The 72,089-nt window shown below is 39.7% G+C and overlaps 1 protein-coding gene across 2 annotated transcripts; it reads right to left on the reverse strand.

The window, feature by feature from the left end:
• Positions 1-27,054: 27,054 nt before the first annotated feature.
• ASRGL1 (asparaginase and isoaspartyl peptidase 1) lies at positions 27,055-56,934 on the reverse strand. 2 transcript variants are annotated; one of them, XR_014174510.1, is made up of 8 exons: positions 56,708-56,934; positions 53,307-53,509; positions 52,406-52,548; positions 44,491-44,645; positions 42,624-42,742; positions 41,913-42,023; positions 29,352-30,610; positions 27,055-28,888 (listed from the first exon to the last, which is right to left on the reverse strand). XR_014174510.1 is itself a non-coding variant. In XM_081942774.1 (7 exons), exons 2-7 carry the CDS (start codon positions 53,491-53,493, stop codon positions 30,381-30,383), a joined length of 945 nt encoding a protein of 314 aa, XP_081798900.1. In that variant the 5' UTR covers positions 53,494-53,509; positions 56,708-56,934; the 3' UTR covers positions 27,055-30,380. The 2 variants fall into 2 exon arrangements, 1 of the variants encoding a protein (XP_081798900.1); XM_081942774.1 differs by having other exon boundaries at positions 27,055-30,610.
• Positions 56,935-72,089: the final 15,155 nt, after the last annotated feature.

Below are 72,089 nucleotides of genomic sequence, written 5' to 3' on the forward strand. Positions count from 1 at the left end.
GAAGCATGCACATTTTTTACATTCCTTCATGATAGTAAGTTTTTCCTTATGTTCTTTCAGGCTGATTTGTGGTTTTAAGATACCAAAAACAATAGACAGAGACGGGACTGCTTTCCTCAAAGTAGAAACTGACTATTTCAATAAAAACTGACATTCTTATCATTGTGGGGAAAAAAATATTTTGTGGGCAAGTCAAATCTCCCCTCAAATCAAGCTGAATACCTTGATGAACTTCATGGACACATCCTTGTATATTGCTATACAGCAGTGTTTCTCAACCTTGGCGAGTTTAAGATAAGTGGACTCCACGCATCTTAAACTCGCCAAGGTTGAGAAACACTGCTATACAGCAACATGGAAATAGTCTGCTATTCCCTTCTGTGGCTTTTTCTGACTTCCTACTTTAATCTACAAATACCTGGTGATCTCTTTTCCATTTATTAACCACGTTACTAGACAGATGATGATACTAAGGTTTTCCAACCTGCTTAGATGCTGCCATCATTAATACAAAAACAAACAGCCATTTATAAGTTAGCATCTTAGATCATTAGTTATGGGGTAATAAATTAAGCATAGATCCCAGCATACAGTAAAGAACATACATGCTTTAAATAGTATATTTATAGAGATTTTCAAGCTAAGTCATTCACATAGCTCAATACACACAGCAACTATCTGAAAGAAAAGGGATTTATAACATAAACAGTGTCATGTGATAGAAGGCAGCATGGAAAATTCACATAAACCTTTTCTGTTCTTTATAGAACCCTACAAAGCTTATGCCTTTATTTTAAGAGTTCAATATAAATCTGACTTGTAATTAAACCTTGTAATTAACTATATAGGGAAAGTAAAATGAAACGAAAATACTCATCTTCAATTTCTTTATTTTAAATATTCTCATTTTAAAAACTCTTACTAAATTCCACCTTTACATGAAATAAATATGAGGGAAAGCCTGGGAGGAAGAGATCTTTACAAATACTCACCCCCCCCCCAAAAAAAAACCTTCAAAATGTAGCATAAATGTTTAGTTGTTCAGTAGAGTAACTGTTTTAGATGATATATATCTAGTTTGTTTTATCTTTCAGTTCTAAAATTCAGCTTCAAAATGGCCTTAAAAACTACCTCTATAAAATGTTATTATTTGATTTTCAAATATTATCTCACAAATCATCATATCTAACTTTTGCAGCTTTATCACATACACATCTTTAAAACAGCGTTCGCTATTTGCAATAGAATTCTCTAACTTGCTGCTGTACAATTCTAGTTATCAAAGCAGCCAAGATTTTGGACAAGATGATGTCAACTCTTTAAAAATTGCACTTAGCAACTATTCAGGATACTTTCTATAGATAAAAGAATCTAGCAGGTGTTTTAAGACAAAAGGTACTAAAAAAAACCCCAAGAAATAAGTCACATCTAATTTTAAAGGCTTTTTATAAGACAGATTTTTTTGTAAATTGGGAGACAGTGCTTGCAAATCTCTGGCAAGGAGCTTCCATAATTTTCTCTATTGTAAATGAAATTACTCTGTAAAAACTTTTCCACATTAAAGCCCTGGTCTTAACTTATTCAATGCTTTACTTGTGAAATCACCGAATTGTTATCAGCAGCTCATGTCAAAACTATATAGCTTTTGGAAGGCACTCTCACTTGAACTAACACACTATTTATAAAATTCAACAGAAACAGTTCTTGCAACTTTTTTTTTACCTTCCATTGAACATCAAGGTTAGGTAAGACTATTTTTTAACCTCAGAAAGGGTTTTAAGTTTTTAATTAATATATTTACATGTTATTTTAAACTAAATTTAATTCTCATAAGACACAGTCCCCAAAAAATAGTGTGGGAAGTTCCTTGAAAGATTTTTTTTAGAATAATATTTATGTATTCATCACATTTCTGCAACCCCCATCTAACTTAAGTGACTCTAGGAAGTTTACAATAAAAAAAAATCATAGTATAAAAGAATAAATTTAAAAACACTTGAAAGTATTAAAACTTAAAATTTTAATAAAGTGGAGGGAACACCCTCCCAACACCAATTATCCCCAGGGAGAAATATTATCTTTGAACCCCATGCCAATTGATAGAGCCATAACTCAACACATCTTTATGAAGGCCAGAAGAGTGGAGGCCGACCTCACCTTAAGGGGGGCAAGGGGTAAATGTTCCAGAGGGAGGAAGGCAATAGCAGAGAAGGGTGTCTTCCTAATTTCCTTTTATAATTTACTTTCAATGGTTGAGAATGGATGTGTTCTAAAAATAGCTTCTGGATACTAAAAATGCATACAACTCCTGTTCCCATAGCTATGCAACTTTAGCCCGAGTTAACTTCACAATAATACCTCACGTTTTTAACTCTGAACCATCATTTAAAAATGCACACATACAGACAGAGTGAGGAACTCTGTAGATGGACTGGGTTGCTTTTATTAAAAATAGAAAAAAAAATCATGTTAGTTGTTGTCTAAGAGTCAGGAGGCCTGTTTTCCATATAAGGGAAAAATGCTGTGCTCCCATTGAGTAGAAAATTTGAGAAAGTTTTCTTTTTCTCTATAGCACAGATGTAAGTTATGGGTCACATTTTTTCCACTGCATTGATTTCATTGATAGCTATATGCTCCTGACATTGTAGTACCCCTTAGATTATATTGTTATAGGATTAAAATAAATATGTCAGAAAGGCAGATTGTTTTTTATCTAAGCATTGTTGTTGTTGTTAGTTGCAAAATCGTGTCCGACCCATCGCAATCCCATGGACAACGGTCTTCCAGGCCTTCCTGTCTTCTACCATCCTCTGGAGTTCATTTAAGCTCACGCCTACTGCTTCGGTGTCCATCCAGCCACCTCTTCTCTGACGTCCCCTCCTTCTTTTGCCCTCAATCTTTCCCAGCATTAGGCCCTTCTCCAGTGAGTCCTTCCTTCTCATTAGGTGGCCAAAGTACTTGAGTTTCATCTTCAGGATCTGGCCTTCTAAAGAGCAGTCAGGGTTGATCTCATCTAGGACTGACTGATTTGATCGCCTTGCAGTCCAAGGGACTCACAAGAGTCTTCTCCAGCACCATAGTCCAAAGGCCTCAATTCTTTGACGCCCAGTCTTTCTTATGGTCCTACTTTCACAGCCATACATTGCAACTGAGAAAACCATAGCCACCTAAGCATTACAAATTCATTAATAGTGTCATAAAATAATCATCAGCAAATTTGTCATCTCCTCAAAATCATAAGATCAAATTGTAAATATATATAAAATATAAAAATGTTTTTAATAAGAATTTTATTAGTTTTTTTACAAACATTTATACGAAAGGGTAAGTAGGTATACAAAACCTTTGACAGCTACATTGTGCGAAAGGTAGAAATCTCCCCAAATCTCACAACTTTTACAAAAGAAAAAACCAAAAAGTAAAAGATAAACATTAACAGCTTTTTGTTTTACATTGTATCAACCAAATATTCAATCATCTCATGTCACTTCCAACAATTACATTATATCAACAATTGCAATAATGTTTCAAATATACTTATTTTTGTGACCTGAGTCTTTTCAATATTGCTTCCTCCCCCGTCTTCTGGCAGAGCCACGTCCCCTCCCTCCCTCATGTCTTGTGTACTGTCCCTGTTCCATCTAGGAGAGCACTGTTTTTAAATGAAGGCCTCTGCCTCTGCAACTGTGTTGATTCTAATTCTGCTGCCCTCCCAGAAAATCAACATTCCTTCTGGCAATAACCATCTAAACCAAACTCCTTTATTATATAATTTCTTTGATAAAGAGGAATATTTCTTCCTCTTATCTCTTAGTTTTTCGGAATTTGTTTAAGAATGGTTATTTCTTTATATTTTAATGGTCCCCCCCTTTGAGCTCCTAAAACCTCATCTCTTGTAGTCTTCCTAAGAAATGTAACATGTACTTCCCTTGGAACATTGTGTGTTCTAGCATATGCTGAGTTGATCCTATAAATCAAATCAATGTCCCACCACAGCTGTTCTTTATCTCTTTTAATATATTCTGCTAAAATTGTAGTCATAATATCCTTGAGATCTTCAATTTCTGTCTCCGGTAAATTTTGAAATCTAAGAAAAAAAGACATTCTTTCAAGATCCATCTTTATCATAAAATTTTCAAGTTCTCTATTCCCATTCTGGACTATCTTGACCTCCTCCCTCAACCCAATTGTGCTCTCCTCCAACACACCAATCTTCTGTTTATTTTCTGTTGTTTGCTGTTGTGTTTCTCTGAGCTGTTCATTTAAGTCTGCCAGTTGTTTTTTCAGTTCGTCTTGTCCCTTCATAATAGTTTGAAACATTTGAGCAACAGATAAATCCTTTGAGCTCTCTTCAGTTGCTTTGGTTTGTAGGAATGAAGCAATTTTTGTCTGTTGCGTAGTCGGGCTAGACGTAGAAGATGTCGGGGCGGAAGACGCCTTGCCAGGCGGTGGCTTTTTAGGTCCCATATTAAGTTCAGAGATAGCTATAAATCTTGTACAAAAGAAATGGCGTCTGTGGAATGCACAGCTGGGAGAGATCGTGGAGGCAAACAAGCCCAGAAGTGGAAGTTAATCCTCATACACAGTTCCAAGCCAAAGGATAAGAATCAAATACTCCAAATCCAAAGGGACCACATAACAATAGAGGCTCCAGATCTTCAGAGTGTAAAATAATATAAGCCAGAAATTCTTTCAAAGGGGAAACTTCATTCATAATAGCAAAGAAGGAGGAGGAAGTTGGCCATCTTGGCTCCACCTTCACAGGGGACCAGGGAGCAAAATATCCAAAGTTTCCTTAAGATTATTTAGAAAAGCAACTCAGCAGTCATCTCTTGCAATTGTAATAAAAATCATTCTCCCATTGCTAGTAGAAGTGAGCGGTTAGCTTTTAACTCTCTCTCTCTCCCCTCGAGAGAGAAATATTCCGAATGCTATCTTATCCGAGGGGGTGGTGGAAAATCCCCCCTCCAATCTTACAACTTCAAAGGATTGAATCCACAATTTAAAAGAAGCTGATGTTCATCGATTAGATAGAAGAGATTGAGGCAAACCTCTCACCTCCCACACTTCAGCTGTGGCTTCTAATTAATTCTTTCCTTCCGGAATCCGCTCGGCGAAGGCACACAGCGACGCCATGCACCCCCCCACGCTCCCCAGCTCCTGGGGCAAGGTTGGAACCCCCCCGCGGCTGCCGCTGATCCCGGGGGTTCCAACAAGCCGCCCTACAGCAGGGGGCGCCTCCAAGGCCCCGTGCTCCTAAAAGGAGCCCACCGTAAAAACGAGCAGCAGACGCAAACGTCCGTCGCCTTCGAGGACCAGAAGTCGTCTGATAAAATATAAAAAGGTTAAATACAAAAAGTACATAAGCTAGTAAAAGTGAATCTATCTAAAGATAATTTTTATTCTATACATTGTAAAAAAACACATACTCACAAACCAGGAAACATGAAAAGACTTATTTTTCAAACTAGATTTTTTTCCTTCTTTGCATTTGGATCCTAATAAAAATGTTTTATTGTTTCTTCTGCATTTAATCTGTAATAAAATATATGGGAAATTAATAACAGATCAATCCTATTACCGGTATTATGCTTCTCACTCTTGCTAAGTTAGTTGCTAATTGAAAAGGATCAAATTGCCTTCTCTTCTAACACAATGAAGATTTTGTGATAAGAATTTCCATTCTCATCTTCAGCTTATTGGGTATGTGCAATTTGGAGCAAAAAAAAATCATATTGGATATGTGCAAACTGGAGTATATGTGAATTCAACTCACTTCCTTTGCTGGAAGAAAATAGCTGAGTTGGTGGATCTCTAAGCATATATTTAGAAGGTGCTATCCACCCTATATTACTGACAAAGATCTCACTGATGTTAAAAAACTGACAGCTGAAAAGCTTTTATTTGTAAATACTTGTACTTGTAAACTGATACTTATAGAGCCAAACCAAAGGAAGCCATGTATGATGCATATATGGTCATTGGATTTCATTCATGTTACATCCATAATTCTTCCTTCTTTTATTTCTTTCAAACCTATGTCAGAAACATGAAATGCTTTATTTAAAAATAAAAAAGAAAGATAAATAAAAAGAAAAATGCAAAAAGAAACAGATACCTCTACAATGCATGCATAAGAAATATTGTCAAATTTACATTTATAGTATTTCTAGCATTCAGAATGTTTTTGCAATATATTATTCTGATACGTTATTTTTCTGATGATTAAAATAGTATACCTAGTAGGTAACAAATCCATTCCTTAATAGACTTTGGAGGACTAGAATAGGGTTGAGGGGGAAAATATGGGGTAGATCCCTATATCTAGAGCTCTGAAACCTCCACCCCATCTCCTGAAATGCCTAAGTTGTACTCACTGGTTGTCTAATTCTATCTCCTAGCATTTAATCCTTTATCAATGGCATGTTAAAATTAAAATCAGTAATCAAGGCGGTAGTGTGGAGACTTGAGTATCTAGGTTTATATAACAAGAAAAAATATCCATCTATTCTGTAATTCAATAATTGAAAAGTGCAGCGCCACTCATTCTTTTTGGTTTAAATGGCTATGTACATCCCTCTCAGCCATCAAAAGCTCAATACTGAGGAAACTATTAAGAAATAATTCTGAAATTTCCCATCCAAAAGAAATTTTACCTGGGTTCATTTTCTGTGATAAGCCAAACCAAACAATAACAGAACTGTTGCATAACCTAGTTAAGAAAATGCTATTGATTAATCATTGTTAAGCAGTAATAGGCTATAAACCAGTGGTTCTCAACCTTCCCAATGCTGCGACCCTTTAATACAGTTCCTCATGTTGTGGTGATCCCCAACCATAAAATTGGTGTTTCGGTTCCTAAGACCACTGAAAATATGTGTTTTCCAATGGTCTTAGGCGACCCCTGTGAAAGGGTCGTTCGACCCCCAAAGGGGTCCCGACCCACAGGTTGAGAACCACTGCTATAAACCATGATTTACAAACTACAACAGCTAGATCAACTGAACATGCTAAGTCCCAAACACATACACTGCGGTTTAGCATCAGAGATGGGATTCACTTACCTTCCCTAATGGTTCACAAATGTGAGCACACGCACACTTCACTCGCATGTGCCTTGTCTGCGCACACGCACCACCTTCTGTGCATGCGCACTGCTCACGCATTATGTCAGGGCGGGTGAGCAGAGCCTCCCAGAGCCACTGCTACTGGTTCACCCAAACCGAAGAGAACCGGTTGAATACCACCTGTTTAGCATGTGCACTTCTACTGGTAGATATGTAATTACTTTTATCTAGCACACATACAAACAAGATGATATTTTGACTAACAAGAGTCACCATAGGGACTGTATGAAGCCAGAGTTTATTCACTATTTGAGTCTCACAGTCACGTGATCTTTACCACAGTTACTTCCGTTTTGGCAAAACTGGCTCATAGTGAATCATGGGTTCATTCAACAACTGTGTTCACTTAAACGACCGCTACAAAAAATGACTGTAAAATCTGACCCACTTTGTGACCATCACAAGTTAAAATCATGATGGGTGGGCTCCATTACAGTTATAGCTCGAGTACTACCTATATGAATATGATACAAAACTTAGAAACAATCATGGACTGGTTTGAGATGTAGTCTTTCTTAAAAATGGACCTATTCAGCTCAAAGTGTACAAAAATAGACTTAAGTAATCTTGGTTCAAATGATTCCTTAAGTCGACTCTAGGCATGATATTGGATTGAAAAGACTATTATAAAAGACTTCATTATACTACTTGCAAGCCATGTAAACTGCTATCTTAATTATGTGTCTGGGCATAGCAATTCTATGGTCGTACTGAAATAACCTTTGTAAGAGTCCTATAAATAATCAGTCCCTAAGAGGCTGGCCAAAAATGTTAATATTCAAAGCAAGGAAGGAAAAAACATCCATTACCTTCATGTTTCAGAGGCTGCAACTTCCTAACTCATGTGGCTCTCAATGTTTTGTTTCCAGTCTAAACATCAATTTTATAGGATTTTTTCCCCTCATGGCAAGAAAAGATACTCTAATTGTTTTATTGCTTTTTCCTTTATCTTTTGAAGCAAATGTTTCTTTAGAAATGCAGAATATCATGGATAATGTCACAATCACTTCCTACTCTGATTCTGTGACTGTTCTTCTGCTATAATACATGAAAAAAATAGCATAAATCCAATGTGCCCCATTTCCTTCTGCAAAGTTGCATATCTACAAAACAGCTTGTTTATGATGTAAGCATCATGCACTTAAGCTCAGGATTTGTTTTATATTAAGTTGTATGGTTAGCATGAACTGGAACTTGTAACCACATAGTACACTTACTTCTCAATAGCCTGGAGATAAGTGATTTATAGACGTACCAGTAGTTATCTTGGAGGAAGGGGTATAGCAGACTCAATCAAGATCCCTTTATGCTAATCGCTTGCCTCTTGTTTATCAATTTATAGAAGCAATATTTTGCCTGGTGGCGCAGTGGCTAGAATGCAGTTTTGCAGGCAAACTCTGCCCACAACCTGGAATTCGATTCTGACCGGCTCAAAATTGACTCAACCTTCCATCTTTCCAGGTAGGTAAAATGAGGATCCAGATTGTTGGAGACAATATGCTGACTCTGTAAAACGCTTAGAGACGGCTGTAAACCACTATGGGTCTTATGTAAGTCTAAGTACTATTGTTATTACACAAAGGAAAGGATAACAAATATTAACTGTCATTGTAGCTGCATTATTTGATAGAGAACTGTTGAGAGTAGTCTCAAATGAAATTATTTAGTTCAAGATAATCAGCAATTTGGACTCACTGGCGCTATATTCCAAAATAAGGCTACAAAAATTGAAATGAAAGAAAATTGTAATTTCCTAACAGATTCCCCTGTTTCAGTTGATATTTTTGTACACAAAGAAAATTCCCAAACTCAGTTACTGAATGACAATCAATATTTTCAGGCATTAACTGAATTTTGAAAAGTAAAATGAAGAGTAACAGAGAGACCTATCTCAATAGATTTACGCAGCACTTTAGCTATGTATAATTTACACAACTGCTAACATATTCACAAAACATATGTTTATAACCTGAGAAGATCACGATCCAGGTTGTGCATGGATAAGAAGACAAGTCCAAACTATATGAAGTAAATAAAATCTGCTGAAATAAAGAATTGAAAGGCAGACTGTAAATTCACAGGTTTTTTTAAATACCAGTTTATTTTTCTGAACAAATTCCATATATGATTCACCATTTTTCTTTGTTCTCAGAAAGATGCTATTAAGTCAATTAATTTTTAACAAGTGGATACCCAAAACTGCAAGAAACTCAAACAAGATAATCTGCATAAGTCTAAGTAATCTTCTGAACAGAAAGTCAAATTCACATTCTGAAGGCATCACATATTCTCAGCCTTTGTTGCAACTTTTTTAAAGGGGAATCTCTCCACTTGGGAATTGTTGAGAACATTTGAACATTATTTTTGAATTAGTCGTTCCTGACTCTAGGGGGCGGTGCTCATCCCTATTTCAAAGCTGAAAAGCCAGCGCTGTCCAAAGACGTTCTCCGTGATCATATGGCCAGCATGACTAAATGTCAAAGGTGCACAGAGCAATGATACCTTCCCACCAAAGATGATTCTACTTGCATTTTTACATGCTTTCGAACTGCTAGGTTGGCAGAAGCTGGGACAAGTAACGGGATCTCACTCTGTTACACGACGCTAGGGATCCGAACCGCCGAACTGCTGACATTTCTGCTTCACAAGTTCAGCATCTTAGCCACTGAGCCACCACGTCCCATATATACATTTCACAGGATTTTGCCAAGTAGGAAACTTCAACATCGGCTTTGAAATCCAGTGGTCCAATTAATAATATAATGCTTAGTGCATTTCATACTCAGTACCGATTTAAATTAGTTTCGTATTACAGGATACAAGAGACTGGTTTAAGTCATTGAATTTCATTAACTAACGGTTAAGTGCAGTATGTAAACTGAGTCATTTAGACCAAAATATGATAAACAAGCTTGCCACAAATCAGGAACACTAAAGCAGTTTTGTCCAATATTTAAATAAATTATGATTGTATGTAAACCATATGTTTGCACATATTGTCCACTCACTGAGGGGAGTGAAACTTACCAAAGCACATATCAGTATTACTCACTGTATACAGGAAGAGTTTTGCCTAGCCTCAGGCCAAAGACAGAACTTCACAACTGTCAAGTCTTCTAGAGAGCTGAATAGCCTATTGCAGTCTATATTAACACTTGTTTCAGTATATTACTATAAATGAGTAAGTTTCATCCTTTATTCCATTATTTCAGGCTTAAGTGTTTGCATGGCTATCTTAAAATTTTCTGGCCTTCATTCAAAAAACACAACTTCTTCCTCTCAAATCAGGTTGCAACATACGATTTTGAACAGCATTCCAACAGTTGCATTTTAAAAGTTTATGGAGCCAAGAAAAGAAGGCAAGGCCCCAAAGAGGGAAAGTAAAAAGAGAAATCCCAGCCAAATATTAATTTTCAACCATATTTCTAACATACTTATTAATTCAAGTGGCAGCATGTTGGAATGCAATCTTAAGCCAGAGTAGCACAATTGCACATTACCTATTAACTTTAGTAATATCTGAAATGGTCTCAGTAATTTAATAGAAGCCAGGCAAAGACAGGGAGAAAAAAAAGCATAAAACTAAACTTTCCTTGCTTGTTTAAAATCACAAAACAATCTAGCTGGAATTCAAACAGCTGAACAGACATTTATGTGATGTCTGCAGTTTCCGGAGGCTTTCCAGAAGCCTAGGGAGGGCAAAAAATGGCCCAGCGGGCAAACCGGAAGTTTGTTTCCAAACATCCAGTAGGTGTTTTTTGCCTCCACAGGCTCTGGAGGGTTTCCTAAAGCCTGGGGAGGGCGAAAACGGCCTCCCTCGCCCTCTGTAAGGCTGAAAATCAGCTGGCCAGCACGCACATGTGTGCTGGAGCTGACATAGGGCAACGCCTTACGTGCCTTCAGATATGGCTCCACGTGCCATCTGTGGCACGCATGCCATAGGTTCGCCGTTATGGCTGTAGGGTATCCCATTGTGTTTTAAATCATTGACTGGCAACTAATTTTCAACAAAAAAGAAAAAGAAAAGAAAAGGCAAGGCAGGAACATTAGAATTTACCTTTCTCTAAAAAAACTAATTTTTAATCCCAGGGAGACATCCATGGCTCTCCCCAGCTTGAAGATCAAGCTCTATAAGCACAGGCAACTGTATCTCACAATAATTTAGAAGTAGGAAATCTCTAGTACAACAATTTATGCTAGGAGTGTCAAACTGGTGGCCCGCGAGCCAGATGTGTCACACACAGGACACGCCCAACTCAGCTCTGCAAAGAGAAAAAACATCGCGAAACATCACGACGGCAACGTGACGCCACGAGTTTGACATCCATTAACTATGCAAATTTAGAAATAATATTGATATAGTCACCTCCTCCAAGGCTCCCACAGTAGCCAGTCCCAGTGGATACAGAAAGAGCAAACTCTCAGACATTTTGTTGCTGGGTATCATAGGTTTCAATCTTACATTATTGCTTAACTTCTAGATGAAGCCTTTGGGGAAAGTCATGCATTGGCAAAGGGATGATTATGCTGATGATATCCAAGTATATATCTCTCTTGGAATGCACAAAGTCTCTATGGGGAGAAACAGGTTTAGAATCTTACAGAATGGCTATGTATTCAAGGTTTGACAGTTCAGAGACGGTCAAATTTCTTTTGCCTGAATGGGGCAATGCTTCCCCATATGGAGTTAGCCCATAATTATAGGGTCTTTCTCTGGAACAGAAGGTGAAGGCCTCTGGATAATTACATCTTGTGCAGGAGCTGCACTGGCCGCCACTTTGCTTGTAAGTGTTGTTCCTTTAAAGTATTTCATGGCTTACAGCCTATATATCATTATCTTCTCCAGGTTGAATTTGCCTATGTTGAATCCACACACACTCCAAGCTCAGCCTTCTCATTGATGGACCCCTTCTCTGGGACAGTTTATTCTTGGATATCTGGACCACACCCTCCTTACTAGTCCCCCCCCCCCCAGAAAGATATTAAAACAGACTTTTCCCTTGGATATAAGTAGGATTATTTTACTGTTAATGGTGGCCCACTAGACAGATTGATTATAATTGACTTAATTGATTTTTGCTTTTAATCACCCAATATTAACATAAGTCACTCAAAGACTCCAGAAATAAAACATGCAAGTTGAATAAATGAATGAAACAAGTCACAAAACGATACATTCTAGGAAGGGGAGAAACTATAACAGGATGGGGAAACGCATCCCTCTTCCAGTTTTAAAAATGCAACTGCAGCACAAATAGAATGGAGTGAACCTCTTCAAATTAATGTCACAGACCCTAATAGCAAGCTCCTAGCAGCAAATTAGCTTGGTGGGTTGAAAAATCTGTGCTTCTTTGATACTCACAAATTTCTTTATATTTAATAAATAAAACCCAAAGTTAAATAACAGGATGAATTGTAGCAAAATGTGCTTAGGACAGCATAAAAATATTTGAGAGGGAAAAAGCAATATAAGATTTGCATTTTCCATCAGAAAGGAGAAAACAATTGTTTTCAAAACGAAGTTAGGATACTGTTGAGATCTAAAGTTGAGGACCGGGGGGGGGGGGTGAGGAGGGGGGGAAGGAGGGGGGGAACAGCAAGCCCCCTGCACTTCTTACTTTTCTTCTGTAATCCCAATGTTTATCCTGCTCCCAAAGTATTCTTTTTAGACATGAATATTTCAGGTCTTCAAAAAGACATTTTTTTTTGCTTTTTATAAAGACCACTTTATTTCCTTTTTAGGAGCATGCTAAAAGATTTCTGAAAGCTTGGTGCCCATGGCAGTTGGCAGCTGCAAACATCCGACTGAAAGCCCCATCTGCTGCTTCACAGCTTCCAGTCGAGGATGTTTACAATCGCTCACTGTCAATAGCAATATTCATTCCTTAGCTGTTGTTGTTGTTTTCTCATTAACCTACAACTAGATACAGGCAGGTTGACTTAGAAAATCCTCCTCACCATCTCCTCTTCAGGTTGCCATTCCACTAGAGAAGTTTCCAAAATTTCTGCAAGGAGACATCTACGTAATCAATATGATGTAACAGGCAAGTATCTCAAGTATAAGGTTTCTATTAAGTTAAAAAGTGCAATGAGTAAATATATTCAGCTGCTCCTTAAGATTAGCCTGCTTCAAGAAAAACAGTATTTACTTTACCCAACTCAGACTGATAGTTCCAAAAATATCTAATAAGCTATCAGATACTGTAACACCTCCATTAATCTTTTAATATACTTTATACTCAGAGAAGCTCTGCAATAACCCTTATGAAGCTTTGCAATAGCTGCTATGTATATTCAGAATATCAAACCTGGATTACTGTGAACAATCCTAATTCTCCTTCTAAAGTCAACATAAGAACTGCTTTCTTACACTGTTTTGTAAGAATTTATTGTTGTAACTATTACAATGAATAAGAGTGTCAAAATAAAGGCATTGGAAAGATACTAAGCCATTCTCCTCCTCCACCCATAAAATATTCACAGTGAAAGCTGATACACAAAAATGTTTTAGTTATTTGAAATGCATAGACTTGCAGGATTATTTACTTCGACTGATAAATGTAAAGGATCCTCATAAATCACCTCCTGGAAAAGACAAGGTTAGATTTCTCTGCACCAAGGTTAAGAAAACTTGTCCTTCAAAAGCAGATGAAAACAAGCTAAATTGTACTAGAAATTGATTCCTTTTATTCACCACTAAAGTGAAAAGCTATTAGAGCCTCCTAGGGAAGCCACATTTTTTCAATGAATCAAGTCGCTAAGGGAACAAAGCAAACTTCCATTGCTATGCATTCCAGGCGTTTTTAGTACTTGGCATCCTGATAGCATTTTAGAAAAGGATCAACTTTCTATCTTAGAACAGATTTCAAACTAATTTTGGGATTCTATCTGCGGTACCCAATTTGGTGTAACAATCTATACAGAAGATGGAGGACACATTTCATTCTGTGTTGTAAGCCTGAAAAACACCCAGAAGTTTTAAAAATGTTAAAGGATATTAAATAAGTAAATAAAATGCTACTGTTGTTCTACCTAAGTAAGGAATACCTCCCAGCAGGTTTTTCTACTTTGTACTTCCTCACAAAGATTAGCTTTTATTCCTACAAGTATATTATTTCTAATTTGTCTGAGGGAAAAAAGCCCCATTAGAGCTCATTAGCTGAAGATCACCATGTCAACAATGCCCCATTTCATTTTCTGCATATATGGTTCCTCTCTGACGTCAAACAGATGATATCTGTACCAAAGTCAGTAGAAGGTTATGTCTAAAGTGCTTCTGTTTTCAGCATACAATTGGAGTTCCATTTTGCAGGCCAACAGTATAATAATAGGCAATGTTTTCCTGCATTGTTGACTTCAATCTATGAAGTTTGTTGTTTTTGTTAAAAGTCTGTAAAAGCTGTCTCAGCATTTCAGTATTTTAGACAAACAAAAGTATTCACTTTGGAGATACCTAACAAAGATGCCCACCCTTAGCTATGATTTATATAGCAATATAACTCATATATAAAAACTTAATGGCTTTGCAACTATTCTTATCTCAGAAAAAGAAAGGAAATCAATTATTTGTCAAATAAATGGGAAGGCAATTCTAAAAAAGGAAGTATCACTTAAGGTCAATGGAATGCAATACAAACTGCTTTCATACAGAAGAATTCAATTGCTACCACAATCAAACACTCCTGATTAAAAGACGTCTTTTTGCAAACTTTCATTTAAATTAAACTAATCCATGGCCAGAGTCCAAAGACTAAATAAATCAAATTGATGTTTAAACTAATTTTCATTCAGACCCCTGTACCATATAGTCAGCTGGTTTTGAAACTCAGGTAAGCTTCAAGAACTTCCTATTTAACATACAAGAACATTTCTAATCTTGATCCATGTGACCAAAACAGAATAAAGAGGGTTTTTTTTAATTGCAGTGAAGGGGTAACACTTTCAAAGCTTTACTAAAGTTCCCTGTGAGTTGAATTTAACTCTTGGGGACTTCACAGACACATCCATATAGTTACTTGGGCAGCAATTCAGAGGAGATTCACAACAGCCTTTTTCTAGTGTGTCTTTTCAATACCGTATCTCTGAATCTTTGTAGATCTAGGTACTAACTAGGGCCAACCCTGCTTAGTTTCCCAGTCCAAACTAGGCCATTCAACAGTTGTGCCATCCGCTGAGACCTTGCCAAATACCAGAGGCATCAAAGTGTATCGTGTCCTTGCTCTAAAAATTTTGGAGAAGTTTTTTAAACCTAAAGGTGAAAGAATGAATTTTCCAAAAGTTGTCAGTTCTGGTAGATCACTTTTTTTTTTGGTCTGAACTCAACAGATGGCTGCACCAAGCTGAGTTTGTCTGGGCTAAAAAGCTAAGAAAAGTCAGGCGGTTTTGAAGTTGGACAGGATACCACCACAGAATTCCACAACTGTACGTTAAGCCTGGCAAATTAATCACCACACTAATATGTGTGGTTTTGATACCAGCTTTTTATTGTACAAATGACATAAGCAGCTGAACTGCCAATTTAGATATTCTACAGGTAGTCCTCAACTTATACAACCGAGTCCAAAATTTGTTGCTAAGCAAGGCAATTGTTAAGTGACTTTTGCCCCATTTTACAAAACGGGGACTTTTGCCCCGTTTTATTTAGATACATTTTCAAGCCAAAGCACATGCGTGGAAGGCAAGTCAGAAAATATTCCAATAGTAGGCAATAACAAACAACTTATATAATGTAACTTTAGAAAACTGTAAGTCATGTCCATGTAATTATTGGGAATGAAGCACCACTCATGGAAAACCCAGAGTTTTTACACTTTTCTGAATTTGATAAATATGACTGTTGGGGGAAAACAGTTTCTCAAGACAGTCATAAGAATTATTAGAATCAATTGGATTATCACTGTCTTTTCATAGAAAATATTTCATTCCTTTCATATAAAGGCGTCTCACAAAAATTAAAATATTTTAACACTAGCAAGTTCATCACTGGGAGGCTAATTCTGTATTTTGATTTTTAATATTCCTCGAACTATTCAGTAATTTCCACTGAAGGATTTCTGGAAATGGGAGTATTACTGTCCCTGGCCATATCATATGCCATAGTATAAATTAACTATGCATCTGCACTTTTCAATTCATATTTTCTGAAATTAATTCCATAATGTTCAGGTAGATATTCCAAAATAGAACACAGAGTTTGGAACATGGGAAACATGGAGCGACACCTGCTGTTTTGTTGTGTGCTAGAATAATAATTAAACCCTGCAGTGATCTAAATGAGCAAAATAAATTAATTTATCTGGCTGAAAGGTATCTAGTTGTTAAAGAAATGAAATTCTTTACTCACAACAATCCAATCTTCTCATTTGAACACCTAAGACACTTTATACATTTTTTAGGATCACTGTTCTTGTCATCCAACTTCCTAAAAATCAAATTAAGAAGAGTGAAATCTTCGTTATTCTATGCTTTCATGAGATTGAGAATCTTGCAGCATTACTGAATTAAGTTTTCCTAACAAAGCAAAGAAAATAGTAATGGACAAGAGAATAATGTTTTCAAAATGCAGTGAAAATAAATGTATTTCCAACATTACTTGTGTTAAATAATCTTAACTAGCCTTAGTTCACAGTGTGTTTTATAATTTAGCAATTACAAACTAAATCAAACTATATTTAGACATTGAGTTAAACCATGAATTAAATTTGCATGATATTTTTCAGGTTAAGTTGTAATAATTAACCATGTGAGATCTCAAATTTAAATTTCAATCTTAAAATTAGGATATTAACTCAACCTCTGTGGGTTGCAAATAAACCATATTTAAAATAAATCATGGCTTAATATGCTGTATTATATGAACCTAGGCCTTATACAGGTAGTCCTTGATGTACGAAACACAATTGAGCCAAACGTTTCTGTCGCTAAGCAAGACAATGATGTGAGTTTTTGTCACACTTTAGTTAAGTCAATCACTGCACTTGTTAAGTAAATCATGTAGTTGTTAAGCGAAGCTGGCTTCCTCATTGACTTTGCTTGTTAGAAGACAGCTGAGGTGGTTACATTTAATAATCACATACCTCAGGATGCAACTGCAATAAGTACATGCCAATTGTCTGAATTTTGATCATGTGACAATGGGGATTCTGCAACAATCATCAAGTGTGAAAAGGAGTTGTAAATCATTTTTTTCAGTGTTAAATGAATGACTGTAAGTCAAGGACTACCTGTACAAACTTGATTACATGCATTTTCATGTCATGATAACAAGTCCATTCTCCGTACACCTGTACAGAAATATTACAGTGAATATGGAGTTGTTTTATGACCCATAGCAGAATCAGAGGAATTTATTTGGAAATAAACGTAATTGAATTAAATTGGATTTATTTCTTATTAATTTTCATTGAACAGAGATATGAAGTGATTTTTCAGTTAATATGCTGGATATTAATAGTCAAAATAAATTTCCAATACAAATATAATTGTATTATAGAAGATTGACTACTTATTACAAAACTCTGTTTCCACTATGGCTCAGAATTTTCTTCCACTTGTCTATATATCTAAACATCTGCCTATCCCAGGTTTTTGGGAGAAATCCAGTAAGTGGCTAAAAATGCCAAATCCAGTCTAAACATCTGGCTGTGTGACAAACCATTATAACTGGTACTTTTAACATAATCAAACATCTGTCTATTCCAGGTCTTTGGGAAGGATTTGATAGGTGGCTAAAAATGCCAAATCCAGTCTAAATATCTGGCTGACTATGGACAAGCCATAGTAGCTATTATCTTATTAAACCAAGCCAGTATTTATCACTGCAGTCATTATTAGGGTTTTTTAAAATGGAGTATTTATTTTTTGGGAGTATTTTATAACATGTAGGAAGACATATTGGTTAGGAAAAAATATTCCTCACTGAAGAATATTCTAAAGTGGAGTATTTATTGTAAATCCCTTTAACAGAAATGACTCCTCTTAGGTACAATTTAGCGCACTATATAGAAAAGCTTCAGGAGGAACCTATAGTTAACAGCCTGGACATTTTAATAGTTCATTAACTAAACCCCCAATCTGAAGCACCAACAATATATTTGCAAGGTCACGTACAGCATTTCAAATTCTGTTAATATATTACACCTTTATCCTGGTGTACCTTAACTCTTACTGGAAGCTACATCATTAGCATGTTGGAAATTTTTTAAACAAACTTGAAGCATTCATGTACAAAATCTTGCATGAGGGGAAAAATAACACAGGAATGTTTTGTGTGTCCTGTTACACAATAACCGAAATGCACATTATGGTACAATTTGCAGTTTTAAAATCTGCAAAAGATTTACTATGTAATTACACCACAATGCTGTAAATCTACAGAATTCTCATTGCTTCTCCCACATCCCACATGTTTTGTAGCTGAGAACTGTATCGGAGCATAAGCATTCACCTTAAAAGAAAGCAAACATCTCTATGTTATCCATTTTATAATCTTCAAACAGGAATATAAAACGTTGTTTAAGTGTTTGTTTTTAAATAATTCAAAAATTATTTAAAGTTTTTAAAAAATACGGACCTTTTTCCAAATGCCCACAAAATCACATAATGGTGCCAAATGAAAATGTTACTACTCATTTTAGCACTTTATATATAAACACTTAGTCACTGTGATTTATTCTACAAATTTAACATAGTTTAGCATACATGCAAACACAGTCAGTAAGAATTAAAGAATGAATTGATTTAGATATACATACTTGATCATTTATTATACTTGTTGTAAGCCACCTCATATCAAAGTAGGTGGCAAATAAATTTAATATCAATTTTCAAAGATGTAGCTAACAACATCTCAAGGTAAGTTTGAAGAGACTGATTTAAATGATTAAAAAATAATTTATACATGGAAATTGAAAGTAACTTGATTCATTAGCCAGGAAAACAAGCTATTTCTAAAACCATATGAAACTATGAGCTCATAATGTTAATCCCCAAAAGTCTATTGGAAAGTCCCATCATATTCTAGGAGATTTATTTATACCAAGATTTAGCTTCAATCAGGTTGCCTTTCAAGCAAAATACAACAAACATTCTTGTGCCTTAAAGTCAAAGCACTGAAGTAAATATTAAAATCTATCCTTCCCTTTTGGGGAACAATTTCAATTTTATTGATCACAGCAACCAAACAGAAGTAACATCCACATTTTATGAATGAAATGCTTTACAACTAGGACATAAGCCCCTACTTTTAATGATGACAATCAGTGTCTTACTTATGCATTTATATGATAAACATCATATTGTGGGATGAGATTTTAATTATATATCTCTAGTTTTGGTGTCTTAAGCTTCTACCTTTCTATGCACATATGTAGATTAGATTACAATTATCTTAATTCAGGATGAAGCTCCAGTTATGCCAAATATAAGTAGAATTTTGGGAGAAAATCTCCAAAATCTCTAGAGTTTACTTATACTGGCTTAGAAATAAATAAATGTAGAACTCAGTATCTCTTACCCAAAACCTCTTATTTTCAACTACACTGACAAATTAACACGAATGAGAACAAACAATAAGCATCTTAATAATTTAACCAGTGGCTGAACAGCATTCTACTACAAACAAATAGGATACAAAATCTAGTTATTCAGAAACAATTATGTCCTAAAGTGAGAAAGAAGCAAGTTCCAGATGCACTTAGCTGAAATAACAAAATTCTGCCAATTAACTAGTACCAAGTTAAATGCTCCAGTAACTGCCCTTCCAAATAGGATAGTTTATGTATGTTCATATACATTATTTTTGGAAAGCTGACTGTGTATTAAAAGCAGCCTTGGTATGAAAGCAAGTATTTTTAATCAATATTTTGGAACTGAGGAAAGTGGATGGATATTTTTGTGATATTTTCAGATCTGTACACACTAACATAATATAAATGGTAGCATTTAGCATAATTGTTTTCCTATGTTTCTACAGTATTTTAACCTAACTTGTTTCAAAATATAAAACTAGGTGTGCCAAGAAAATAAATGCAAAAAATTATAGATCAGAAAACGTTTTTAAGAATATGTTATTCACTGTACAAGGCAGTACATTCAAAGTTATCCTTCTAACCATTGGAAACCGCTTCAGGAAACATAAAAAGCCATTTAATCAGAAAAGAATTTCCACCCCTTTCCTAACTAGAAGCCACACCCTCCAACTAATGACAGAAAAGCATTTTGAATTAGAACTCTACAAGTGCCCTGCCTCAGGCAAAGCAAGTCTCTATTTTCAGAAAAGAAAAGAAACTCTTGCCCAATAAGTAGCAATTAGGCTGCAGAATTTATATGCTGAACACGGTTAAATGGAAGAACACCAGATCAGTGGACCATGGCTTTAGTGCACTGAGTATGATTAACAGAATGAGCCTTCAAAGGTCAATTAAATGTCACCACTTTTGAGGGGGAGAGAAAGTTTTCTGAAATTTGGTCAGTGTGTAGCATTGTAGTGCCTACAAACTTAATGCTAGTATTTCACTAGGAGTTATGTGAACCCCAATATCTGTATATACACACATAATTGATGTCTATTTCCTGAAAAAGAATGAGTATTTATACCAATGGGCAGAATGATGCTAGTGCTATTAGTTATGTTTAATCGAGTAAAGCAAGGTATCTTTCCCTATTTTAGAACAGCTTCAGTGGGATGAAATATTTCTCTCCTGAGGTTTTTAACAGAATATTATAGGATGAAGTTGTGATGATAAATTTCTGGAGAATCCTGGACCATAACTGATTGGGGGCAGGCGGGGGCACAGAAAAAATTGTGGAACTTTCAAATTCATTTGAAAAATGCAAACATTTGGTTTCTGCAAAAACATTTTAGTCTTAGTCCAACAAATGTACAAAGTTTTAAACTTATTCCAGAAATATTCTTACTATGGCCCAATATTTCTAATATCCCCAAACAGCAGAGATAATATTTACAATATGCTAGACGTATGAAATACAGAATCTGTCACACACGGACACACTCACAAAAGGTTTTTTTAAAAATCTGCAATAGAAATGCAGTGAGCAAGAACTAAAAGTTGAATTATAGTAGCACATCAGAAAAAAATGTTTAAGGGGAATCTTTTAAACATTCTGCAGTTCTTACAACATATCTTGTCAAGATGGATAAATGATTCAGAAGAATGTTTTTATACTTTTCCCAAGGACAGATGATAAACCTTCACTATGAATAATGAATCTGTATGGCCTCTGTTCTGAAACCCATTAGAAGTGACTTACAAGGTCAGCTAATACATAAAGTGATATTAATGGTCTTCCTAACATTGAGTGTTAAAAAGATTAATAGATAACATTGATCTTTGCAAGTTTGCGAAAAAGAGCCAAGAAACATAAATTACATTTTAAAATTGGGGGACTTATCCTTTACAAGTACAAGAAAGATATCTCCATTAGATACATCAACAATTTAAATCTTCCTTCGAATACAGTACAATTAAAACCTGAAGTAGATTAAGGCTGGCCTGTTGAAGATGAAAATGTATTGACACAGGAAGGCAGAGAAAAAAATATATTAGCAGACCACACAAGTCAGAAAGATTTCAAGCACATTTAGACCAGAGAAATGCACTTTTAACCAGAAAAATGCGATGTTTAATATTAAATGTACAATTTATACAGCTTCCATCTGCACTTTTGGTCACTTTTTTCAATTCTTCACGCACATAAGCTCATCAACCATACATCAGTTACCCAAAAAAGTTCACAAGTTACCCTTCAGTTTCAATCCGAAGTACACACGCAGTACTTGGAAGTAAACTGGAGCTTCCTTAACAATAAACAAACACCAGAGAGGAGCGCACAGCTACATTCCCAGCACAACTGGAGCAATTTGATCTGTAGCTCAGTCCACTCAGCCATGAAAGATACCTGTTGCTGCACCTGCAGAACTGGCTCCATTATCTCACCAACGCCAGAGCTTGTAAACTTTCCGCCTTGCAACAAAACTAAACACAATCAAACCAGCCGGCTCGAGTTTTTCCGCTTGGATTTGTCGTCACTCTGGAACCAGGCGCCCCTTTTCGTTATGATTACTGGTGTTGCTGTTATTGTTATTCCCACCTCTCTCTCTCTTGCCAGATATCCCACCCAGCCACTCTTCCGTGCCATCAACAAGCTCTTTTTAACACAAGGCAAAGCGATTCAAGGAAGGAAGGGAGGGAGGGGAGTCTATTCCAAGCCAAACCCATGTTGTTATGCTTTTAAAGGGGGAAGGAAGCCGAGGGCTAATTCCCGCCACACCTCGCCGTCCCACACGAGCTTTGTAACTTTCCCCCCCCCCAACGGTTCCACAACGTTGCTGCTCCGGTGGCGGGACGTGGATGAACAAAACAAGCGTGTGTTGCAAAGCGAGGCAGACCCCCTTCTCTTCCTCCCACCCCACCCCCGGTTTCCCCCTCCACAGAATACAGGGCAGCGGCGAAGAGAAAAGGCCAAATTCCCAGAGCGACGACTCTCCTGCCGAGGAAGCCGCAAAAGTGGGAGGCGGGCGGGCGGGCGGCACCTGTGGCGAAGTTCTTGGCGGGCGCCCTTCTCCCGCGCCTCCCCGAACTTGAGCAGCGCCAACAGCCTAGAGAGCCCACCTAGTCGGGCGGTCCGCCAAGTTCTCTCCCCTCCTCCGCCCGCTCGCACGTAATTCCCACCCACTGCGTCTCCGCCGGAGAAGAGCGGCTGCGGTGCCGTCGCCGCGGCCGCCTTTGGGCTCCGTCTCGAGCGGAGAGCGCAGCGCCTAGTGGGAAAAGGGAGCGAGGGTAACCCAGGGAGCCCCTCCGGCCGTGGAGCAGCAGCCGCACAACCGAACAGTGACGCGCTTTGCGTCACATGGAGTTTAGCCCCCAAGAGCGCAACTAGAGTGCCCCAAGGAAACTCTGCCCGCCATCCCTCGCGCTCGCCGCTTTCCCTCCTTCGGGAGCGCGGCCGGGGCTTGGCATTGTCCGTCCCTCAACTGTCCTGTGTCCTTCCTTCCTGGCTCCCAAAGGGGGCGTGAGGGGCAGCGTCCCTTCAGACTCCACCTCTTCTTTTTGCTTGCAATGTCTCGCCGTGTTCTTTGTTTCTCCTCGCTTTCCACACCCCCCCCTCCTCCGCCGCCGCCCCCATTTGCTTTCTCTTGACAGCTGCGGTTCCTTCCGATTCGGCTGCAAATCCCGCCCCCCCCCCTAGCCCCTTCAGAGACAGCCCGGCCGTAAGGAAAGAAAGAAAAGTAAAAACTCCCCGTCGCTCCCCACCCGGGCTCCCTTGTCCTGCCAAGCGCCGAAGAGCGCGCGCGCGCTCTCCCGCCCATGGCAGAGCGCCCCGCTTGCAGGTGGCCAGCGAGAGAATGAATTCCCCACCCCCGGGGTGCTTCTGCTTTGAAACCCCTCCTCCGGGATTCCATCTTCTCCACGCTCGAGCTCCTCCAATTAGCTCCAAGGGAATGGCACAGACTTGAGCCAATGAAACGACGGCTGCCCGGAGCGTCCCGTCGGCACGAGCCAATCAGGAGGAGGAGAAGGATGTGAACCTTTCCTCGACACCCCCCCCCCCACTTCTTTCTCCTTCTCTTCCCGGCTTCTTCGACCCAGTCGTAACTCTCGCAGCTGAGAAAGTGTCGGCGAGAGAGGCAACCGCAGCCCTCGCCTCTACTACTGTGGATGGCGTTAGGAAACGCTTTCGGGGGGAAAGGTGGGTAAACGTCAGTAAGAATTCTCCGATTGCAACACGAAGATCGGCAAGAAAATCTGGCCGGCGCCCTGTCGAGCCCTTATATCATCTTATTTATATTCATACAATGGCAGCCTTTGATCTTACTTCAGCGTAAGGTTGAGATCATGAAGACTGGCAAAGTGTGGAGTGAAAATTGTAGCAGGCGTTGAGCATCGGAAGCATCACCCGCAGAACCAGAAAAGAAAGCTTTTTGGCTGATTTGTGTTCTCTTTGTGTGATGTTCATGGTAGCGTGTGCATGCGGTTGTCCAACGTGTGCGTGTTCACTGTTCTTATGCATGTGCCTTTTCGCAACCGGCTGTTAGTGCCTAATTTCGGCAGAATGTAGAAATGGACCTGGCTTGTTAAAGAAATGTAAAAATGAAGTGAAAAATAGAGGTAATAGATAAGCCAATGAAAATTGGCAAAGGATTCATTTCTGACTTTTTAGTTTGGGAACGGATGGATTGCTTCGTGAGAAACACGTGATTGGGGAAAAATTGAACACTGAACAATGCAGCCTATTGTATGGGTAGTGAAGACTATCTTTAATATTTGAAGAAGTTGTGAAAACTTAATCTTATTTGAGCCGATTATTGTACCTGTGTTACAGTATGGATTTTTTCCCATGACCTAATGTAGTTTTGACTCATATATTATGTTTGCTTTTAAAAATAATGAGCAATGTCACTTTGAGAAAAAAAAAACGGCTGCAATTATTTTTTTCTATAAAATTGCTAATGTAACACAAGTAAGGCATATGCAGGACATTTGAGGATCTGAACTTACCTGTAAATCAGCCTCTCCCAATCCCACCCTCCAGATGTGTAGAACAATCACTTCCATAATTAGATGATTGAGTTGTAGTTTTAATATAGCTAGAGGGTACTAGCTTGGAAAAATGCTAAATGTGCCTTGTCTATATCCACATTTTGTTTCTTATTAAACTATTTTTAAAAAACTTAAAATGGTTTCATGATTTTTTTTTAATTTGAAATGATAGTACTTGCTTTTAAGATGTGTAGAAGAGCCAGTAGTATTTTGTGGATTGCCTCTGCCATCCATTCAAGGAGAAATATGATATCTGCTTGTAGTTGCTGAAGATCTGGTCACAGTGCTTATTTTCATTCTATCCCTTAGCTTAGGACAGTGATGGCGAACTTTTTAGGCACCAGGTGCCCAAACCAGAACGTGCATGCATGTACGTGCATATGCGCACACTAGAAATCCGAAGACCAGCTGGCTGGCGAACGCATGCCTATTTTTGACTGTTTTTTGAGCCAAAACCCCATTTTTTGGCTGTTTTTGGGGCCGTTTTCAGGCCATTTTCCAGCGCTCCAGCCCCTCCAAATACCAGCTGGCCGGCGTTCATGTGCGCGCTGGAAATTAGAAGAGCAGTGGTGACGGTGCGTGTGTCCACAGAGGGCTCTGCATGCCATCTCTGGCACCCGTACCATAGGTTTGCCATCGGGCTTAAGGGGATAAAATACTCCATAGTGAAACCAGCTGCATTTTAGCTAGCGGGTTTTATACAAATCCATTCATGAGATTACAGTTCAGCCATTGGGTTCACATTACACATTAGCCTAAGATGTGATTGGTTAATATGTATTTAAAATAAGATGAGAATACAGCCAATAAAAGTCAGTTTGTCAATTTGTTACAAGAACCCAGAAAAATAAACCATCGTTAGGTGTGTTAGATAAATAAGCTAACAGTGACCACTTTTGAAACTGCTTGGAAGCTTTGGTTAATAAATTATTTTGCAAGCCATAATTTTTTTCAGGAATAAGATTTACAACCTTCATATTCTGTATTAGCTTCACTTCTCGTTTCCATGCAAAATTCAAAATCCCAAACTGGAACCAGAGTTATTATAGGTCCTGTGACTTACTACATACAAAGTGGTTAGGTCAGCAGAAATCTGAGTAAGGACCTGATTTTTAAATGCTTCTGACTAGTGACTTTGTCTTCTCCTACATTTGGCTTCAGATCAGAATCAGCATTTTTCTCTTATATTAAGAGTGCTATTCTCAAATTTATTTTACAGCAAGATTTTTTATCTTGTTTCTTGTTTTTATTATGCTCACAGTCTCAGACTTTTATTGTGTGCTGTCCTAACGATTTATTATTTGTAAATAAAGAACCCGATAATTTCTACTTCATGGCAAACCTAATTTTTTATTCACCTTTGACTATGTTTAATCCCACACTATGGGAGTTAGTAATAATTGAATATGCATTTACCACAGGTAGTCTTTGGGTTAAGATGGCTACTAGGATTGGAATCACTAAGTCATGCAGCTGTAACACATGAAGTCATATGACTTCATCGTTTAGCACTGGCACTTCTGGCAGTCCCAGTTAAATGAAAACCATGTGGATCATTAAGCAAGCACTCTCAACCATAACTTTCAAGCCAATGACTTTGCTTTTGGGAAGCCAGCAGGAAGCATTGGGAATCAGGATCATGTGATTTCAGGGATGCTGTGATGAATGGAATGCTGAGGACGAATCATAACTACAACTCCTTCACTGTCATTGTAGATTTGAATGGTCACTGATCGAGTGGTCATAATCTTGAGGATCCCCTGTAAATCTAATTATTTTTTTTAAAAAAATCAGGCTACAGACATCTGACGTACATGTAACTAACTTAACGGAGGGCAGGTTCAAACTAAAGATATTTCATAGCGTAGACATCAAAATTCAAAAGCCATGTATGCATTTTTTTTCTTGAAAGTGAAGTCATGTTTTCCCCTTTTAAGTTAAATGTGGGCTGAAAGAATAATGTTCTAGTTACCAGTGTTTATTTTGAAGACAAATGCTATAATCAGCATGTTTTTATAACTGAGGGTATATGTATAATGTCTTATATAAGGTGGCTTGGCACAGCCATCTTGTTTTGAGTTTTCAGTGCTGAAGATGAATTGAAAAGTTCTCTCCTGGGGAGCAGTGTTAATTTTATTTTGTTCTAATCAAGTATGTCATATGATTCTGGAAATCTTATACTTATTTAAAATACGACTTTAAAAACTTGCTTAGTGTTGCTGAAAATGAGTTACTACCTGTAAGTTTTTCTTAAAGTAGTAGTTTTTCTTAACTGTTATTTTTTTAGTATCCTCACAATTTAAACCTTTCAAAGAGTATCTTCACCAATAACTGGAAGCAGGAAATAAAATCAACTTGGCTTTCTCTCCAATTGAGGTTTATTTTTTCATTAATTTATTTTGGTGATAAGATTTACTACATATTCTGATTCTTGTAATACCTAAATATAAAAAAATACCCAAAGAAGGTGGGGGTGGGGAAATTCCTTAAAATCATCATACAGGGCATATATTCACAGACAGACATTAAACATTCACAGTTGTACGTTAAACATTTCAACAAGTGGAAGCCATAATTTGTTACAACTATATATAGCTAATCTGTATTGATAAGCTATTGATTTGTCAATTACTAATAACATCAATTCTGTAGTTCACTGAATAATTGGAGCCAGATGTTTGTCTATCTCCTGCCAGGTGAAACTCATTAGACAGGATCTGCAACATACTCTTTCTATTGGATCTGATGGGATGGAGAGACATAATCAGAAAGAGATGGTTCCTTATACTGGATAGTTTCCTAATTTGACTGTTATTTAGTTTTTTATGTATTAAATTTAAATTTAATACATTTAGGTATTTATAAACAAATCCTGTTTCATGCATTAAAATGTCAAGCAAAGGAATTCATTGTCAAAAAAGTAAAAATAAAAATAAATTTCACATTTGAACATTTGGCTCTGGTAGAGTTACAAAATAAATGTTCTATTGTTTTAGTATCAATATGACCCTCTAAGACAGTGGGTCTCAACCTTCCTAATGCCGCAACCCTTTAATACAGTTCCTCATGTTGTGGTGACCCCCAACCATAAAATTATTTTATGTTTTCCGTATTTCTTCAAAAAAAAGTGTTTTCCAATGGTTTTAGGTGACCCCTGTGAAAGGGTCATTCGACCCCCAAGGGGATCCCGACCCACAGGTTGAGAACCACTGCTCTAAAATGACCATTTCATTGCCTTTCCTACACATTAACAATATTAAAACAGTAATAAAACTTGCAATAGATTTCAAGCAATAAGTCATATCATTACAAATACAGCACTACAAAAGCTAATTGGGACTAAGTATGGAAGTTATTAGCTTATAAGACTTTATTTTTCAGTAAAATTAGATAAAGTAAGATCTATATAAAATGGCATATTTTGTAAGGCTTAGTGTTGCTAAGGAAATGCTTCTTATGTTGCTATACGTAGATTATGGTTTTATGCTCATTTTGCCTGACGCAGCCAAGTATTTGATGAGCTATATGCTACAATGCATTCGTACATGATTGGAACTAGTAAAGCATTAGCAATCAGACATTCAAGGCTTTAGAACCGCAACGATATTTAGCAAATGAAAGAAAATATGGTACTTTTGAAATACAGAAGGATTTGTGGTCAAGCCAAAACAAGTCAAATCTGAACACAAATGCTCTGAAATTCAGATGAAAAGTTAATCCAGAGAGTCTGAATAGTGTGTGATCTTCGTGACAAATGCCATTAAATTCCTATCGGCACCTTAATCTATTGCAAAGAGGGTTGGGGAGTACAAAGCATCTACTAATTCCTAAGTTTATCAAACTTTCCGTGTTGGGGGGTGGTATTTAGCAGTATTGTGAGAACAGTGCAATAATCTAAGTTACTGATTATGGAAAACTAGGAATGATTTATTAGCTTACATAACACTCTAGAACAGAGGTGTCAAACTCAGGACGACACATCGTCACGTGACATGTATTGCAACATTTGCCCTCTGCTAAAATGAGGACAGGCGTGGCCAGTGTGTGACACATCCAGCTCATGGACCACAAGTTTGACACCCCTACTCTAGAAGGATCCAGGATCAGAACTTAGCGTGATATAAATTCTGGGATAAAAAAGCAGGTATGAATAGTTATGCTTTAGTAATATGTAGTTAGGATAATAGCATCCAAAACCTGCTGATCAAAATAATAAATTATTATTATTATTATTTTTAACCAAAAGTTTTTATTAGTTTTACAAAAAGTTTCAGGAAAGGGGAAAATGGATAAAGTTACAAATTTTGACAGCTACATTATGCAGGAAATGGCACTCCCCCCAATTCTCATAACTTTCACTTATTGATACATTAAGTAATTACTACTTAGTAATATTTTGACAGCATATTTTACCTTATATCTTCAAGTAATTTCAATCTATTTTATATCAAACAGAAAAATTTCCCTGTATTAGCAATTGCATTATTTTTCTAATTCACTTTTGTGATCTAAGTTTTCTCAGTGTTGCCTCTTCTCCCCCCACCAGCAAGGCTCCGGCACCTCCCGTGTCTTGTGTATGCCGTGTGGTATCATCAGTTTTGTCTAGGAGCACTTTGTTTTTTTCCATGAAGGCCTCAGCCTCCATAGTTGTATTAATTCTAACTCTATCAAAATAATAAATTATTATTGTTGGAAAATAAGAACTGTTAAGATTTGGTTTAATGGAAAGTGGAGGCGATAGACATCTCATAATTCTAGAAAAGTAATATTTTAAATTTGTCTAGGAAAACATGAAAAACCAAACATACAGCTTATTGAACTTGTGTGCAAAATAGCCTCTTAGTTCCCTTACTTCTTTATATCCCTGATGTCCGTCATCCAACTTTAGCATCAAAACAATAAAATCTTGCCCGCCTCCATCCCAATGTATCATCATAAATGTTGACTATGATTTTCTTTAAATTGTTTTGTTCCTGAGAACATGGCACAATTAATTCCAGACTTAAAACAACACATGTGAACAAATGTATTATAAAGTTACTTGGATTTTTACAATGCTGCTTGGTTTTTCTTAAACCGTAGTCACAGAACAATAGATTTAGACCAATAATATGAATATCTACACAATTCTTAATCACAAAACATTTTTGAAAAATATATAGTGAGAAAATATATTTTTCATTTTCATTTCTTATTGTTTCAAATAAAACACTACTGTAATTTCATACAGAAAGCCTTAAAGACAGCTATTCAAGTTTAGTTAAAGAGAGTAATTAATAGTGCAATGTTAATTTATATGTAAACATGAGATAATCACATACAGATATTTCAGTACACATAGTCCCTCTACTAATCTTATAATTATATTCATTTTCTGAATGATAAGCATCTCTTCACATTATCATTTGACACCATGCAGATGTATCCGGTATCAAGAGCTGATGAAATTCCATCAATAAGTTTCTGAAGAACCTTTTATTCAGAAGAATGAAAATTAAAATACATACTGAGCCAAAATTATTTTATCAATCAGATTACAAATAGGAACTAAACATACACAATCTAGAAGAAAAACTCTGATAGGATACTTGTACTTGCACCTGGAAAAAGTGCGTGCCTCATTCTAAGCAGGATATAGATTCAATTCCATGATCTTCCTCCTGTGACACAACTTCAGTATCCTTCCTAGTTTCTAAGATCCAATGGAGACAAGAGCTTCTTCAACGGACTGTGCATTCCTCTCCCCAGTATAAATGCCAGACTGTAGCTGGTCATCCTTCACAACAGCCCACGACATCTGGTTGGTAGAGAACTTAGCAGCCCACTCCCCTGAACTGCTAATAACAATGATGCCACCTAAGCCTCCAACTCTGGTTTTCATACAATCTAGAGCAGCATCAGCAGCCTCTCCTGGTGATTTCCCTGAAAAATCAGAATATGAAAAATGCCTTAATTTTAAAAGAAAGAAGTCAAAGGTACATTTTAAATGGATAATTATTATATATGTTTTAAACAGATAAATTATTTTAAATGGATAAACCAAGATACATTTTGCATTCTGCCAACAACCTTTTGAGGTAACTTTTGAAGGGAGTGTTTTCAAGTCAGTTTTTGACTCCTGATGACTGCCTGGACTAATCCTTTCAATTTTCTTGGCAAAGTTTTCAGAAGTGGCTTACCACTTCCTAGGGTTGAGATACAGTGACTGGCCCAAGGTTGCCCAACTGGCTTGGTGCTTAAGTGGGAACAGAACACATGCTTTCCCAGTTTCTAACTGGTGCCTGAACGTCTATACCAGGAGTATCAAAAACTCGCAGTCCGCGGGACGGATGCATCACGTGCTGGCCACACCCATGCCGTTTAGCAAAGGGGGGGGAAAGGTAGTGATACATCACATGACGTCACTGTGACAACATGAGTTTGACACCCCTGCTCTACACCAAGCTGGCTCTCTCTGAGGTAACTAACATTCATGAATAAAAAACACATTTAAAAGGATATACATCCAAAGAACTATGCCATTATTTCTATGAACATAAGGGCTCTTATGTTGCTCTTGTTGCTTTCAAAACAAGGAAAAAAGCTTTCCAATTCAGGTGGATGAACTTTGAAATTGAAGAGTGCTTCAAAAGTGATTGTGATCTGACAGCTGTTCATCAGAAAGGACATAGCGATGAAAATTTCCATTGAGCCTCCTCATTCCCATTGTTTGAACTACTAAATGTTTTAGTTTTAATCAGTAGAAGACTTCCTGCCCAAATTCTACAGGAATTATTGTTAACCTCTCTTTAAACTCTCTAAAACAGACAAGATTATATGGCACTGGGTGTGATGTGCTGAATTAGCAAATAGTGGTCAACCCATGTTTGCCAATCTCCCGCATGTCTGATTCCCTGTGCTGCTAAGGAAGTCTCGAATTGCATGGCCGTGAATTGGGGCCCATTGTCAGAGACTAGGACGTCAGGCAGGCCGTACATGGAGAAGTCTCCGTAATACCTTGATGACCACTTCTGCCGTAGTGGAGGTCATCAGGACTACCTCTAGCCATTTTGAGTAGGCGTCCACAACTGAGGAAAGTCTGGCCATGAACTGGGCCAGCAAAATCAATGTGCACCCTAGACCACGGTGCTTGAGGTCGCTCCCACTCCTTAGCGGGCACCTCTGGGGGACCTGGTCTGGACTCGTGGTGCGTTGTGCAGGTAGCCACCCATTCTTCGATCTCCCTGTCCATGTTAGCCCACCATACGTAACTCCTGGCCAAAGACTTCATCCTGACAATTCCAGGATGCCCTACGTGTAAAGCCTCTAATACTGTAATGTGCAGTTTGGGTGGAACAACGACCCGGTTCCCCCACACAGCCATTAACAAAAGACAATTTGTCATGCTTACAATGGTACATTTTGAATTCAGACCCAACAGACCCCTTGGGCCACCCACTCCATACCCAGTTCAAAATTTGTTTGATGGTGGAGTCTTTTGCAGAGTGGCGGGCAACGTCACTAGACGAGACAGGACCAGTCTCTAAGCAGTCAATGAGGAGAACTGGCGTCTCAGGGGTTGGATCAGCAAGGAGTTCTGGTAGCGGGCAGTGGCTCAAAGTGGAGCCTGGTCGGTGGACGAGGCGGTAGGAGTAGGCAGCTAAGAAAATGGTCCATCTGGTCATCTGCAGTAATAATGAGATAGGAGTAGGTCGGTCCCCAGCCAGCAAGCCAAGTAGCGGTTTATGGTCTGTAATTAGTTTGAAATCACGGCCGTAGAGGTACTCATGGAACCTCTTTACTCCGGCCACTGCAGCCAAAGCCTCATGGTCCAGCTGGCTGTAGTTCTGCTTGGCAGCGGACAAGGTCCTAGAGTAAAAGGCTATGGGGACCTTCGGTTCCGTTGAGCATGTGGTGGCTGAGGACAGCTCCGATGCCAAACAGGGAAGCATCGCAGGTCAGCACCAGTGGCAGGGTCTGGCTGTACTGCACCAGGAACATGTCTGCTGAGAGAAGTCTTTTTACCACGGCAAATGCGGCAGCCTCGGCTCTACCCCAGGACTATTTCGCGTTCTTTGCCAGGAGACGATGTAAGGGCTCAGCAATGGTGGCTTTCTGTTTAAGAAAGACGCTGTAGAAATTAAGGAGCCCGAGGAACACCTGCAGCTCAGTTTGATTGCGAGGTGTAGGGGCGTCCTGAATTGCTTGAATTTTTTTAGTGGTCGAGTGAATCCCAGAGCTGTCGATTAGGTACCGTAAGAATTCAACTCTTGGCACGTTAATTTGGCATTTTTCTTTTTTGAGATGGAGGCCCTTGTCTCGAATTCTCACCAAAACAGTTTGTAAACGTTTGAAAAGTTGTGCCTCATTTGCAGCCGATACCAAGATGTCATCAAAATAGGGGATGACTCCTGGAATCCCCTGCAAATGCAGTTCCGTGACGCTTTGGAACAGTCCAGGGATGATACTAACTCCAAATTTCAGGCTGTGACATTTGAATGCACCCCTGTGCACAATGGTTTAGGCCTCCGCCATAGCGCCATCTACAGGCAATTGTTGGTATGCCTGCGCCATGTCCAATTTAGTGAATACTTTGCCGGGGCCTAAAGAATGTAGTAGATGCTGTACAATGGGTACAGGGTAAGCGCTTTGTTGTAAAGCTTTATTGATTGTGCATTTGTAGTCCGCGCAGATGCGGACAGGCCCGTCAGATTTGATAGGTGTCACTATAGGGGTCTCCCAGCGTGCGTGATCAACCGGCTCTAGGATTCCCTGGCCTACAAGCTTGTCAATTTCCAGATCAATTTTGGGGCGGAGAGCAAAAGGTACTCTCCTGGGTTTTAGCCTTATGGGGGCTATGTTGGGGTCCAAATTAAAAGAGATTGGAGTCCCCACATACTTTCCCAGACCGGTGCTGAAGACATCCTCGAACTCCTTAGCGCTCTCGTCTTTCACGGCATTGATACCGGTCACTTCTAGGCCCAGGGCTTCAAACCAGTCAAGCCCCAGGAGGCTCTGCAGGTCACTGCTGACCACATCATTGGGAGCTGGCTGCTGTATTTCTTGAATTGCACCTGGAAGGTGCCCTGGCCCATGATGGGAACTCGGTTCCCCTGGTAATCGCGAAGGTGGATGTCAGGGGCGCGTAGATGCTGCTTCTTCAGGCTAGGGATAGCCCGCTTGAGTGTAGAACACGGCATGATGGCCTTCCTTCTGGTTGCGAATATTAAATTCGTGCCGGCAGACATGCTTAGACGGCTTGGGAGCGTAGTGAGTCCTCAGCGTCTGCTGGTGCACGGACCAAGCGACCGATTGTAGCGGCATTGGTTCTGACAAGTCTTTGGCAGTTTTGAACACTTCCCATCCATAGTAACCGAGGAACATGTTCTTCTTGCGGCCTTCAGAAAGGCCCATGCGGTTGTTGGCTTCGAGGAAGCAGTCGAACCTCAGCATATACGAGTCCCAGTGCTCGGTGACTGGGTCATACAGAGTCGTTGGGGCGTGCATGGCCATTTTGTGTTCTGAGGGTGTTTTGAATTTGCCACTCAAAAATGGCTGCTCGAAACTGCGCTTTGCTCCGGGCTGGATTACTTGCTGGATTGCTATGCTCTTTTTGGTTCGCCTAGTTGCCTTACAATCCCACCTTCGTCGCCAGTGTTAAATCGGGTAACACACAGGCTAACAGTAACAACAGCTCTTTATTAACTCAGTAGCAACTACGTACAATCCAGCAAAGGTTGAGTCTTACAGCAGCCCTTTTATAGGGAGCTGTCAGACCCTTCGACCAATGAGATTAAACCATTGGTGGAAACCATTATAGCTGAAGCTACCATCTAACACTTTAAAAAGCCAAGGAGGACAAAATGTTCACTCTACAACAGCTACTATTGCAAAGTTTAGCTATTCAAATTCTGTGAGGGAGTGATTCTGTTCTAAACCTTCAGCTGAGCACATCCTCTTTACTTAGGGTGCAATGAATTGCCTAGCTTTAGTTGAAAAATGTTGATTTTATTATACATTTCTGTTATAATAGTATAAACATGAGAATAAGCCCCCACATACATATTGTCTAAAAGCTCTTCTTTAGCTAAAGATACTGAACCAATATTGTCAACTAAAGCACCTTGAAGTGTGATTTAACCTAGAAACACTTCTTAGATGTCTCACTGTTGCCACTAGGACCAGTTTATCTTTTCTATGTTATCATATCAGGCCTATTATATACATGTACACATCCATGCAAGCCAGAATCATGCGGAGAATGCCATATTAACAACAGCTATCAGCTTTCAGGTTATAAACCTTGTGCCTGTTTTAAGATAGATTCTGGAATGTTTGTTTACCCACATATCACTCTGACATTTTTATGTTTTATATCATTTTTTAAAAAGATGCTGAAAATATATCCCACCCTTTCACATACACTTTATTTATGTCAGGCCTCAGCAAAAAGCTAGCCCACCTGTGCTGTTTTAGCAGGGGGGGGGGGGAACTAAGCAGTGTCTGACTTGGCTAATCCTAGGCCAGGAAATCTCAGGGCTAACAACTCGGAAGTTCAAAAACAGGGATCTACCCTGTTTCCCTGAAAATAAGAAGTCCCCGGATAATAAGCCCAATCGGGCTTTTGAGCACATGTGCTAAAATAAGTCCTCCCCCGAAAATATTGCAACACAGCAGGAGCCATAAGGGGACCATGTTCACCGCCTCCCGCACCTCAAAAATAATAAGTCCTCCCCCAAAATAAGGCCAAGCGCTTATTTCGGGAGTCAAAAGAAAATAAGACCCTGTCTTATTTTCGGGGAAACACGGTACATATCTAAGAAAGTGTTGCTGTGCAGTCATTGGGAATCAAGCACAACTCAGGGAGACTTTGTGTTTTCCTGATATTATACAAATCTATTCTGAAAGTTATCCAACAGAAGTTCCTTCACTGCTTTTGTAAGATTGCAGGAACATGCTGTATCATCAGCCTATTTCCAGGGTTACTTTCAATTTCATGCTAATAGGCTTTCACTCACACTGCTGATTTTTTCCTTCCTCATCATCCCTCAAGCTCCTCCCCAAGAGCAGATTTGAAAGGAAAGAATTTGCTCTGCTGGCTGGTTCTGGATGAATACAACTGGGCTTCAGTACAATTGCTACTATGAAAGCAGTGGTTTTCATATGAATTTCCTTTTTTTTTAACTAATTGAAATAGTACTTCAATCCTCAAGTTAGAATGATTGTAGAAGGAATTATTTTTTTCACAAGTGAAGATGTCTTAAGGAACTCATCGAATGTCCTTTAATTACTTCTTTAATAGTTAAAACTGGAACAATTTGACAGTATTGTCAGGTAATTCAAAGAACATTTTAGACATAAAAGTGGCTAACATTAAAAACAGCTATTACATTATATACTGATAAAATAAAATGCCGTACCCTAAGATTTATTGAAATAGTACAGCAATATGGTGTGTTGTCAGGTTATTCAGTCGAAGCAACTCTCATAGACTTCTGATAGGCTCCATTAAATCTGTGGAAATTTATTTTATTGGGTATCTTAAATAATTATTCGTTTCATTTGTAGATGAAAATATATTAGATTGTTTGCATCTGATTAGTGTTCATGGCAGTAGCAAAGATCAAAGAACCAATGAATAGACCAGTCTCTTGGAATCTTCTCTCCAGGTAAGATCAAGATAGGAGATCACCCATACATGCTGCATACAGATGACTATTACTTGTGTGGACATTCTAGGACAGTGGTTTTCTGTCAAGTCTGAATGCTGGAGTATGAAATTCTGGGACTCAGACGCAGCTGAAGGAGACTTTTGAAGACTGGAATCAGAAAATAATAGCTACAATATCAACAATTCAGCAATGAGGTCTGTTAATGAGGTCTGCTTCTATGGGTCAGTTGATCAATAACCATGTACCAATTACTGTATTCGGAGATGGGTTCCTACTGGTTTGGGCCATATCGGTTCTATCCTGGGCGCCACCATCATAATTTTCTGTTCTGCACATGCGCAGAACTATCTTCATTGAAAAATGTAATTTTTCCCCTTTTTTACTGGTGTGCACATGCACAGACCTTTTTAAGTGCAAATGCACAGGGGCATGGAGTGCACAAAAGGAACCCATCCCTGATTATATCTTATTGAAAAAATGTCAGATATAGAAGACCAAGGAAATGACTTAGAAAAGGTTGTTACATGGAATCTAAAAAAAAAAAAAACCTTTAAAATTTTAAAAGAGAAATAGAAATGAAAAATTAAGAGAGTAACCTGGATAGTTTTTTTCCTATTGGAATTGGAAAAGAGGCTTGTTAAAGCCTTGAAGAAATCTGTGCAATGGGACAAAGAAGAAATGAAGAGAAATCAAATCCTACCACAATATTTGACTGAACTACAGATTAAGAAGTAAAAGGAAGGAATATAAAATTGGTTGATCAAGTTTAAGCAAGTTATGTTGTTACTTTTGGTAACCCTTTGTGGACTTTCTGCTACCACAACTGAAAAGATGCTTTATGGACTTGTCCATAAGAGATGGGATATGAGATAAAGTGATAATTGTTCCCATCAATTAGAGGGGGTGAAGAATCACTTAAGTTTGTTGTGATGAAGGTAGGAAGTCACTTCTTTATATTTTCTTTTCTTTTTTTTCTTGCACTTTTTACTCTTTTCTATTATCTTTTCTTGCAAATTCAGTATTAGATTTTACTATTATAATCAATGTTATTCCATATATAGAAATAGAAATATATAAAAGTAGAGCAATCCTATGAACATATGGGTTATATGCTGCAAAAAATAAATATTAACTCCTATGTTAGTACTCTTAACTTATTTTAAACAGATTGACTATTAAGACTCTTGGAAAAACAAGACTCTTGTCAGACCTGAACCAAGTAACATAGAACAGGACTACTTTTATTGAAACAGCTATAGCCAGGATGGCGAACCTATGGCATGCGTGCCACAGGTGGCACGCGGAGCAATTTGTCAGGGCACACAAGGCGTTGCCCTATCAGCTGGCCAGCGTGCATGCACGTGCTGGCTAGCTGAATTCAGCTTTTTTTAAAGCCATTTTTTGTCCTCCTCAGGCTCCAGAGGCTTTATAGGAGCCTGGGGAGGGCGGAAAGAGCCTCCCCTGTCCACCCACCCTCCGGAGGCTTCATGAGCTTCCCTGAAGCCTCCGGAGCGCAAAAACCCAGCCCTATGGCCAAACCAGAGGTTCGGGAACGGACTTCCAGTTTGCTCGTAGGATCAATTTAAGCACTCTGGAGGCTTTAGGGACCTTCAGGAGGCTTCCCTGAAGCCTCTCTGGAGGGCTTAAACCAACCCTATGAGCAAACCAGAAGTCACTTCCGGTTTGCTCGTAGGGTCGTTTTTAGTCCTCCGGAGGCTTCAGGGAAGCCTCCTGAAGGTCCCTGAAGCCTCCAGAGGCCCTGGGGGGGGGGGGGCAGGGAGGCTGTTTTCGCCCTCCCCAGGCTCCTAAAAAGCCTCTGGAGCCTGGAGTGAGCGAAAAAAGCATGCAAAAAATGGGGGGGGGGCTCTCATGCGCGCATGCGCACTGGGGTGGTTGCATGTTGCATTATGGGTGTGGCATGCCCACGCACAACCCCCCTATGCTCCCCCTACGTATGGCACATGAGCCAGAAAAGGTTTGCCATCGCTGAGCTAACGTAACAGAATCTTGTAGGTCTGAATGTGCTCCCCCCTCCCTTACGTTATATTTGAGGCTTGTCTGAGACATTTTCTCAAATTACTTTCTTGACCTAGGCATCACTTATTTGATTATTAGTTTGATAGAAGGTCTTCCTCCTCTTTTAGGGCCATTCCCTATGCCCTCTATGCTATTTTTTAATCTAACCTGCAGTTTGTAACAGTGGTAGGATACGACCGGTACGCCCCGGTACGGCGTACCGGTGCCTGCTGGGAGCACCAGGTACCATTCCGGTATGGTGCTCTGGAGGCCCCGCCCGCCCCCGCTCCTTACCTGTATGTGAGCTGTTTGGGGCTTCCGCCCACGGAGCGTATGGTGCCTGCATGACACTCCACTGAGCAGCTGGAGCATTGCGGAGTGTCACAGGCGGTAAGTATACATGCGCACCTGCTCGCGTTCATGTAATGGACGCCTGGCCCCATTGCACAATACCGATTACAATGGGATCCGGAAGCCACCACTGGTTTGTAATATGGTTTTATGATCATAGATAGGTGGTCTTAGAAATCAGTCATAAAACAAACAAATACACACACTTTCATGCTTTTTAACTTTATCACTGGGCATATTTTTTAACTTGTTTCTTTGTGCGTAATTTAACGGACCAAGTTTTAGCGTTGACATTCATAAATATGTAAATATGATTTTGGAGAAGGATAGCATGATTTTAAATGTGAATACAACTTTGAATTATATTTTCAGTTTTTCAATTTATATTTATCAATATATGAAGAAGTATCTTAAACATGGAATGTTGTGAAATTGATTGTCCTTTCACAAGAAAAGACAGCATCACCCTACATTGGCAGTCTTAGACTGTTTGTGTGTTCATTCTCTGCTTCTAAACAGGATCTCTATCAACAGAATGGGAAGATTGACCAATATTATTCTGTGCGGTCAAGGTTTACTGCGGCATTTAATAACTGAGCTGATGCTTTGAAAAGGCTATTGTTTGTATGTGCCTGTTTTCTCTATTTACTTTTTTTCTGCATTCCTTTTTCCCTTTTTATTAAAGCAATTTTTAAAGAAAATTTGACTTTCCAGCCTCTCCTACAGTCCTGAAATGTCCTAGTGGTCTCCAATCAAGCCTCAGCCAAAGTCAGCTAAATAACGTCATCTACAGTATAAGCAATATAAAACATACATGATTCATTTGAAATTCCTACCCAGCCATTAAGCTTCCTTTGTGACTCTCAGTCTTTCTCAGCCTAATCTGTTCCACAAGATCACAGCGAAGATAAAGTTGGAGGAACAAGTGCCAGATATTATGACTTGAACATATCAGAGAGGAATGTTTTAATCTAATCTTCCCAAAGAAACAGAAGCAACCTTCTCTCTATCCCATAACTAAAAAGCTAAACCAAGAGGCCCTTGAGGCAGCAAACTCTTATTTAAAACACAATTGTTATCTGCTCTCAATGCAGGCAACCTTTCATGTGAGGGGAAATGTTCCAAATTAATGTAGCTAAAGAGTTGTTGTCAAATTGCATAAAATAGAGATCAAGTGTCCCTTAGTAAGATAGCCAGACTATCAAGGCAGTGGTGGGTTTCAATTCATTTTACTACCAGTTCTCTCATGCGTGTGTGCACGCTTGCGCACACGATGCTTATGCACATAAGCATCCGGGCGGGTGGGCAGAGCCTCCCCGTTCACCCAATCCGGGGCGAACCAGTAGCAACCCATCTCTGTATCAAGGGCTTTGGAAACAATATATCTACCAACATTGTTTTGCAACTCAACATTTTCTGTGAAACTATTTGAAGTTCTTGAGTAACACAAATAAGCCACAGAATCACACTTTTCCCTGTAACTAACTATATGTAGAAAAAAACGGATTAATATGTGTCCAGACTGTAATAGAAGTCAAGATCTTAGATAACCCAAAAGATAAAATTCTCCACGGTCAACCATAGTTAGATTATGTTATGGTCACATGAATATCCTGTTGCCAGCTGTTTATCATAGCACTCTTCCACATCAATACCCAGATTAGAACATTCATTTTCAATGAATTTATTATATTTAAACAGACGTCAGAGGAAAAAAATGGTATTTAAAACATATTTAAAAGACTTCAGCAGTGAGTAACCTAAACCCTTCAATAGTTATAAGCATATTGTTGCTGAACGTGAACATATGACACGAACATTTTGCAGCCATGCTTTTTTTACTTACGACCAACACTTCATTGTATGCAGCTATTTTTTTTAATAGCATTATTCCAGTACATATTAGTAGAATGTCATTTAGGATGATTGGACTGAGATCAACACAAATCTAGCTAAAAAGAAAAAAATGCTGCTATTTTGAGATGATCTCTGAAGCCAGCTGTCATTAGCTTGGTAACATCCAAATATATTTCAATTCCTATAATTCCCCATACAGGATGGTTCATGGAGAGCACTAGCTTGGAGAAAACTAACCTAAAATATTAAATTGTTTCATTTTTTCTTTGCCAATTCTATCAATTACATAAATATAAAGTGTAAGGAGCTTCGTGGTAAATATACTGATAAAGCCAGTAGGTGTTCAAGGCAACAAATAAAATTCAGGTAAAAAAAAAGAATCTTTCAATATCCAAACAAAACATAACAAAAACTGAAGGAGCTGGAATATTTCGTGCAGTAAAACCATAAACTGGCATTAGAAAGTACATAAAACTTGACAAATAGGAAGGCCAATAATGATGGGCTGCGGATAGCGGAAAACTTTATAGGCCCTTTGCTCTGAATGGCAAATTAGAGCTCCAAATTAGAGCTTACACGGTTAATAGAAGCAGATGCTAGGACAGAGGTGTCAAAGACATGTCATCATGTCATCATGGACTTTTTTTGTCAGGGGAAGAATTATTTCACCCTGAACTAGACGAGGCTTAGACCGCGGCGTTTCCAAACAGGCATATTCTTTAAGGTGCGAAGAAAAGAAAATAAAGAAATTCCGGAGAACGTATTCTAATTAATAAAACAAACTTTAATACAAAAATAAGAAATGGAAATAAAACAAAACAATCTAATCGTTACATTTTGAAAAAAAGCAATTCTGTCTACCAGCTTTCCTGGCAGACGGACAAAGATCAAAAGGGAAGAGAAGAGTCTGGAATGTGTGAAGTAATAAAAACAGATAAGCATGCGCAGTACTTCATTGTCAGATAAGACCTTATGACCTGCGCAGTAACTCTTTCAGTTTAACTATTTAGTTTCAATTTGTTAGTTCAGGCTAGCAAACAATTTAACGCAGTGACATTTTTCCCCTTTGCTAAACCAAAGGTGGGCATGGCCAGCATGGGACGCATCCAGCCTGCGGGCCGTGAGTTTGACACCCCTGTGCTGTGCTAGTACAAACCTTTGAATTTATATCAGATTGAATGTATGTATATTAGCTCCAAAATCAGTATTTGTTGCATGTCCAAAGTGCTTCCAATATGATGCATCCTCAAAACTGAACTAACCAATGACAATGTTCATCAACTCACTGTGTGCAATACTACAGCTTCATGCTTTATATAATGTAAAACTTCTGGAACATCAGGTTATACCTTGCTCCATATGGTAAAGAGTAAGTCTTGCCAGGATCACTTTCATAATGCTCTCTCCGTGGCCAGTGGTGGAGGTGGCACCAACACTATTATCTGCATAACCACCACTTCCTGGGATAGAAAAAGGTAAAAGACAGCCGTTTAGTAACCCACATCTGCGATCAATATTGATGTATTTACACAGCGATAATATCAACTATATTTTATTAACAATGAAGGACTCGAGTGGAATGCAATTGCCTCAACTTTCATAAAAGTATAGAGAGAAGGTGAAGGATGGAAAGGACGCCCCCAATGCTTCCTCAGAGAAGAATGCCTACTAGACGGTTTCCATGGGAAAAGCATGTTCAGAGAACATATTTTGGTATCTGAAGAAACATTCTCAAAATACTTCACACTTTCCACTCCGTCAACTTATCTTGATATATGGCGTTTCCTAAAAGCTATGAAATAATCTCATCTTAAAAAAACATGCCATTCAATAAAAATAGCTTTGTTTGAACTACAAGCCAAACAGTTGCTTGCTGGCTCTACTTCAGTACTTTCCACTTTCAGATTTAAAAGGACCTGGTTCTATGGGATGGCCTCCAGAAGACCTAACAGCCCTTATTCCTCTCTGGAATGTAGTCACTGAGCATTATGAAATCATTATTGATCATGTGCATTTTATGAGAAAGAGAAGACACATCTATGGTATTGTTCCTCCCCTACCTATGCATGCTGTATCACCAACGCGGCCAAGCCGTTTGTTAGTAAGTCCTCCTGTTGATGTTGCACAAGCTACATTTCCTGCACTGTCGATAGCAACGGCTCCAACTGTTCCAAGGTCTCTGCCAAAAATAGCATTTCAGACAATTAGCTGCAGATCTTAAAGCATTTGACAAACAAACACAGCGTCTGTTAGCATAGGTAGCTATTTTTCAAGTATGAAATGACAACAGGCTGTCTTCAGTCTCAAGCCATGAGTCTCCATGCAGGTTCACTTAGACGACTTACTAAAACAACACAGCCAGGTTAATGCACTCTATGGGGCTTATACTTAAGCTGCCATAGACTTTAACTTATGTAAAATTATTAGAATCACAGATTCCTCTTCAGATTAAAGTTTTTCCTCTTCTTTCCCACAAATGGCCTTTAAAATTTTTTTTTACTTTGACAGCTTGGACAAATAGGATCTTTCTCGTGGACTAATATCATTCTCATTTACTTGCAATTGCTTTGGGCTACTACAGCTACTGAATCCCACAAAGTGCAATTCTATCATTAAAATCAATGAAAAGTCAGTGTTTTTAACAACAAAATCCTTCCCGATCAGATCAAAGACCTATTTAAATGACTGGTCTCAAGCTCAAATCATTACAAAGGCTGCAAGGCTGGTTAATTAGGCCAAAGGCTATAGCACTGAGGTCTTTTCATATATTGATAGAACTGTCTCTTAAAATCTTGTGATGTGCATCAAAAAGAATGCAGCACACAATTGCACTACACCTCTCCCATTCTCTCCAGTTGCTTTCTGGGGCTACTTGTTGCTTAATTAACAGGTGTACAAGAAGGCTGCCTCTATCTTTCTGAAGAGCAGCCTTTATGTGAACTGGGATATGTGGAGAGCATAGTGCAAGCAGGGCCTGTTTGCTCTCTTGTTCAGCAGAGTGCAAAGTGAGTGGTGTGAAGCAATAGCATGCATTCACAATAGTGAATTTCAGCAGCCGTAATCATGGCTGTCTCATTTTGTTAACACTGGAGTTTGGCATGTAGCTGCACAGTGACCAGCTACAACAGGGAAAGCATTATCCCACCCCATTCCTTTCACAGCTGGTTCCAGGTTTGCAGATCCCACCATCATTCTTCTACGCACGGCCTCCCTTCCAGCTTGAGGTGCCCTGGGAGGGTGAGGGAACACGGCCATCACAGCTAGGGCAGAGGCCAAAACTTGATCCTCTTGCCACTCATTGCTGCAGCTTACCAATTTAGAATATGATACACCAGATAGGGTAGGGCATCTGCACTTAGGTTTGCACTGAGGTGCCTTCACAGTCAAGACTGTGTCTCATTCTCATTGCCGCACACCTCCTGACTAAGACTTTAGAGGGAAAAACACAGCTCCATGCCTGAGTTGGGCTGTGATAGTGCAACAGTGTCCCAGTGCAAAGCTAGGAACTGCTATCCAGTCTGTCCCACCGCCATAGTTTTCATTTTAAACTGTACCAAAGAGATGCTACAACAATGGCAGGGGCAGCCCTCTCTCAACCTGTATCACCAAAGCCACAGGTCTGAGCCTCTTCTACATCAGCCAAAGAGAACATTGGTATTCTTCTTCACTGCACTTCTTCCGCCTGTCATTCTCGTGCTACAAGGTGTGAGCTGAGGCTTTGAGATCTTGCTCCAGCCAGCTTCTTGCTTCCCCAGACCACAGCCACAAAAAGTTGAGAGGAGGACAGGAGAAACTTCTTGCAGCAGCTTCCAGCAGCTCATAGAGAATACGCCCTCGGAATTTGGGGAAGAGATTATGTGGGTTTATTGCTTTCTTTAATTTAATTTTCTTCATTCAAGCAGACAAAACACCAATAGCGATAGTTACTTTTGACATTCTTGAGGGTTCCAGTCAGCCTCAAGGTTTTTCTTCCACCTCTCCAACGACCTCTCAGTGATTAATTTTTCTCCGGGAACCTCAGGGATCCCCATAGCCTTAGCAAAGGCTGAGGCCCCTTGATCAGTCAGCAACATGTGGTCCGTCTGAAGGAAAGATGAGAGAAGCAGCCACTCAAATTGCTGCACAAATCAGTTTCAATCCATGTACATACAACCACAGAAAAAAAGAATGGCATTTCAGCAGTGTCCTGTATTTCTCAAAACACTTAATGTTGTTTGCCGAATACTTGCTGCAAATGCTACCGCACAAAGAAGGGTGCACAGTTTAATACATCCATTCATTTCTGCCTTCCATTAAAAAAGAATCCTGAACCTGGATAAGAATGCTACCAGAAATTGAACATAATTTTGATTGAACATAATTTTGATTTCTTTATTTAATTCTACGGATAGAATCACCTGTCTACGTTAAAGGGATGTATGAAAGAGACAAAATTTGTTTTTATAATAGTGTTTTTTAAAAAACAAAAATCCAGAAGAAAATCTCTAGAGTGCTACTTGTCAGGGAGAAAGATTATGTCCTCTAGCTTTATGTTCCTTTCTAAGGTGTGTTCTGTGCAAGAAACTGCAAACTTTTATATTGGTGTGAAGTAGAACATTTTGAATCAGAGCTGTTTTCTTTTAGCCATGCAGAAATTGGGATTTGAATTTGCTGAACTTCTATTGCAAGTTGCTCCTGTTTTTTACATTGCCTTCAAGTTGAAGACAGTTTCATAAGGAGATACACCATTTGTACCACTTCTCTTCAAATACTGCAGTTGTATCCCGATCTTATTATGTCACATTCTATCTAGTGACTTGTTCACAACATATGCTAATTGTTTCTTTTATTAAGAAAAGTACCGCCAATTGTACTATGAACTCTCTCCCTCCCTCCTGTCTCTCCTTTTTCGTGTGTGTTTGTGTGTGTGTGAGAGAGAGAGAGAGAGTGAGTGAGTGTGTGTGTGTGTGTGTGTGTGTGTGAGAGAGAGAGAGAGAGAGAGAGAGAGAGAGAGAGAGAGAGGTAAAGTTTGCTATTGTACTGAGCCCTTTGTACATGCACTACTATGACAGGTTCCTTGGGATTAAGGAAATAAAATGTATTTTTTGTCAAGATCATTTTGAACAAAATGAACCCCCAACAACAAGCAACAGATATTGCCAGGTGCTGGAATCCCAAGCCGAGCGCCATAAATCATCTTATGTAAACCAGAAGGATAATAAAGAAAATTTATTCTTATCAGTCAATAATGTTCCACACCTGTAGAGAAAAAAAAATGCCTTGTGCACTACTGCCCTCCTCTGCTTTTGCTTTCAAAACAAATTCAACAGCTATTCATGTCAAAGAAAGTCACTTTATGTTTAATGGACCTAATTTTCAGGCAGCATAGATAAAGATTGCTATTCTTGAAGAAAATATCACAATACAATAATATTCTTAGAGACTAGAAGTTCAAATAAAAATAATTTTAGGATAAAGCAGTATATTTATTAGTCAACCGAAGGCATATGTGGCACTTCATTGTTTTTAAATGAACTGTTAGAAGCATTTCAAAAAGATCTTAAGCTTTGGCTGTCATATTGCTATCAATAGATAGAATGAGTTGATTCATGCTCTCAATTCAAAAACACGTAGCTTTACACACATGCACAGTTAAAAGGCAGCAATAAGACCTGTATTATATTTTAAATTATAAAAGTAAATCATTGAAAATACTGGAAAATGTTGAAATCTGTTTGCACATGTTCCATCTTCACCTTGTTTAATGAGCATGGCATTTCATTTCATTTAATTCTGTGTGCGTGCGTGTGTGTGTATATAAAGCTACTGTCTTGAACTGTTATAAACTACATGCTTTAATTACAAAAACCCAAAGGTTCAAAAGTTTATGAATGGATAGAATGAATCTGCCAGAAACAGTGTTCCTGAAACTTCACTTAAAGAATTGGGCATTGCAGAGATTACAATGGTTCCACAAGGTATGTAATTGAATGTGAATACAACCAAGAATACGGAAAATGTTTTCTTGCATTCCATTGCGATCTTGGTTTTATGGCTATTAAATATTACTTAAAACTAGATATTAAAAATGTTATGTTTTTTTAGTTAATGACATTCTACCTTTTTCAGATTTCCTCAAAACTTAGCATGGAGCATGAATTTATATTTATTTATCAGGCATACATCAGGAGTTACAAATTCATATTATAGTAATTGCAACTTCTGTTCAGTACAGAGATGGGGAAAAATTCTCTTGTCTTTGTCATACAACAGAGGATCTACAGAATGTTCAGGTTTCTTTCTTTTTTAGTGAGCTAACACTGAATGAAATACAAGTTTATTTGGCGATTGAAATGTAATATCCATGTTTGTACAATATACTCTGTAGATTCATCATCCCAAAATGAACATAAATTGTCTCCAAACATGTTAGATTTTTCAGTGCAAGTCATGAAAATGTCTTATAGGAGCCAAGCCTCTATATTTTGGAAGTTTTCCAGAAGTTATCATTTTAATAGATCTATCCTGAGGAATTACAAGCTTATGAAATTGCCTGACTTAATGAATAGGATCTCAAAGGATTGCTTAACAAGATAGTCTCAAGAATGTTGCTTGTCAAAATCTTTTTTAGTCAGTAGAGGGAGCTAATATGGTGCCATGGTAGGCTATGGCACCTTGATCATTTTAGAAACATATACAGTAAGCACAGCAAAACAACAGTCAGAATTTGTAGCAAAGATTTTAATAACATGATTACCATTTTGATGTTTTTAAAAGAAATGCCACATTTCAATGTTTCTCAAGTTAGAAAGCTTAAAATCTTTATTAAGATAAAATTTGATACAGAGATGAGAAAAAAACCTATCCTTCCAATAATTGCTAGGTATCCTGGCCATTCTGACACTGCTTATCTGCAGTGGCTGCTTAAGGACTAACAGCCCATAACTACAGTGCAGGTGGCTAGATTCTGTGCAGCAGCACTGGGGATTCGTTGGAAACACGTGTCTAATCCACCATAGCTATTGTATACAACAAATGTGGCAAACCCTTTACACTACTTACTGTTTTCCCTTTTAGTATGAAACTGACTAGAGTTTATGAATTGTAATTTTAGTATAGTAGACCGTGTGTAATTGACAGACTGGATTTTATCATAGATTTTATGTGTTATTTATTATTTTATTCTAGAATTTTTAATTGCCTATTTACTGGGTGTTTTTATTTGTTCTGGTCTATGACTGTAATTGAATTGAATTATTACTAAGATAAAATAAATCTTCCCACATTAACATACAATAGCAACATGCTTTTATATGTGGGACATAGAATGTATCAACAGCCCAGAGCATTCATTCTGATTTTGAAATCTCATTTTAAAGTGTATATTCTCCCTGTAATGATATCTTTATGTTTCGTTTTGTTTTGTTTTGTAAACTTGGAGCATCTCAAAATCTACCAACTTTTCTCCTTTGTGCATGTACTGTTTTGACTTCACAAACACTAACCCTTGGAGAATGAATTCATTAAAGAAAAAGGAGTATGCTAAAAATATATGCATAGTCTAGCACAATTAGTGCAGAGCATGACATAAAATACTAGAAAGTTTAAGCGTAGTAGAAAGGTGCTGGAATATTCTGCAATATATATATTAAGAAAAAGACTACAGGAGTTCAACAACCTTGTTGTACATAATAATTAATAATAATAATAATAATAATAATAATAATAATAATAATAATAATAATAATAATAATAATAATAATTGATTGATTATAAAAAAAGCATTCGACTCATTGCCACATAGTTGGATCATAAAATGCTTAGAAACAACTGGCATTAGTAAAAATATTACATCCTTCACTGAAAAGGCGATGAAACAATGGAGAACTGAGTTGGCAGTAGGGAATGAGAACTACGGAATGGTCAATATCAAGCAAGGAATTTTCCAGGGTGATTCACTTTCACCTCTTCTCTTCATCATCGCGATGATCCCACTATCAGTAATCTTAAAAAAAATGAAATTAGGCTACCAAACAGCCAAAGAAGCTGAAAAAATTTCACATTTATTATATATGGATGATTTGAAACTCTATGGAAAGTCAGAAATAGAAATCCAATCACTGATAAACACAGTCCGAGTATTCAGCAACGATATTTCAATGCAGTTTGGCATGGAAAAATGCGCCACTGTATCCATAAAAAGGGGCAAAATCACTACGTGTGAGGGAATTGAAATGCCCAATGGCCAACTAATTAAATGCAACGAAAATGAAGCCTACAAATACTTAGGCATTCTGCAGTTGGATAACATCAAACATGGAGAAGTAAAAACTATTGTCAGGAGAGAGTACACCAACAGAGTTAGGAAAATTTTGAAATCTAAATTAAATGGTGGAAATACAATCAAGGCCATAAATACCTGGGCAATACCAGTTATAAGATACACAGCTGGTATAGTTAACTGGACACAAACTGATTTGGACATTTTGGACCGAAAAACCAGGAAACTAATGACAATGCACTACAGTTTACATCCACGTGGTGACACTGATAGACTATACCTGCCCCGAAAATCAGGTGGCAGAGGATTATTACAAGTGAAGCAAATAGTTGAAGAAGAAAAACATGCACTGGCTGATTATTTAAAAGAAAGTCAAGAACATCTATTAATCGAAGTAAAGAACAAAAATCTATTGAAGGCCCAACAGACGAAACAAGAATACAAAAAAGATATGATAAAATTAAGAATGGAGAGTTGGCAGAACAAAGCATTGAATGGCCAATTTCTGGAAAAAATAAAAGATAAAGTGGACAGTGAAAAAACTTGGTTATGGTTAACAGCAGGTACATTAAAGAAAGAAACAGAGTCACTAATCCTGGCTGCGCAAGAACAAGCTATCCGAACAAATGCCATTAAGGCCAAAATCGAAAAATCCTCTGATGATGCCAAATGCAGACTCTGCAAAGAAGTTGATGAAACTGTTGACCACATACTCAGCTGCTGTAAAATAATCGCGCAGACTGACTATAAAATGCGGCACAATTCAGTGGCACAAATGATCCACTGGAATTTGTGCAAAAATTATAATATTAAAACAGCAGCAAACTGGTGGGAACATAAGCCTGAAAAAGTCGCAGAGAGTCAGATGGTCAAGATCTTGTGGGATTTTCGTATACAAGCGGATAAAATACTGGCGCATAATACACCAGACATCACACTGGTTGAGAAAAATAAGGTTACAATCATAGACATCGCAATACCAGGTGATAGCAGGGTCGCCGAGAAGGAATATGAAAAAATTGCGAAATACCAGGACTTAAAAATCGAAATCCAACGATTATGGCACAAACCAGCAGTGGTAATTCCAGTGGTAATCGGCACACTGGGTGCTATTCCAAAAGCACTGGAATTACATTTAAAACAGTTAAAAATTGACAAAATCACCATCAGTCAAATGCAAAAGGCTGCACTGCTTGGATCTGCACACATATTACGAAAATACGTTACGACGTCCTAGACCCCTGGGTGGGGCCCGACTAGTAATTAATGCCAAATCCGGTGAAACAACTGGCCGCTGTGATACACTTCTGTTGATGCAATAATAATAATAATAATAATAATAATAATAATAATAATAATAATAATAATAATAATAATTATTATTATTATTATTATTATTATTATTATTATTATTATTATTATTATTATTATTATTATTATTATTATTATTATTATTATTATTATTATTATTATTATTATTTAAATTTCTAGACCGCCCCCTCTCCCCGGAGGGACTCGGGGCGGTGTACAGGAATAAATTTAAAACATACATACAATCATACACATAGGTAAAAATCAAATTAAACAACCCCTGTACAATTTATAAAAATTAAAAAACAGACCCTAAAACCAATCCTAAAAATTTAAAAAATAGAACTGAGGTGGGATAGGTGGAATTGGGCCAAGCCGGCTAGCTGGAATAGGTGGGTTTTAAGTTTCTGACGGAAGGAGCCGAGATCCGTAGTCATTCTAATGTCAGGGGGAAGGTCATTCCAGAGGGTCGGGCCCATCACAGAGAAGGCCCTTCCCCTAGGCGTCGCCCGCTGGCACAGCCTAGTGGACGGCACCCAGAGGAGTCCCTCTCTGTGTGAGCGAATCGGCCGAAGGGATGTATGGGGCAGGATACGATCCCACAAATAACTAGGTCCTGTGCCATGGAGCGCCTTAAAAATGATGGTCAACACCTTGAAGCGCACCCGAAAAGCCACAGGCAGCCAGTGCAGCCCGCGCAGGAGAGGTGTTACGTGGGAGTAGCTAGAGACTCCCGAGACTGCCCGCACGACCGCATTCTGAACCAGCTGCAGCCTTCGGGTGCATGTCAAGGGGAGCCCCATGTAGAGAGCGTTACAGTAGACTAGCCGGGACGTCACAAGCGCATGAGTGACTGTGCGAAGGGCGCTCCGGTCCAATAGGGGATGCAATTGGCGCACCAGGCGAACCTGGTGGAACGCCCCCCTGGCCACGGCTGTCACATGGTCATCCATGGACAGCCGGGTATCCAGAAGGACTCCCAAATTGCGTACCCGATCCACGGGGGCCAGACGTTCGCCCCCAATGGCCAGTGATGGGGTAAGCTGGTTGAACCAGGGCGCCGGTAGCCACAGCCACTCAGTCTTGGATGCGTTGAGCTTGAGTCTGTTACTTCCCATCCAGATCCGTACGGCTTCCAGACACCGGGACATCACTTCGATAGTCCTTTTATAGTTAAAAGGAGGTTTAATATGTCAGAGGCTAAGATACATGTGGTCTACAAAAGTGAAACTCCAAATATTTTAAGTTCAGAGGCAAACTCAGCTACACTGAACATAATATTTCATGCAGGAAAGCACTGTTCTCCAGATAGTCTGGGAAATCATAGGCTAAGAATTCCAGCTGTTGGAGCATATATACTTGGGAAGTTACAGATTATAACTATAAACTATAATTGAAACATGCTGCAATGTATTCTATTTTGTTGATTTTTGTCTGGATATACCCGAAGATAAGAAAATATAAATGTTAATTGTTGGTCAGCATTTTTATGGTAAATAAAACCAATAAAATTAGTCAACGAAAGTCTAATCTTAAATTTTTAGGTAATATGGGTAAAAGCAATAACCTTTGAAAAGGCATTTTGGCAACTGCAGTTGAACACACCTGGAGGACTTCAAATTAGGGAAGGGCCTCATAAGTGCATTTAAACTCCTGAAAAATCCATTTAAGAGAGATTATAGGAGATTATTATGCTCTCCATTAGCCACTGAGCACTTACATACCATTACCAACCCTAAATAAAAATAGTCTGTCTGCCTTTAAGTTCATGGCCTCTTAAGAGTGGTTACAATTTCTTCCAACAAGCTATAAAATTGTTCTATGTACAATATGGCAACAAAGAGGAAGAATGGAGTATGCCACTACAGAATACAGTGGGGTATCGTATTTAATATTGCAAGAGCAAACAAGCTCTTCGCAAAAGAGAGATACTTCTGAGTGTAGCCCAGGAATGGGGAGCTTGTGATCTACCAGATGTGACTGAATCTTAATTCCTAATATCATTAACTGTTCGGCTGTGCTAGATGGTATTACCAATTCTAGCATTTAGCAACATTTGGCACATCAGAGGCTCCCTGTTGCTGGCCAAGTTATATACCAGCATTCTGTTTATTTGGAACCAACCATTAAAAATATAATTATCACCTGGATTGCAGCATTTCATCCTATTATATCTTTACACCAGGCCAGAGGTCATAAAGCATCATATGAAAGTATTTCAATCAAACCCCAAAGGGGAACTGATTTTGTTGAAGATCACCTTTGGCATACCTTTTCCATTACAAGACGAGCAAGCTTTATTGGGTTAGAAATACATTTCACGGCTGATACTGCTCCTGAGGCTAGATTTTTCCCATCCATGATAATAGCATCCATTTCTACTTCGCCCTTCTCATTTAACACAGAGCCACAACCTAGGAATCAAGTAGAAGAGACATTAATATGCAAACACAAAGCTAAACAATTTTAAGCTATTTTAATTAATTTGTATTTTAATTACTCTTTAAATGGCAGCTTTTGCAGTATCAAAATCCTTGCAGGAGTACTTAGTGCTAATCCTAACAGAATATATAAAATCTCTGTACATTTTCTGCTCATGTTATATCTCATCCCTCACATATCAGAATATCTCCTGCAAAGCTTGTTTTTTTAAAAAAAAAAAGCTGAGGAATTTGTAATAAATGCTTTAACAATAATATAAGCAGTAATGTCAATAAAAGTATTACTAATAAAAAACTGTTGTTAGTAAAAGTAGTACTAATTTTAAAAAAAACTGTATTTTTATGACCAAAATTTCACTCCCATTAATGTTTTGCATCTTAAAATTCAAAACACCAAATGCCAAACCTACTTGGCACAATCTTGAAGAATAGTAATTTTCTTCAAAACAAAATGAAGCTTTAGAGCTGTGGATTTTCGAGTATTAATTAGATTAGACATTGAAAATACCTTTTGTATAAATTCCCTTGAAAACTAATTGGAGGATATAACCTTGAACAGCATTCATCCTGGCAAGACGTTAGCAGGTAAGAAAATGAAGGAGTGTTAAAGAAAATCTCACTTTTTAAATTTTTAATTAAGGCATATAAAAATGGAATAAAAGAAGGAAAAAAGACAGCTGCCACAAAGAATTGGGCAGTAAGAATTTCAGTCTGGAAAATTGAAATGTTACCCGCATTAAAATATGGATCATCTTCCATTAATATCACGGCCTCTTCAACTGCATCTAATGCAGTTCCTCCTTGTTTAAGGATGCTGTAACCTTTCAACGCTGCTCTGGTGACACCAGAGCGACTTCCATCTTCCCGCTCTTTAAAGATGCGACCAGCTCCACCATGAACAACAATTACTGGCTTCATGCTGTTGAATGCTTTTCTAGTTAAAAGAATATGTATATATATATATATATATAAATTAAATTAGAATATGTTAATACATTGTCAGCTGTCAAAATATTATGAGATATTGCCTATGATTGCTTAAAAAGGAATTGGATATCTTATTAATCCTGAAAGTTTTATTGGAGTTAAACTATTCTAACATTTCAGCAGAGAGTGCAAGAAATCTATTTCCAAACATTTTTTCAAGGAGTGAGTGTCAAAGTCCAGTGTTATGCTCTTGAGTCCAGTGAATTTCCTTAGTTAATAATCACAGTGTAACATTTTTAACAACCTTTTCCAGGCTCGGAGTCTTCATTACTAGCTTAGAAGTGTTATGCTTTTTGAAATATGTCTGTTGAAAATTTTGAAGTATGTACAATATATTTGAGACACATAATACTCCTTAGAACTATTGTAGCAGATGCCTGTTACATTAGTTTATTTTTTTAGTTAGATTAAAAGGCCTTTAATCAATGATTCTAATAAAGTACTTAGTATCCTAATTACTATTCCTATTAAAAGCATTAAAGCATGATAAAATCCTCTGTGTTTTATTATATCAAACATCTATGAATAATCTGTATGCCCGGCCTCCTGGTTGAAACAGGCAGTGTTTCACAAATGTTTACATTATGAATTAATGTTTATAATCCTAGGAATGAATTTACAAGCTGAACTAAACCACACTGTGGTCTGCAATTTAGTATTCTGTGTAAACCCATTAATATGATTTAATAGTACAAATAATCCATATTATGGATAATGCTGAACTACAATTTCAAAATCCTGGCTTAGCGTCATGTGTGAAGCTAATCAATACCTTCTTTTTTTAATCTAGATTTATAAAATTCAAATAGTGTGAGAAATAACATTTCATGTCTATAGAAATACATTGGTGAAAAAACTTCCACAACTTTCTGAGGCGCTGATGTCAAACCTGCAGCGTCACATTGTTGTCATGTGACATTTCTTTCCTTCACAGAGCTGGGGTGGGCGTGGACTGCATGTGATGCATCCGGCCCGCAGGCCACCAGTTTGACACCCCTGTTACAGGGCATGAGCCATACCTTCTAGCTTAGAAAGCTATTTTCAACAGTTCAGTATGGCTTCCATCAGTGTAATTGATTGTATCTGTCAGTCTTTTATTGAAAATTCTAAGTGTGCCTCTTCAGCTCTCCAATAGATGTAAAGATGCTTTGTAGTCATGGAGACAAACAGAATAGAGTTAGAATGACTAGCTTAAAAATGGAAGCCTTCTTGTACCAAATTGTGACACAGGACAGAATCTGAAGAATACAGAAGGGAATCACCATTAGGAAGGTATTCATTTGAGATAGGGTGAAACCAGAGGTAGTATTCAGCAGGTTCTGACCAGTTCTGGAGAACCGGTAGCAGAAATTTTGAGTAGTTCAGAGAACCGGTAAATACCACCTCCCACTGGCCCTGCCTCCATCTATTCTTTGCCTCCAGAGTCCCAGCTGATTGGGAGGATTTTGCAGTAACCTTCCCCTGTCATGCCCACCAAGCCATGCCCACCAAGCCGCACCACGCCCACCAAGCCACGCCGACAGAACCGGTAGTAAAAAAATTACTTGAATCCCACCACTGGGTGAGGCATACACATTTGTTTATGAAAGGTAATCCCTATTTTGAACAGCTAACTCTCAGGAGAAAGCAAAGAGCAACTATGTCCTACTTTATTTGCACTTTAAACCAGTCAAATATTTACCTCACATTGCTTTGATCTTTTGGACTTTTTTGGCATTTCATTAGGAAACTTAGCAAACCAGCATTTTTTAATGATATTTTTTGTTATTTAATACTGTCTGCAAGGAACACATTACTAATATGAGAGAATGAGAAGCCTTACTTCATTGCACTTGCCATCTTTTATCTATTTTTTATGTTTCATTGATTTTATAATTTCTTTAACTGTTGAAAGTCAACCAAAGTCATTGAGGTAGCATATAAATATATAAAAGACCTGGAAATAGAAGTGGAATGAAACTTCTTCTGGAAAAATATTAACTACAATAATAGGGCCTTGGGTGCAATCCCAAAACATCTGGAGCACCACACAAACACTATCAGCATTGACAAAATCACCCATCACTCCATTGCCAAAGGCAGCGTTACTTGGAACAGCTTATATTGTGCCACCATACCTTTAAGACCATGAAACAACTTCTGCCTATCCCGAGTCCTTGGGAAGGACTGGATAGGTAGATTAAAAATGCTAAACATCTGAATGACTGTGCAACCAACTATAATAATAAATGGTTCCAGTGTGCTACCTCTGTTTCTTCTGCAGCAGCTGACCAGTAAGATGTCCAGAGAAATCACATTACTAAGGAACCATCATATATTACCTTGGAATGAAAATCTCCTCCCAACTCAATCCTGCCAATGAAAATTGATTTTAGCACTGACACCCAGCCTCTGCTGAGCAAATAATAATCAACAACTCATCAAAACTCTGTTGCATACAAAATCACATGCCATCAGGGCAGGAAGAGCTTGCAAGAGCAGCCAAGAGGTAAAGATCTATCCCAAATTAGCTTGCCGAGAACAAACCCTTACTTGATCTGAGAACTTTACTACAGATGTCCCAAAGGTACTTTTTCAGGAGGCAACTGGAATTTCTTGTTTTTTTTTTCTTTGAAAACTTTTCGCTTCTCACCCAAGAAGCTTCTTCAGCTCTGTCAGCTAAAGCTTTTCTTGGAGGAGAAGCGAAACGTCTTCACAGAAAAAAATACCAAGAAAGTCCAGTTGCCTCCTGAAAAAAAAAAGCACCATTGGGATAACCATTGGGATGCCTGAGAATTTCTACAGACTTTTGCTACAGATGTCACAAGAGTTCTGCTTCTCCCTAAGCAATAAGCAACGCAGGCAGGGGCTAGAAAAAGCCATGCATCGTCCCAGAGGCAAATATGAAACCTCTTTTCTAAGATTCTAACCCCCCTTCACCTCCCCCCAGAATTGGGTAGGTATTTGGGGTGTCTCTTTTATAAATCCTGATCGGCCAGGAACCGATTGTTAATACGACCCTCTCGCTCTCCGAGGGCCGCGTTGCCATCACTTTTCGCCAACAACCTGCGAAAAGCTTTAGACGGGAGTAACGAAAAGGGAAAGGAACCACACTCATTCATTCATTCAGCCACTCACTGCCTTTGTAAAAGTCAGATTTACTCACAGGGAACTGGATTTCTTCAGCTGCTCCGAAACGCCTCCAGCTTAAACGCTTTGAAAGAGGGTGCGCGAAATGGGCAGCGAGGAAGCCAGCTTGGCGCCTCTGACAGGCACATCTGTTTCGAAAGCGAGAAGAAAGGTCGTCTCGGTCAGCTCCTATCGTGCACCTCTGCCCTTAAGAAAACAGCCGCCTTCTGAGCTTTCAATGGATGTGAAGCAAAGCTGCCCTCAACTCCAATGGCCGCCGCTCCCTTCCAGTTAGGGCATCCGCCCCTCGCTAAAATGGCTGACTTGAAGGGCTTGTTTCAACAGGGCTGAGGCCAAATAGCTGCCCGTTGCAAAGATGGAGGTTGCTTAGTCTAGCTACGCAGAGAAGCGCCTTTTGTGCCAGCACGTGGTTTGCTTTTCCCGGGCTTGATGAAACAGTGGAAGCGAAGGTTGCGAGGACGTTGACTGGGACGGAGAAGACGAAGAGAAGGAAGCAACTGAGGAAAAATTAACACAAGTAACACAGTGGATTTTCAAAGCCGAGCTGTCTTAAGATTCTCAAACTCTTTTGATCAACCGGTCGTGGCAATAAGCGTTCTGTTATATCAAACTAACTCATTGGTGTTTATCTCTCCTGTATTTTAATTTTCCTGTTTTTGTTTTAGAAGGTCTGGTAGTCCACTGTTAAAAGGAGCATGTTTATTTATCTGTCAAATATGCCATCCAACACCCAATAATTTCAGCATCAATTAACAAAGGGATACATATTTAGTAGATTGACAGCTCACAATTATTTTTATACAACTTAGGAAGTATACATAATTGGTCCTGCCTCCTATTTCCCCCAACAACAACCCTGTGAGGTGGGTTGGGCGGAGACAGAAGTCAGATACTGACTTTCACCCAGTTGAGAGTGTCCAGCTGCCTTTCAAATCTAAGGCAGGACTAGAATTCAGTCTGGTTTTTAATTTAGCACTTTAACTACTACACGACGTTAGTTCCATGGAAATATGATTGCAGTTGCATCACCTGTACTATATATTCACATATCATTCGCAGTAAACCATATATTAACTAATCAGCTGGATTTATTAAATAGTATTTTAATCATGGATTCATACAACTTACTAAGCCAAATGAGCAGACCACAATTGGCCCAGAAGCTGAATTGAACTTCAGACTAAATCTTAAATAAAATAATTTACTCCTGTGTAGGGTTTAACCATTTTGTTGTAAAGCAATGTTTCCATCCATATGTAGTTGTGTTTTTCACTTCTCTAATATCTTTTATTGGGGTCACCATCGTCTGGGTTGCAAAAATCTTGGGGAAAACATTAATCGCAAATGAAGACTCAGAATGTTGTGGGCAATATGCTGACTCTGTAAACTGCTTAGAGAGGGCTGTAAAGCGGTATACAAGTCTAAGTGCTATTCCTAGTGCCATTTAGTGGTCATCAGCACTCCAGATATTTTATTTATTAAATTTATATGCTGCCCATCTCACTATCCAAAGCAACTGTGGGTTGCTTTTAGCTGTGATGGCCCAGTACAAAGAGTTCCCTTTTTCAGCAAAAATGATTAGGAATGTGTGAAGCAGTGTGTCATTGAGATGTGGCTCTGATCTGATAGCACATAGGAGGGCTCAGAAAGCAACAAGGCTGCATAACTTAAAGAAGTGGGAGTATTAAATTAGCTTCGTGAAGAAAGTTAGAAGGTATGGCTTACACAAATCTTTATTGAACTCAACCACCTAAGTCTTACTTGAAATATCTGAAAGTCATGAAATTCTGTCAATGAGTTGGAGTTAAAATAAAAAAATAAGCAAGTAAGCAAGCAAACAAACAAGTAAGGTACAAACTAGTCAAAGTATTATGCATCATCCATAGTCACCTTTGATGACATGATACATCAATTTGATATATAAATACAAAGTCTAAACCTAAAGTAGCTGTTATTTGGGGGTGACAGACACTGGAATTTGGTATTTTTGGTAAGCCTAGATTTCAAATTTCAGTTTCTGTAAATGTAAATATAGTCCCTTCAGGTTAAGATTATACAGTAATTCTAAGATTTACTGTGTACAAAAAAGTACACATTTGTTATCTAGACTTTTGTCTGTGTTGTAGAGTCTTAGATCATTAGTAGAGGTATTCTCTAGGATAGAGGAATTCTCTAGGATGACACGTTTTAGAGTATTTTTTGTAAGATGCAACAATCCTACTGCATTGTTTTGAATTCTCAGCAATATAAACATGTAAAACAGTGGTAGGTTCCTACCGGTTTGGACCAGTTCAGCCGAACCTGTAGTGGTTTGGCAGTCTGAGTCGCTGGAACTGACAGCGACCCCGGCCTGCCACGCACCTGAACCGGTTTCCCGGGCAGTGCCATAGACGCTGCCATCTTGTTTTTCAGTTCTGCACACGAGCAAACAAGCAGTAGTGCCTGCCGGAACCCACCCCTGATGTAAAATACTTCTAATATAGATATACATATAGATATAGATGATGGAGTTTCAAACAACTAAACTAGTTTTCTCCAGTAGCAATAGCATTTAGACTTATATGCCGCTTCATAGTGCTTTTACAGCCCACTCTAAGCAGTTTACAGAGTCAGCATATTGCCCCCAACAATCTGGGTCCTCATTTTACCCACCTCGGAAGGATGGAAGGCTGAGTCAACCTTGATTCCAGTACACAGTATTTTCAGTTGAGCTGAATTTCACTTGCTATAAGCCTTCAATTAGCACGGCTATCTGCAGGAATTGAAGTCTGTCTACAGACAGCAATTATGGGAAATCCAAATCTAACACATGGAAAGAATTCTATTTTAGATACAGGTGGCAAATGCGTTTATAGAAACCTTCAAATGTGCCTGCTTCACTTTAATCCTTTCATAACATTTAATACACTTTTTAACATAAGTATACTCATAGATCAGGGGTGTCCAAACTTGAGAACTTTAAGACTTGTGGACTTCAATTCCCAGAATTCCTGGGAATCCCCCAACCATGCTGGCTGGGGAATTCTGGGAATTGAAGTCCACAAGTCTTAAAGTTCTCAAGTTTGGACACCCCTGTCATAGATTATTACATTATTGTTATTTTATTAAAGTATTAATTACTTCCATACTCTAAGTTTGAAATCATAGTATATTGTGGAATATAGCATGTAGACCTGTAATGAAAAAGAATTGTCTTCCCTGACATTTATGCTTTTGAGTACTCCAGTTATTAAAATGTCACTGAACACAGTTTTCAAGTCCAATATTTCTTTCCAAGAGGAACATTTGTCAGTATCGTTTACAATATATCACAATGTTAAATTATATTAATATCCATAGATGATTTCTTTTGGGGCAGAATTATGCAGGAAGATAAGAGAAAATGCATGTGTTCTATAGTCTCTTTAACTATAGGTGTGGTATTTTGTATACAGTACTGAATATTCCCAGAAGCTAATTCTCTGTTTGTAGTAAAAGAAATTTAGCTACTGGTATAATACAATATATATCAGCTGATGCTGACGTTCTTAAGAAGAGCTGTGCTGGTCTGACTAAATGACTGCCAAATTCAATATTTCATTCCCCGTGGTAATAAATCGGATGACTACAAGAATCCCTCGAGCAATGCACAAAGCTTCATGTTACCCAACAACTCATAACTGACATTTACAACACTTCTTATATTGAAGGGAACAGCAATCATCTCTACTGTATCATTATGCTCCAAGTTGGTAGCTCCATCAAGTTTGCTTTGGATCTTCCTCAGAAGAGTAGGACATGTCAGGAGATGAGAATGAAGATCCATTACACAAAAGCCCTTATTAAAAGCAGGACTCAGGCCAGCAAATGGGGGCTGAAAGAGAACCAATCCACTTGTCAACTTCAGACTGCATTTCAATTTCCAATTTTCAGCATCCCAGCTCTGAATTCTGTGTTGTGTTGCTACTTTAAAATGGAAAAATATAGCGCCCTAAGGTGCTAGACTGCCTCGTTAGGATCCCTGGGAGATATAATTTCCTTAGGAATTGAACCTGGAAGGGGATGAATGTTGGAAGTTTTATAGGGCAGTTAGAGCAGTAGAAATGGTCCCTGGGGAAATTGTTGGGGTGCCTGTCTTTGAGCTCCATACAAGAAGCTGAATAAGTGGTTGCTTCTCTAAATATACGGGTTTTTTGCCTGGGCCATGAACTTTTTCTTGACTAATCTTTACCTATTAGGTAAATCCTGCCTGACAAAAGCAGGGAGTGAAGGTCGGAAATGACAGTCAGAGCACATTGTAGTGTAATTGCGAGCCAGTCACTAAGCACACAAATTACAGTCGTATGACTGCAGGAATGCTGTAAAGCCTGTAACTATGAGGACCAGTCAGAAGTCTCTTCTTCAGTGGTATCATAATTTCAAATGCTGCCTGAACGAGTGATTGCTGAAAAAGGACTACTGTACTGCCTTTTCACCAACAAATGGGGTGGGATTATTCTTTGTTGTCTTGGTTAATTTTTTGTGGTTCAGGGTTTACACATCTGTCTCTTCTCTTCTAATCTCTGTAACTCAGTAGAGCAGAACAGGATCCCATATCTTACTTGCTGTTGTTGTGCCTTCAAGTTTCTTGGTGAGATTTTGGATTTGCCATTGTCTCCTTCTTAAGGGTGTGAGAGACTGGCTGGTACAAGGTCACCCTGCTGGCTTTGGGCTTAAGGTGGCACTAGAATTCAGTCTCCCAGCTTGTAGCCCGGAAGTATCAAACTCAAGGCCCACAGGCCAGATCCAGCCCACAGTGTGCTTAGATTTGGCCTGCGGGGCCACTCTGGAAACAGCGAAGGACTGGCCCATGGTGCCTCTGCCAATGGAAACGGAGCTTGGCAGGGCTGAATGCTGCCCTCCCGAGCTCCGTTTTTGCTGACACAGGGTTGCAGGAGGCCATCCCAAGCCAAAAACTGAGATCAGGAGCCGCTGGCAGAGCCGCTGGCAGAGCGCTCAGGCCACCACAGGTGCCCCCAACATGAGTGATATGAAGCTGACCATCCCCCCCTGGCCACGCGCCTTCCCCCCCCCGAGGTCAAACACAACTGTGATGCGGCCCTCAATGAAATCGAGTTTGACACCCCTGTTCTAGCCTGATGCTTAACCACCAGACCAAACTGCCTTTTATTTCATACACTCTTGGCTTAGGGTACAATGTGAGCCCAACTGGGAATCAGAGGCATTGCTGTAAAGCAGTGTTTCTCAAACTTGGCGACTTTAAGTCCTGTGGACTTCAACTCCCAGAATTCCCCAGCCAGCTATGCTGGCTGGGGGATTCTGGGAGTTGAAGTCCACAGGACTTAAAGTCGCCAAGTTTGAGAAACACTGCTGTAAAGGATAATATTGTAGAATTTTCCTGAATGCTAATGGGATTCAGAGTGAAATAGTTCCTTCGTATCCCTTTCCATGTTACATGAAATATAATGGGGTTAAAGAACGTATTTAAGAAACAAATGTCAGTGGAAGCTGGCCTTCATTTTTCTTTCACTAAATGAAAAAAAATGAATTGAGCTGATTAGTTTAGAATTCTGCATAAAGCCAGAATAATTGACTAATGTAATGTAACATAACACAACATAACATATAATAATATAAATACTATTTTTACAAATAACTGAAGGCAGCAAACATAACCAACTTCCTCCTCCTATTTTCCCCACAACCCTGTGAAATCAGTTGGATTGAAAGAGAACGACTGGCCCAAAATCACCCAGTTGGCTTTCATGGCTAAGGCAGAACTAGAATTCACAGTCTCCGGTTTTCTACCCTGGTACCTTATGATCAGTGGTTCTCAAACTTTTCTTCACCACAGACTCCCTTGAAATACCTTTTGTGGCCATGGATCCCCAAGACCAACCTGGCTTTATAATCTATAATTCTCAATGTTTCTCCTTATTTCACTTAGATATACATAGATACTTCCTTCATGCTCTTGTCTACATCTTTTTGTAATATTTTCCATCAACTGAAGACTACTTTTTCCTGAGTCACTAGAATGACTCATTCTTCTCCAGTCTTAAGATCCCAAGATGTGTTGTATTACAAGTTCCCAGATTGGACCGAATCTCTGCTCATATTGGCTGAGGAATGATGGAAATTACAGTCTTAACACATTTAGAAGCTACAGGTCAGAAAACACAGCTCTAGATACTTTTGACTGATGCATCAGATTTTTATCTTGCAAATCTGAAACCAAAAGAAAAAATAATTGACTGTTTTAGAGCTTCATTCACAAAGTACTCAAACTGTAACATCTAAAAATTTGTTAACATTGACTGACTGACAAAATTTGACAAGATATTTGCTGTTATATGATGGAGGGTTTAGCATGAAAAGCACTTCCAATATTATTCAAGCTTTGATTTAACATAAACAAACAAAAAACTTGAGACTAAAACATTTTGTTTCCTTACCACTTTGCCAATTCCACTTATTTTTAAGAGGGGCATGTTTCTTAGACTGAAAAAGCCATTTCTTTGAAATACCTATTACTTCACAATGGATGACACATTCAATTATGGGTGTATATCCAGACAAAGAAGGCATTATTTCCAGACACAAATTAATCAGTATACTTTTCCTTTTTCAAAATTTGATCATTTGGAACATGAAACTATTGGGTTACACAATTAGACAATTAGTTCTTTCTTTCTATTGAAAGTACTAAAATATGTTAAATATGCATATATATAACATGTCTGTTAGAGGAGAAAACTATGACAATAAAAACATCAATGAAAGTTACTTAATGCGTTGTTTCCAATAACTTTTTGAAGTAGCCAAGTAAGATCTGAATCTATTGACCAAAAAGTATTTTGGTAAACTTCAATACACAAAATGACAATAAATGATGAAAATAATACTATATATTTTCAAGGAAAGTGTGAAAATGAATACTTTTTACAACATTATCGATTGTAGTATTCATGAATTAGAAAATAGATTCATAACCAAAATAGTAGCAGTTATCAAGCAATTACTTCTAATCTATACCGTCCACCATGTTTACAACATATATAACAAAGTGGCAGACCAGCAGCTGAGTCATGACCATAAGTATTCACACCATAGTGAGTGTGTAAAGTTGAAAACAAATATTTTAATCACCAACTGAAGAAGGGTGCTACAGCCTTTATCCTTAAAGTAGAATTCCACACAAACCTGTAGAGTCTGTTTCCTGCCTTGGCCTACTGGGTATCTGACTTCCAATTCTTGAATAAGAGCAATGGCAAATAACATTTTTCTCATGTAAATTAGGTAATTAGAATCCATAATCTATATTTTTAAAAAATCCCTCTATAATATGGCTGCTAAAATTGGATTGCAAAAACCTGGATGGCCACTAAATGTCAACAAGAGTTGTCTGTCTGCTGACATCTAATGGTTGTCTGAATGTTTGCAGCCCAGATCTGGTCAGCTTACTGAGCAGGTATACAGGCTAGGAATTCTGGATGCTGCAATGGAAACTACCTTGGCGTTCTAGATCAGGGAAAATCAAATATAGTTAGAACCATGCTATGAAAATCAGCCTTTTTATTGTACTTTACAGGTTTCATCCACAAGTCAGCAAACTTGAAAAAGCTCTCAGGCTGGAGGAAAGTACTCATGTCTTCCTGTGCCTTAACAGCTCCATGATATTGTGAAAGTCAAAACTGGTGCCTTCTTCCTAGGATGCTGCAAAAACTTGGATCTTTCCCTTTTTTGAAGACGTTAAAAACACAAACCAGAAAGGGGAAAAGATGGAATCGGTGACCCCTAAATACAGGAAACTGAATGGACTAACTTCATTTTAGGTTTTGAATTAAGTTGGAAAATTATGTCCAATTGAACTTCTTGTAATACCCATTTTTACCATTCTCCACTATCCTATTTCATCGAACACAAGCATTTCCAGTTACAATTTATTTAGGACTTGGCAGAGAGAGCCTTTGCTCAATGCAATCAAATGTTTTTCAGCATTACTTTATGCTACCATGGAGAGGAAGTGTTAAATAAGGAGGCTTTATGAATGGATTTAATCATTTAGTGTTTTGTTTTTAAAATCAATTGTCAGGAAATAGCCTTCTCTAAAATGTGCTTGATCTAAAGAAAACAAAACTCAGTCCACCCCCAAATTTCCTATACCGAAAAGGGCTATTTTAAAGTGCTGGCATTGATATTGCAAGTCTTTATTAACAAGGAACATTGGCTTTGAACTAGAACAGTTCAAATGACCCTTATTTATTTTAAGCAACGCAGAAATTGCTTTGTTTGCATTGCATTCTCTATATAAACTCTAATTTTAGTAATGCTAAATATTCAAATCAGAAGAGGAGGAATCTACATTTAGCCAAGTTTATAAATGTTATTAGGAAACTGCCATTCAGAAAAGTTATTGTCCAAAAGCTGTATAAAATAATTTCAGTAATTTCCTATAGGCAGGATGACAGTAACAGCTAATACATGTTCTCTCATTTGTACAAATAACAACTTGTCTCTTCCGTTTTCTCTTTAGAAATCCTAGCCTTGGATTTTATAGGATTCTTCAGCTTAATAATTCTCTATAAGTACATTGCTGGTTAAATACAGTATATCCTTATTTTACTTAGAATCTGATCCTTTTGCGCCAACAACTCTACAACGTTTAATCCCAGAGTAAGGCAGGAGATTTATTGGCTTCATACATATGCTAATACAAAATATGGCTTGCCTGGGCCTTACCATGGTGTGTGGGTTAGTATATGAAGTGTACTGAATAAATCCTGTTTTAATTTTAACTACAAGTTAGCCCCAGCACTAGAAGCATTTCACTGAAAAGAGGTTCTGCCAGATCAAGAAAGGGGATTATTTGCTAATCTTTTTTTCCCCTTCCCATTTATTTGTGACTTTATCAGTCTGAATCGCCTCCAAAGCAGATTTTGGCTGCTTGCCCCTATGTTTATAACCTCGTTAAACATGGTTTATAGAATTACGTCTTTTTTCTGGATTTGCAATCATAAACTGACTATTCTGAGTTGACATAAATCAGAGGGCTAAACTGGGGTTAGTGAACCTTGGCTTAATGTGTTGTTGCAGGGATGACAGAAACAGCTTTCTTCTTTTCACCAATGGCAACTTTCTAATCGGATCAAATAGTTTCTATTCTTCCACAGTGCATTAATAAAATGTTTATATAACTATAATTTATTAATTAATTGTCCAGATTTGTCCTGCAGAGAACTATCCTCCACTATTATTTCGCCTAGAGTATTGAAGAATCACAGTGGCTTTTGAGACTTAATTTTAAGTAATCTAAATAGGGAATAAGGAGAAGAGGTTTTAAAACCCTCCCTGGGTTCTAAAGGATTTTTTTTGAAATAATAGTAAGAATAAACATGTACAAAGCACTTACATTTTTCCCAGATCAAAAAAGGCCATTCCTACCTATAGATATATTTCCCAATAAATACAGCAAAAGGGGGGGGGGGGGTGCGACAGCTCAATGATTAAAGATGATGAACTTCTCAGCTAGAAAGCTCAGGTTTGAGACTCAAATGCTACATGATGGGGTGAGCTCCTGTCCTTGTTCCAGCTCCTGCTCACCAAGAAGTTCAAAAGCATGCAAATATGAGTAGATAAATAGGTACCACTTTGATGGGAAAGCAACAGTATTCCGTGCACTTCGATATAGTCATGCTAGCCACATGACAACGGAAGTGACTTTGGATCAGGGACGTGCGGTCAGGGGAGGTAGGGGAGGCAGAGCCTCACCGCTCTCATCATGAAAATTTAAAAAGGGAAAAGGGAAGGCGCTGAGGAGCCTTCTGCACACGTGGTCGGGAATGGGAGCGCTCCGTGGTCCCCTTCATGTTGACTCAGGAGTCAGGAAGGAGGGGAATGGGACCACGTGTGCAGGAGGCTGAGGCTGACGTGATCCCATTCCCCGCCTTCCTGAGTCGGGGGGAGGGAGGAACCCCTGAAGGCAGCGAGCGGCGCTGGGGGAGATGGCGGCCAATGCAAGCAGGTGATGCCTTGCGGAGGAGGGAGAAAGCGAAACTGAAGAGGCGGGTGGAGGCCCCTGGCTTTGCGGGAGGGAAGTGCCACGGTTTTGGGAGCGGAGGAAGGTCTCCATTTTGTGGGACTTTGGGGTGGCAAAGTTCTTAGCCCCGTTTCCTTCCCCAATCGCCTTGTACGGCTCGGAAAGAGAGCTCTGACTCGGCAAACGGACCCCGGGCTTGCACGCCTACTCTGGGCGTGTCCGCAGGAGGGACGAAGAGACACCCAAGTCCTCCATGGGGCTTTCATTGTGCAATCGAATCCGGGAAAGAGAAACCTTCCGCTGTTTTTAATGTCGGCTGGCACAGAAGGGGTTTTTGGGAGGAAAGCGGTTTTTTTATTCCGTGGTAATCCAGTTTCAGAGAGGTCAGGAGCCAGCCTTCTCCATATATTCAGATGGTTAAATTAATGTCGGAACCCGGGGTTGCCTGGTCTATCTCCAGTATGAGGTCATTGGGGTGTTTATTATAGAGTGCTTAAGTCAGCTTGGCATTCAGGTTATATGACTAATCCTTTACAGGATTTAGGATGGCCTTTTTTAAAAAAAATCATCAATCACTCAGGAAGGAGGGGAATGGGATCACCTGTGCAGGAAGCTCCTCAGCTCCTCCTGCACACGTGGTCCCATTCCCCTCCTTCCTGAGTCAACATGAAGGGGACCGCGGCTCACGCTGATGACGTCACCAGCTTCACCAGCCATAAACCTCACCGCACGTCACTGCTTTGGATAATGCTGGCTCCCTCAGCTAAGAAACAGAGATGAGCACCACTCCCTAGAATTGGACATGACTGGACAGAAGAAACCTTTACCTTTACAGCTGGGTGGGCGTGGCATAGTGGGTGTGGCCAGCCTCCTACACCACAGCGGGGGGGGGGCGGTGTTTTCACCATCCCCGGGCTCCAAGGCTTTCCTCGAGCCTCCAGGAGGGCGAAAACGTTCTCCCCTGATCTTCTGGAACTTCCGGGAGACCCGTTTTTTGCCCTCCCTGAGCCTCGTGAGGGCCCTGTACTTACCTGGCATCCCAAACTGGTTGTCTGGAGACTCCTGGGAAGGGAGGGTGGGAGGTGGCAGCCAGGGGTGGGATTTGCAGGTTTGCCGAACTGGCCAGATGCTTAGCTAGAGGATCGGCCTGAACCCGTGCAAACCCACCTCAGCCCACCCCTGTTTACAGCATAAAAACAAAAAGTGGGAGGATAGGAAAATGAAGACTAGAAGAACAGCAGCAGCCGATTCTATTCTGCCTTGGACCACTATATGAGGCAGTGGCTTCCTTTCCATGTCTAAAACCCTTTTTGGAATTATTCAACAAACATGAATAATGTTGGAAGGCATGTCATCAAAATTTAAAAAAAATTCTTCCAACAGTAGTTGTGACAATAAATAAAGATCATATTTGAAAAGTGGGAGAAAAAGAAAGAGTAAGGAAGTTGTTTCGTATTGTAGGGAGAATCCCCACCCACCCCTTTTAATATAAGGAAGCTCCCATATTAGCAAAGTAATGTACCACCGCCACCACCACCCGGAAGAGAAAAACTTTCCCGGATGTAAAACCACTCAAGTAGGCAGCCCTGTGAATGGATATTTAGTTTCACAAACTTCCGTTCATACGCCTTTAGGTACAGGATCCATAGACTGCTGGAATTGATCAGATTAAAAAGCAGAAAGACAAAAGGGAGGAGGAGGAGCTTCCAGGAGGATGGCGGTCAGCCTCTGAGCTCCGTGTCTTTTCGGGGCTCTTTTTGACCGGGCTGGGTGCTGCTGGTCCTTAGACGAACTGGAGGACCACGAACCTACCCAGGGTCCACCCTGGCGTATTTCAGGACCTTAATGGTCCCCCAGGGTGACCGGACGGCACAGGAGAGTGGAAGAAGCAAATCGGTGCTTTTTGAAAACCAGTAGTGAGCCGGGAAATGGCGGTCGGCGTGTGAGCATGTCGGCTTATTCCGGGAGACTGCGGGCGTCGGCGGCTGCTGGAGCTGGCGTTTTGGCGGTTACGATCAGTTTGGTCGGCGTTTGCGGGCGTTTGCAAGTCACGGTAGCTTCGACAGCCTGAGGTGAGATCAACGACGCCCTGAGCACCCTGAGTGGCTAGCGACAGGGATACGATGGCGTCCTCACTTGAGAGAAGGCGAAGGGAGGCGGGGGTGGCAGAGGCGGCTTGGAAGATCATCGGGGGGTCCAAACATCAGTCCCCGACCCGCTGGACCGGCTGGGAGCCCCGAGCCTACCAGAAGCCCAGTGGAGGTCTTGGGAGGTCTGAGCTGGGCGTGAGACATTGTAACACTGAAACATGGAAACATTGTAACATCTGAGTCGCCTGAGTTGCTGGAAGGCGCCGGAGGCCGGCAGAAGGTGTGGATTGAATAACTGTAGCCACCTGAAATGTGGATTGAATAATAGAGGCCGCCTGAAATGTGGATTGAATAACTGAGGCCGCCTGAAAGGGTGCTTAGGCGACGCTGGGGCTTGAAAGGCTCACGGGGAGCCGCCGACACCACCTCCCTCCCAGTATGGATGATTAGCTTGTCTCTGTACAAACTTTGAGGACGACTTAACCCCTTACCATCTGGGGCATGAAAGGACTATGGGGAGCTGCTGAGCCCCCCCCCCGCCTGCTATGGACTATCTGCTCACTCTCTTACGGTTTTTAAGATCTGCCTAACCTCCTACTATTAAGAACTGTAGATTATAGGCCCCACTTATTTTTTAACCACTTCTACCTATTTCTCTACCCATCTCTCTCATCTCTTTCATCTTGTAATCTTGGTTGCCGTTCTGTTATGATTTTTAACGGGCAGAGTTATTTAACACCTTTAGCACCCAGTAACCATCTTTAGCCCGATGTATTTATGTATCTATTATTTACCATTTATCATGTATACGAGGTCTGACCTTATTTTGATGCGGGAGTCCCCCCTCTCGCAGCTATGGCCTCCTGCCCTCTCAAGGGCCCACCTCGAGGACGGGTTCATTAACCCAGAGAGGTGGAGGAAGCGCACACTGAGGGGTTTTTTAATTAATTGTTTTTTAAAAGTTGTAAGGGGTTCCAGGGGTGGGGGGGGGGAAGTCAGGAGGGATGGGAGAGCCAGGCACCTAGGTGTGGTCGAGGGGGGAGGGAGCGGAGTGGGGGAGGAGAGGGAAGATAGCATTCCTGTGCAGGGCTCCTTGATACCAACGGTCGTGGGGAGGGGCAGGTGCGAGGACAGATCAAGAGCACGTAGTCGGTTGGGAGACCGGGGTTTTTGGTCATTCCCGGTCGTTCGTACCAACCCCTGCAGACTAGGTGGTCAGGTTCTACAGACCCAAGGCCTGAGACTGATGTTATGCAACGCGAGGTCCGTTGTCAATAAGGCCCCCCTCATCCACGATCTAATTTTGGAGGGGGTGCCGGACCTCGCAGGAATAACCGAGACCTGGTTGGGCCACGAGGGTGGTTTACCCCTCGTGGAAATGTGCCCGCCAGGTTATCGAGCATTTCACCAGCCTTGGGCCCAGGGAAGGGGCGGTGGGGTAGCAGTGATTATCCGGGAAGACTTAGAGCCGAGAGAGTTCACTGTGCCACAGACATCTGGGTGTGAGTCCCTTGTCGTGAGATGGGGCCCAGGGAGGCAGTTGGGCCTGCTGATAGTATACCTGGCTCCTCGCTACACGTCAGCGGCCCTGCCTGAACTCCTCGAGCTGATCTCATCGGTGGCGGTTGAGACCCCCAAACTGTTAGTGATGGGGGATTTTAATCTGCCGTCGATGGGAGAAGCGTCTGAGGGGGTTCGGGAGTTCATGGCTTCCATGACAGCCATGGACCTGACCCAGTTAATTCAGGGCCCTACTCACGAGGGAGGCCACACGCTGGACCTTGTCTTTGTCTCTGGCCAATGGACGAGTGATCTGGGAATAGGGGATCTAGCTATTATTCCCCTGTCATGGTCGGATCACTCACTTCTCCGGCTTGACTTCCCTGGTGCTACCCCCCACCGCGAGGAGGCGGAACCGGAAGGCATTAGATGGTTCCGCCCCAAGCGCATGATGGAACCAGATAGGTTCCAGACGGAGCTTGGGCCACCTCCTGTGGATCTGACCCGCCCTCGAGTAGAGGACCTGGTAGACGCATGGAACAGTGCGACTACCGGGGCCCTAGACCGGGTGGCGCCTTTGCGGCCTCTCCTGCGGCGACGAACCACCCTGGCCCCTTGGTTTACTGAGGAACTAAGGGTGATGAAACGCCACAAGAGACGCCTAGAGAGTCGTTGGAGATCCTCCCGTTCCGAATTTGACCGAGCACAGGCACGAGCCTATTTGAGGACGTACCTTGTGGCACTAAGAGCGGCCAAACGTCAATATTGTGCCGCTCTTATTGCGTCCGCAGATAACCGCCCTGCCGCCCTGTTTCGGGTGACTCGCTCCCTCTTGTTTGAGAGACCGCGGGAAGCCCTTTTACAGGGCAGAGCAGAGGAGTTTGGGAAATATCTACAGGACAAAGTCGCTCAAATCCGGATGGGATGGGCCCCTTTCAGTGGTCCAGTAGAGACGCCCGTGGCGAGTCTTGAGGGACCGCTTTGGGAGGAGTTTGACTCGGTTGCCATCGAGGATTTGGACAGGTTGCGTGGACGTCTGCGACCCACCACATGTTTATTGGACCCGTGTCCCTCCTGGCTTGTACTGGCATCCTGGGAGGTTACGCGCGACTGGCTCCTGGGCCTAGTGAACGCCTCGTTGGGTGAGGGATCTCTACCGGCCGCCTTGAAAGAGGCGGTGGTGAGGCCCCTGCTCAAGAAGCCTTCCCTGGACCCAACGGACCTAGCCAATTATCGTCCTGTCTCCAACCTTCCTTTCTTAGCGAAGGTTGTAGAGAATGTGGTGGTACAGCAGTTCCCACGTCACCTGGAGGAAAATGATTATCTAGACCCGCGCCAGTCCGGCTTCCGACCCGGGCACAGCACGGAGACGGCCTTGGTCGCATTGGTTGATGATCTCTGGAGGGCCAGAGATAGGGGTTGTTCCTCTATCCTGGTCCTATTAGATCTCTCGGCGGCGTTCGATACCATCGACCATGGTATCCTGTTGCACCGGCTAGAGGGGCTGGGAGTCAGGGGCACCGTTTTACGGTGGTTTGGCTCCTACCTCTCTGACCGGACGCAACGTGTGTTGGCAGGGGAGCAGAGTTCGACCCGGAGGTCACTCACATGTGGAGTGCCACAGGGATCGGTGCTCTCGCCTCTCCTGTTCAACACATACATGAAACCGCTGGGCGAGATCATCCGTGGCTTTGGGGTGGGATATCATCTGTATGCTGATGATACTCAGCTATACATTTCCACCCCGAACCACCCCAATGAGGCCGTCGAAATGATGTCCCGGTGTTTGG

Source organism: Natrix helvetica (assembly GCF_964273705.1).
Source record: "Natrix helvetica genome assembly, chromosome: 2".
In the NCBI taxonomy this organism is placed as follows: Eukaryota; Metazoa; Chordata; class Lepidosauria; order Squamata; family Natricidae; genus Natrix; species Natrix helvetica.

Excerpts from the sequence above, each read along its gene's own strand:
- ASRGL1 (XM_081942774.1), bottom strand. The coding sequence starts at position 53,493 with ATGAAGCCAGTAATTGTTGTTCATGGTGGAGCTGGTCGCATCTTTAAA. Across the intron at positions 44,646-52,405 it reads CTCGTCTTGTAATGGAAAAG|ACGGACCACATGTTGCTGAC; the intron begins GTATGCCAAAGG and ends TCTTTCCTTCAG. Across the intron at positions 30,611-41,912 it reads TCTTTACCATATGGAGCAAG|GGAAATCACCAGGAGAGGCT; the intron begins GTATAACCTGAT and ends CTGATTTTTCAG.